General features: G+C 48.9%; 1 protein-coding gene and 1 long non-coding RNA gene across 2 annotated transcripts in view; both read right to left on the bottom strand.

Annotated features, from left to right (window-relative positions):
- The window catches only part of LOC147826981 (uncharacterized), a 13,381-nt gene extending 12,962 nt beyond the window's left edge, over positions 1-419 (bottom strand). Inside the window, exon 1 of the long non-coding RNA XR_015453123.1 lies at positions 1-419. This exon is cut by the window's left edge and continues 1,268 nt beyond it. This is a non-coding gene — a long non-coding RNA (uncharacterized LOC147826981).
- Positions 420-28,507: 28,088 nt separating this feature from the next.
- On the bottom strand, positions 28,508-70,381 carry Kcnk12 (potassium two pore domain channel subfamily K member 12). Its single transcript, XM_004839409.3, has 2 exons — positions 69,997-70,381; positions 28,508-29,469 (listed from the first exon to the last, which is right to left on the bottom strand). Exons 1-2 carry the CDS (start codon positions 70,379-70,381, stop codon positions 28,583-28,585), a joined length of 1,272 nt encoding a protein of 423 aa, XP_004839466.1. The 3' UTR covers positions 28,508-28,582.
- Positions 70,382-71,322: the final 941 nt, after the last annotated feature.

Here is a 71,322-nt window from a genome sequence, read left to right as displayed (position 1 = left end):
CCATCTTCCTGGGACAATCCAGCACTTCAAATCCTGGGCGCATGCTCCAGAGATGCTTATGCGCACTGTACATACACCAGAGTGTTCATAATACCCTAGCAGTGAAAAAGAACTGCTGCTACACAAAATGACACCAATGGAATTCTGAAATGTTAAGCAGAAGAAATTGCACCAGAAGGATACAGTTTTGCCTCATTCATAGGGAGTTTAAAATAGGTGATGTTCATAGGGAGTGGCAACTGAAAAAACCAAGGGTGTGTACATCAGGGGAGTGGTTGTTGAGGGCAGGGACACAGATGGGGAGAGGACAGATTAGGATCTCTAGAGGGCTTCTGGATTCTCTTTGACCTTACTAGTGATTTTGCAGGGCTTTCCTTCCCTCCCATCCTTCCTTCCTTCCTTCATTCCATCCTTCCCATTCTCCACCCCACCCCCCCAGTACTGGAATTTGAACCCAGGGCTTTTGCATTGAGCTACCCCCCAACCCCATGCCTTTTTTAAAATTTTGAGATAGGTTCTCAGTAAGTTGCCCAGGCAGGAATTGAACTTATGATCCTCTTGCTTCAGCCTCCTAGAGCACTGGGATTGCCGGCTTGCATGTGCTTTCCTGACAGTTACGGTTAGGCTGTACAGTTTTGTTTTACACATAAAGGCTGGTGTGAGACAAATAGGAATTTAAGTCTAATGAGCCCTTTAAAATACTCAGTTTTTACTCTGTTTTCTTCATCATCGATAATTTAGAGTGAGTTATATTAGGGGTTTTTTTCAAACCAAAAGCTTGGAAAGAAGGCAGACTTACAGAAAAAAATTTTTAAATGTGGATATCTTTATTGGTTTGCAAATTTCTTTAGTCACAGTGGAAAAATTTTACATAACTTAAGAAAGCAGTTTTCAAATTCCAATGAAACATTGCATCCCTTGGCTGTGAAAGAGTGTTTTAAGATTGCTGCACAAAAGCATGTTTAAAATGGAAATCAGCTGGTGGTCTCAGTTGATGTGGCTATAAGAAATAGGGCGAGCCATGTTGATTCCAAGAAAATGTGTTGTCTATGAAGCTCTGAAAATCAGGCTACTTTCATTTCTCTAAAAGAGGCTTAGTGTTTAGTTCTAAGGCGTTTTGGAAAAATGAAGAAACACATGACAGCTCTACTTAGGATGTTTCAAATTTAGGCTGTGCTTATTACACGAATGTGCTAATGAAACAACCCAGGCCTTCATTTAGAGTCCCCTTCCTTTTGGAATGGTGCATGTAAAGCAAAATTCAAACTAATTTCTGACCCACCAAAGACATTTACATTTTAAAATTTTAGGCTGCCTGGCAAGAGCAAGATCCTGGGTTTGATCCCTGGTACACCCCCCCCCCCCAATTAATAGTAACGTGCTTTGGTTGTTTGTCCCCACTCAAACATGAACCTGGGTAATGCCAGAATAAAGCTGAATATGTGAATATCTAAGATTTGGAACCCAACCATACTGTTAATCATAAGATTTCCTGGCCACATAACCACTTTTTGGAGAAAGTACTTGGTTTTTGCATTTAAAAAAATAAATCCATCCAAGACGCAACTGTTTTGTAACGAGTTTTCTCCCCCATAAAATACTGTCTTGTGCTTTGAAGTTGTAACAAAGTAGGTAAAGGAAATATGCTTTAGGGTGTATTTTTAAGAGTCTTGGGCTCTACCTATTTAGCTGTCAAGGTGACTAGGATAGATATATTTAAGGAATAATTTGTTCCCATAAAATCTCAGTGTTCCACATACTAAGCACATCCTGTTAGACTTCTTGAGTATTAAATATATCCTTGGTCTTTCTGTATTTAGCTTTTTTGGGGGAAGTATGTTTTTACCCTCAGCATATGGTATGAGCTGCTGATTCAGTATTGAATGGCTCTTTAAGCTTGTTTTACATTCTGTTGATTAAAATGATGCAAAGAATAGTCAGGAAAAGCCAGGCCCTAGTCTGAAATAAATTAAACATTGTTAATTAGCTTATGGGGAAGAACAAATGAGTAAAGAATTTTCATATCCAAAAGCAATCATACTGCCCTTGTGGATTCCAAGTGTTTGGGTTAAGGAGATGGAGTGTGGCTGGCAAAGATGATGAAAATGCCCACAGTGATTCACATATTTTTAGACTAAAACTGGAAATGCAGCCCAACTTAAAATAAGTTTTCTCTCTGCTGTTGTCCCCATCCATGCCCACCTCACATTCCTTAGCAGACAGAACTACTGCTTTCTCCCAGTGCTCGGGAGAACTCCTCACTGCACCTGGCCACAGGCTGTGAACACTCTGCCAGGTGCTGGCACAAGGCGGAGGCAGTGAGCCTGTGTGGTCAGTGAGCCCTTGGAGCTGTGATGGGGGCCTCTACTCTCTCAGAGGAGGGAAATGAGAAGCGTTTGCTCTGCATTTGCCCCAGCATTTTCTGCCACCTCCCTGCAAAAACCATGCTTAGCTACCCAGGTGACTAGGGCAGGTGTATTTAAAGGGTAACTTGTTCCCCTTCAAAACTCAGTGTTGCACATACTAAACACATTCTGTTAGAGTACTGATTACATCTTCAGACAACATTCAGAATTTGATCAAACTCAACTGGGCATGGTGGCGCTCACCTGTAATCCCAGTGCTCTGGGAGCCTAAGGCAGGAGGATCACAAGTTTGAGCCCAGGAGTCACGCGGAACGCGCCGAATCATCCCGCTGCAGACAGGTCTGCAGACGCCGTAGCAAGGTCGCGAGTCGCGGGGAATGCGCTGAATCAGCCCGCGACCCTGCAGCAATCCACTGGACACACCCCCACCCCCACGCTCCTCTGTACAGCCACCTGGTTCCACGCTACAAAGGCACAGAGGACACCGGACCACCGACCACTGTACTGGGTAAGTTGGAGTCATCTTCACCTCCCATCAGGACCAGAACTATCTTCAGGGTAAGGGCAGCTGGAACCTGCAATACAACTCTGCAGAGTTCAATCCTACAGGAGGACAGGGAGCTTTGGGACTTGCAGCCAGAAATCTCCCTGAATCTCATGGGTCTGCGACTAGCTTGCTGAGACTCAGTGACCTATATCTGCACACTGCAACCCATGTTGTCTATTGTGACAGCAGGGACATACCCTGAAAGAGGCCATTCATCTTCATGGTTATTTTTTATTCCCAAAATTAGTTTTATTATTTTGGGTTTTTTTCTCTTTTCTTTGCTCCTCTTATCTTTAATATTTCCCCTACTCTTTGCAAATATTTGTTTTTCTCTTCTTTTTTTTCTTCTTTCTTTTCTCTTTCCTTTCTCTCTCTCTTACACTCACTCTCTTGCTCTCCCACATTGTTCATCTTCCCTTTTTGTCCCTGTTTTGGTCCTCATTCGGAGTCCTTCTTTATTTTCCTATTATTCTCTTTTTCCTTCTCACCTGTGTCCTCTGGCTTCACTGCTAACCTTCCCCTATCTTTCTTCCCATCTATCCCTCCCTCCCCAACCCCTTCTAACTCCCCATCCCAAAAGGTAAAGTTGTTATAGTGAAGAGTTTATTCACTTTATGTTGGGTTGGTCCTCGATCTTGATTTAATTCACACAGCTAAAGGTGATAGATTAATAACTACCACAAAATGTCATTTTCAAAGATGTACTTGAAGCAATGGTGTTGCTGATTAAATCACTTGGGCTAAGGTGTTGGTATTGATCTAGTCAGTGAACCTTCCTAGTATAAGGAAAATGAGATAGCCTTAGAGTCATTAGAGACTGAAAACTTAAAGACCAGCTATATCTGGAAGACACCTCTGAGAAGCAATCATTCCATAAAGGTTCTAATTACAAGCAACAAAGATACCTACAATAAGCAATTTCAAACTGTCAACCCAGGAGTTAAACCAAGGACAGTACCAAAAACAAAAATGAGAAAACATTTAAGCAAGGCACAAACTCAGACTTCCACCCCTCCAAGGGTAAATCCTGGGGGAAATGAGATGGAAAAGTCCCATAACCAACCACCTGGATACCCTGAACTGATAGCACAGGAAGTAACAAAACAGATGAATGAGGCTCTAGAAAAATTCAAGGCAGAAATAAACTCCCAGATATCCACAGAGATGGTGAGCAGAGTGAAAGACATGATTAGAGGGTCTAGAACAGAAACAGATAAAAAAATAGATGAGCTCAGAAACATGGTGGAAGCCATGAATACCCAGCATAAGAAAGAAATGGAAACCATGATCGCCCAACATAAGAAAGAAATGGAATCCATGAGACAGATTCAAACGTATTCAGGAGATCAAAAACTCCATTGAAAGTATCCACAGAAGATTAAGGGAATCTGAAAATAGAATATCAGATATAGAAGACAGGATCTTGGTTAAGAGACCATGAAAATAGAGATTTCTTAAAAATAGTAAAGGACCATGAGAAATCAATCCAACAACTGCTAGACGATGCAAAGAAGAGTAATATAAGACTGATAGGAATCTATGAAAAAACAGGAGAAAGCACAATTGACATAAAAAAAACTGTTCACAGAAGTAATAGTAGAAAACTTTCCAGACAGAGGTAGAGAATTAGACATACAGATAAGTGAGGCATATAGAACTCCAACTAGCCATGATAAAAAAAAATCTACATCTAGACATATAATAGTCAAGATCCCAGAAACCCAACAGAAAAGCAAAATCCTACAAGCAGTTAGAGAAAAGAAATCACCTACAAAGGAAAGCCCATCAGAATCACAGCAGACTTCTCAACACAAACCCTCAAATCAAAGAGAGCCTGGAGTGAAGTATTTCAAGCCCTAAAAGAAAATAACTTCCAACCTAGACTGTTGTATCCTGCAAAATTATCTTTCAAAATCAACAGGGAAATTAGATACTTCCACGACAAAGAACACCTGAGAAATTTCATGAACAACAAACCAGGACTACAAGCAATTCTAAACAATATCCTAGAAAAAAGCAATGAAGGTCACAACTCCATGAGGACCAACAGAGGGAAGCCGCCAGGCAAGGTAAGACACTAAAGGGAAAGGGGGAAAAAAATAAGAAATAAAAGAGCCAACAAAAATAAAACATCATGACAAGGATAAATCAATATCAATTATAACCATCAATGTTAATGGCCTCAATTCACCAATCAAAAGAAATAGACTGGCAGAATGGATTAAAAAGGAAAATGCAACAATATGCTGTATACAAGAAACACCTAACTCAAAAAGAAACTCATAGACTGAAAGTAAAAGGATGGAAAACAGTTCTCCATGCCACAGGAACCCAGAAGAAAGCAGGGGTAGCAATCTTATTTGCAGACAAAGTAGATTTCAAACCAAAACTAATTAAGAGAGACAAAGATTGTCACTACATCCTTGTCAAGGGAACAATCCAAGAGGAAGAGATGACAATCCTAAATATATATGCACCAAATACAAATGCCCCCAACTATACAAAACAAATATTAATAGACATGAAAAACCAAATAAACACTAACACAATTGTAGTGGGGGACCTCAATACCCCACTATCACAAATAGACAGATCATCTAGATAAAAAGGTAACAAGGAAATTCTAGAACTGAACCAAGCTATTGAACAAATGGACTTAATAGATGTTTACAGAGTGTTCCACCCCACAAAATTGGAATACACATTCTTTTCAGCTGCACAAGGGTCATTCTCCAGAATAGACCACATGTTAGCTCATAGGACATGTCTAAGTAAATGTAAAAGAAGTTACCCCCTGTATATTACCAGACCATAGTGCAATAAAATTGGAGGTCAATAACATAAGAAACCACAAAACCCCAGCAAACACATGGAAACTGAATAACACCTTCTTGAACAACCAATGGGTCACAGAAGTAATTAAAGAAGAAATTAAACAGTTTCTACAAGTAAATGAAAATGCCAGTACAACATACAGGAATCTATGGGACACAATGAAAGCAGTTCTATGTGGGAAATTCATAGCAGTGAATGCCCATATTAGAAAAATAGAGAAAACTCGGGTAAATAACCTAATGCAGAACCTCAAGCTCCTAGAAAAAGAAGAGCATAATGAATCCAAAGCTCATACAAGAGAGGAAATTATAAAGATTAGGGCAGAAATCAATGCAATGGAGACTAAGAGAACAATACAAAAAAATCAATGAATCAAAGAGTTGGTTTTTTGAAAGAATAAATAAAATCAATAAACCTTTAGCCAACCTTATCAAAAAAAGGAAAGAAAAGGCACAAATACATGCAATTAAGAATGAAAAAGGTGAAGTCACAACAGATCCAACAGAAATCCAGAAGATCATCAATACCTACTTCGAGAACCTCCAATAAAATGGAAAACACAAAAGAAATGGGCAGATTCCTAGATACATACGAATTGCCAAAGTTAAATGAAGAAGATATAGAAATTCTAAACACCCCAATTACAATGAGTGAAATTGAAAATGTAATAAAATATTTACCAACAAAGAAAAGCCCAGGTCCAGATGGCTTCACTGTTGAATTTTACAAGACATTAAAAGAAGAACTATTGCCATTACTCTTTAAACTCATCAAGGAAATTGAAAGGGAAGCAATACTTCCAAATTCATTCCTGGAAGCAAGTGTTACTTTGATTCCAAAACTAGGGAAAGACCCAACCCAAAAAGAGAACTACAGGCCAATCTCCCTAATGAACATAGATGCAAAAATCCTCAACAAGATACTGGCAAACAGAATACAGAGGGTCATCTAGAAGATCATACACTCTGACCAAATCGGATTTATCCCAGGGATGCAAGGATGGTTCAACATTCATAAATCAATAAATGTAATACACCATATTAACAGAGTCAAGGACAAAAACCATATGATCATCTCAATAGATGCAGAAAAAGCATTCGACAAAATCCAGCACCCATTCATGATTACCCTACAGAAAATTGGAATAGAAGGTCTTTATCTTAACCTGATTAAGACTATCTATGAAAAACCAACAGCCAACATCATACTAAATGGTCAAAAACGGAAAACTTTCATGCTAAAATCAGGAACAAGACAAGGATGCCCACTATCACCACTCCTGTTCAATACAGTTCTGGAAACATTAGCCACAGCAATTAGAAAAGAGAAAGAAATAAAAGGAATAAAGATAGGAAAAGAAGTTAAACTGTCATCATTTACTGAGGATATGATACTTTACATAGAAGACCCAAAAAACTCTGCCAAGAGACTTGTAGACTTAATTGACAGATTCAGTAGAGTAGCTGGATACAAGGTCAACACTCAAAAAACAATAGCCTTCTTGTACACAAATAACAGACTCACTGAGAGAGAAATTAGGGAAACTTCCTTTTACAATAGCATCAAAAAAAATGAAATATCTAGGAATCAATCTAACAAAGGAAGCAAAAGACCTCTACACTTCTGGCTCCTGCCTCACAAGCACAAGGTCCTGAGTTTGATCCCCAGTACCAAAAAAAAAAAAGACTTCTACACTGAAAAATATAGCACTCTGAAAAAAAGAAATCGAAGAGGATACAAGAAAATGGAAAGACATCCCTTGCTCCTGGGTAGGAACAACCAATGTAGTGAAAATGGCCATACTTCCAAAACTACTATATAGATTCAATGCAATGCCAATTGAAATTCCAACAATATACTTCACAGAACTAGAGAAAACAATCCAAAAATTCATTTGGAACCAGAAGAGACCTAGAATAGCTAAAGCAATTGTAAGCAACAGAGACATGGCTGGGGGTATCACAATCCCCAACTTGAAACTATACTACAAAGCTACTGTGATAAAATCAGCATGGTACTGGCCAAGGAACAGACCTGAGGATCAGTGGAATAGATTAGAAGATGCAGAAACAACTGCAGACATGCTCAGCCACCTCATCTTTGACAAAGGAGCCAACCACCATCATTGGAGGAAAGATAGCCTATTTAATAAATGGTGTTGGAAAAACTGGATTTCAACCTGCCAAAGATTGAAACTAGACCCAAACCTATCACCATGCACTAAACTAAGATCAAAGTGGATTAAAGATACAATTATTAAGACAGAAACACTAAACTTGCTGGAAGACAAGTTAGGTAGAACTCTTGAAGACATTGGCATAGGAAAAGACTTCATGAACAAAACCTCAGCATCACAGGAACTAGCAGAAAGAATCAACAACTGGGATCTCATTGTATTAAAAAGCTTCTGCACTGCAAAAGAAACCAACAGAGCTAACAGACAACCTACAATATGGGAAAAAAATTTTAACAGCTGTACCTCAGACAAAGGACTGCTATCTAGAATATATAAAGAATTGAAAAAAATCAGACCCCCCAAATTCAAAGACCCAATTCAAAAATGGGCAACTGAAATGAACAGACATTTCTCAGACAAGGAAGTAAAAGCAGCAAGCAAATATATGAAAAAATGTTCAACATCACTCGTCATTTGAGAGATGCAGATGAAAACAACCCTGAGATTCCACCTCACCCCACAAAGAATGGCTGCTATCAAGAAATCAGCAAATAACAAGTGCTGGCAGGGTTGTGGGGAGAAAGGAACCCTTCTCCATTGCTGGTGGGAGTGCAGACTGGTGCAACCACTGTGGAAATCAGTATGGAGATACCTCAAAGAACTAGGACTAGAGGTCCCATTTGACCCAGCCATTCCCTTGCTGGGTATCTTCCCCCCAAAATTAAAAGAATCGTACCACAGTGATATATGTGCAGTCATGTTCATAGTGGCACAGTTTGTAATAGCCAAAGCTTGGAAGCAGCCCAAGTACCCATCAACTGGAAACTGGATAAAGAAAATGTGGGTTTTTTAAATAAAATGGAGTACTACTCAGCCATAAAGAATGAAAAACTAGAGTCATTTATAGCTATATGGATGCATATCGAGGCCATACTCTTAAGTGAAATTAATAGGACACACGTGTAAATACCGAATAGTTTCACTAGTGTAAACAACTGATAGTGTAAACTGTAACTGATAGTGTAAACAAGAGTTAAAATGATTAAAATGAATAATCGATAATTTGAAATAAGAAAAAAGGGCCAAAGACGAAGGAGTGAAGGGAGGGGAAGGGGAATGGAAAAGAAGGAAAGGAAAAACTATGAGAAAAAAAAAGTGGAAAAGAAATCTATGTAAATAGGGAAGGGCAGAGGGGGTGAAGGGTGCATAGATAATGGGGAAAAAAATAAGAATCAAGATATATCATGTACAGGTACAAACACCCAATGATAAATGTAAATGAATTGTATACCTAAAGTGTACCAATAAAATTAATTTAAAAAACAAAACAAAACAAAAAAAATAAGTTTGAGCCCAGTCTGGGCAAGTTAGCAAGACTTTGTTGCAAAATAAAAAATAAAAAAAGCCTGGGACTGTAGCTTAGTGTAATATTTGTCCAAACCAAAATACCCCCCAACACATCTGTCTTCCAACCATCTAGGAAATGCAGCAGTGGCACAAACCATACAGCGGTGGCTGTGTGAGGTGGCTTTGAGTAGGCTGCCCTAATCCTATTTCTAGATTTGGCGACCAGAAGATCATACTGTTGGGAATTTAGTTCATCTCAACAAGGTAAAGAGAAATTCGCCATTCCTTTAAGTAGTTAAATTTAGAATGATGAACTCCCAGTGAACAATTTCTAATTAGTCCTAACAGGAGGACAATGGCAGTTGGTTCCTTGGAGTTCAGAATCCACTAGTGATGATTACCCTGTAGTTTGTTTGTTGGTTGGTTTTTGGGGTTTTTTGGGTACCAGAGATTGAACTCAGGACCTTGCGCTTTTGAGGCAGGTGCTGCACCACTAAGCTATATCCCCAGCAATTATTCTGTATTATCACATCGCCATTCTCATTTATTTCCTGGAATTTTGTTGACACGTAGATTTTCTTTTTTTTTTTTGGTATTGGGGATCGAACTCAGGTCCTTGTGCTTGCACAGCAGGCAGTGAAACCACTGAGCTAAATCCCCAGCCCTTGACACATAGATTTTATGAATGATACTGAATTGATACAGCATAAAGTCAAGTCAACTATAATTAAATCTAATGAAGACAATCTATTTTCAGGTCAGGCCCAGTTTTGCCATTTTAATATGCATTGTCCACCAAGCAAAATTTACTCTATCCATTTTTTCACATAAGTACTAGGACTTAATATCAACTCTAATGTGGTGTTTTACTGCTCACCATTATCTGGCTCAGGCAAAGCAGTCATGAAAATGGCTTCCACACTGAATCCTTAATATTACAGTCTAGATTATCAATTTGGCAATATTACTTTGTGAGGTTCTGAAACATGCAAAACTATTGTTTCAAAAGACTCCTTTTCCTAGGAATGGGGAAAAAATAAGAACCAAGATGCATTATGTAAAGGTACAATTCCCAATGAGAAATGCAATTGTGTTGTATACCTACAATGTACCAATAAAAGAATTTAACAACAACAACAAAAAAGACTCTTTTTAAACCATATTAAAAAGTAGTTACTTGTGCCAAGTAGTTACAAGTGGTAACTACCTATAATCCCAGCACTCTGGGAGGCTAAGGCAAGACAATCACAAATTCTAGCCCAGCATTGGCAACTTCGTGACTTAGTGAGACCTTGTCTCAATAAAAAAAGGCTGGGGCTGTAGCTCAGTGTAAAGGCTCTGGATTCAATCTCCAGTACTACAAAAGAAAAAAAAAATGTAGGTACTTGTATTTTGATATTTACATTTTACAGATGAGGAAAATTATGTACCTACTACCCCCCCCCACACACACACACAGTAAATGGCAGAGCTGGGCTTTGAACTCCAGCATGGTCTCCCGAGTCCATATTTTTGCTGCTGTTATTTAGAAACTTAAAATATAGTTAGCATTGGAGATATACACACATGGTGAGTTCAACCTTTCTAAATATTGTCAAAATGAGTGTCAAAGTGAGCAGCTAGGAAGGTACATCCTGTCAGAAGTTCCCCAGGCACCAAATGCTGATTCTCAGCCCAGGGATAGCATTGAAGCATGAAAAGTGGGGAGTAGAATAAAACATCAGCAGTGTTTGGAGTAAGCTGCAGCTGGTGCTCTCAAATCTTCCAATCCTTTGGAAGATACACATGTTCAATCGTGTCACAAGAATGCTTTAGGAAGCTGGCCTGGAAGAAGTAGAAGTAACCCCAGGACTCTCCTCACCGCTCTGAGCTGCGCTTACTGAGTCAACTTCAGATGACAAAGTACCACCGACCAGGACCTGGACATGCAGTTGAATTAAAGTGAGCGACAAATGTGATGGATGTATTAGGAAGACTCTGACTTGGGCTGGTATTCCTTGCTTTGTCATCTAGCCGTGACTTGAAGTTGGTCAGTATTCTTCCTTGTTTGTTTGGGAGATACAGAGAACAGTGGGGTAATGACCCAGACTAAAAGCATTCAAACACGACCAGCCATGCTAATATGCTTGAGGCCTGAGTTTGGGCAAGGGTCCCAAGTTTGTATCCCCTTGAGCGTTTTCAAATAGTTGATGGTTCTGCAAAATGACTTTTCCATTCACCCTGAAAAGCAGCTCAACCCCCCCTTGCAGCTGGCCTGTGTCAGCATCCAGATAGCGCCCCGGAGTGGTCCCCTCCCCTGACCCACCCATCTGTAAGTGCTGTGTCAACAGCCCAGCTCACAGATCTGTCATCAACAGTGCAGCACTTGTTTTCTTTTTATTATGAGCCATGATCTTCTCAGCCCAAGTGTGTTGGGGCTTAGAAACCTTCATCAGTGGTGCTTTTCCCTTTTAGGGACCGCTTCACAAGAAGGGAGCAAGTTGACCCAGGCGCCCCAAGCAGATGGATGCAGAACAAGCCATTGAACAACTTGTGATTTCCGGAGAAAGAAAAGGGAGGTGGCCGGAGCGAAGTAAACTTTTTAGCCTTTTGTAGCTCAATGGGTGTGATGAAGTCAGCTGTGTCCTGTGGAATTGGGTCTGACCCAGATGACTTGCAAGATGGATGAGCAGTAGCTGGCCCAGTCTGCAGAACAGACAGCTGAAGGCTGGCCCAAAGGGACAAAGGAATGGATGGCGCTGCCATTTGCATTGAGAGGAGTTTGGGGGTGAATTAATCACAACAAAAGAAACAAAGCAATTAGAAAGAATTTTTACTATCAAGTTTATTTTTAATCCATAAAAATATTAAAAATTATACATATTAATCAGGTAATGTTATGTTTTGACATATATCCATTGTGTAGTGTTCAAGTCAGGTGAAATAGATCTCTCCTCAAATATGTATCTTTTTTCAGTTTTTTCAGTGTTGGAAATTGAACTGGGGCCCTTGAACATCTAGGCAAGTGCTCTAACCCTGAGCTGCAGCCCAACCCCTATCATTTCTTTGTGGTGCAAATATTCAAAATCCTCTCTTCTGGTTTTTGAAATACCTACTACATAAGTGATGTCTCTTGTTCCCCTACTCTACAATAGCTCACCGGAGCGTCTTCCTTCTGCCTTGATCAACCCACCCCAGCTCTCCCTCCTGCCTACACTCCCAGCCTCTTGTAACCACCATTCATTCTGCTCTCAACTTTTTTTTTTCCTTTCTGGAGATTGAACCCTGGGACTTCGTACTGAACTGCATACCCAGACCTTTTTTATTTTGAGACAGAGTCTCCCTGAGTCATTAAGTTGCCCAAGCTGGGCTCAAACTTGAAATCTTCCTGCCTCAGCCTCTTGAAGTGCTGGGATTACAAGTGTGCTTCACCATGCTTGGCTTCCTCTCTCAGCTGCTATGTAATCAATTTTTTATATTCTGTATATGAGTAAGGCCTTATGGTGCTTGTCTTTCCACGCCTGGCTTATTTCACTTAACATAATTATGTCCAGTGTTTTAGAAGGAATATGTGTACTGTGATAGTATATCATAATCAGTATTAAATGAAAATAACACAGAAAACTAAAGTATTTAAATAGTGATATTCATCACTATTCATCACTTGCATGTTGACACATTAAGAAAAAATCCATTATGCCACAAGGTAAGAATAAATTTGCATTTTAATGCAAGTTCCTTTTCCTGGGGAAGAAAAAAATTTTTTCTGTGGTGCTGGAGATTGAACTGAGGGCTTTGCACATGTACCTATTGTTCTCCACCACTGAGCTACATGTCTTCAAACGTGATTAAAGAGAATTTACTGTTAAAAAACATAGTGGGCTAGGGGTATAATTTAATGCCAGTTCTCCCAGCATTTCTGAGGCACTGGGCCCCCCAGCACAGCAAAGAAACAAAAACAAAACCCCATACCTAGACCTAGGAAGAGGGCAGAGATGCTAATGGACACAGGCTTTCCTTGGGCATGATAAACTCTTCTAAAATCAGATCATAGTGATAACTGCAAAACTGTAAAATGCTAGAAACCACCAAATTGCATATTTCAAATAGCAAACTGTACAGTATCTATAAAGGATATAGCTTAATAAAGTTGTTTGAAAAATAGTAGCATAAGTAAGACAATGATGGCTAACCCTTTACACCAAGTGCTAAATGTCTGGCAATTAGTTTATTCTCAACAATCTAAAAGGTAGATACTATCGTTATCCCATTTTATGACAAGGTAACTGGGGGGTAGAGAAGCTAAGTGGCTGCCTAAAATCATCATTCATGAATAAAGTACATAGAAAGCATTTTTCTTGCACATAAAGAGCCCTGGAGGTAGCAGTCCAGGACTGTTGAGTGGCTCTGTGGGCATCAGGGATTCTGCCTCCTTTGCTTGTCCACTGGCATGGCTTCTACCAATATCACCTCATGGACAACACGACTGCCAGGGTTCCAATGATGGCACCCACAGTTTGGGCTGCAGGAAGAACAGTGCCCTTCCTCCCTTGGGAAAATCGAGTCACAAGTTGGTCCCAGTGGAGTGTCAATGGCAGAATGCTAGGGCGGCTCTCAGGCACCTCCTCCCACCACAGCTCAGTGGCACTAATTTCCAGGCAGAGCCTCCTTACACAGGGTCAGGGAGTAAAACAAAAGTGAGTAATAAATTTTTATGCATTTGGAAACTTTCTCTCCTCCCCTCTTCTTGGGGTTGATTCAGTTTGAACCTGAACTGAGGTGTTTTTTTTGTACCGTGGATCGAACTCAGGACCTTGCCCTTGCAAGGCAGGCATGGTGCCACTGAGCTAAATCCCTGGCCCTGAACTGAATTTTTGAGCACCAGATCCAGTGGTCATTCCTGGGCGAGCACCTTATTTACAGACTTTCTTTGGCAGAGTGCGGTCCTCAGACACAGGGTCCTTTTCTCTCCCTCTGCTCTCTTTGTTTTCCCCTTGTGTGAGAACTGACAAGCCAGAAAATCAGTAGGCTGGAAGAAAAGCCTTTTTTTCCCCCCTAGGAGTGGTATTGGTGGTGGTGTGGTTGAGAGAGGGTCTTATTGTGTAGTTGAGGCTGGCCTTGTACTAACAGGGATCCTCCTGCCTCAGCCTCCCAACTGCTGGGAGACATGTGCCACCCTGGCAACCGATGTGTTCCATATGTAAAGGGCAGCATTGTAAGCTTTGTCCTCCCTTCAGGGAAGAAACTGGCCTCCAGGACAACTCAGGAGAACAGCCCCAGGGAAGAAGGGCAGTGGGGGACTTAGCAGGTGGGCACTGCTACTCTCCTTCCTGCCCAGAATCTGCTCGCAGAGGCCCCTGGTCGTATCATGGGGCCTTTTTTCTCCTCTCTGTGCTATAGACGAGTGAGTTCGGACAATAGAGATGTGCCACCCTCTATCCCAGATTCATGCCCATTTATTATAGCTGGCAGCTAAGGGGGGCTAGTGCCCAGAAAGGTTCCTCAGCAATGGGAACCAGTTTGATTTCTCCTTTCAAATCATGCTTTCAGTTGGGGAGGGCTCAGGGGAGAGCAAGTGGGAATCTTACAGAAGCAGAATCATTCCAGGTTAGTGGGGGGTACAGGGAAGTTTCACACACACTAGGTGAGCTACAAAACATCCTGAAACTGTAGCAAGTTTACTGCCAAGCAGGATGTGGGGATTTTGGGTGCTTTGTTCATGTGCAAGCACTTTGTTCAAGCACAAGTACAAAGTGACATTGAGGCACAAGATGGAGTTGGGTTGGCTATCACATCTGTACTGGAGATTGAACCCAGGTCTTTACACAGCTACATCCTCAACTGTCATTTTTTATTTTGAGACAAGATCTCGGCAAGTTGCCCAGGTTAGGCTTGATCTTGTGATCTTCCTTCCTCAGTTTCCCTCAGATTACAGGCATGTGTCTCAACACCCAGCTGTCATGAGGTTTTGGGGACCATTATCACTTTTTTCGGATTCTCTCAGTAAACTGGTGGCTCACTCAGTGACGTTCTCTCGAAGACCCACTTGGAATCAAGTCATGGCTGTCTCCTGCTCCAGCTCTAGGTGATGAAGACTCCTCCATGTCCTTAGCTGGCCTGCACAGGTCTCATGGCAGCCCTTCCTGTGAGCCTCTCAGAGCTTAGTGAGCAATTCCTTCCACATGGTTCGCCACATACAGTAAGCTTGTGGAGGCATCACAGTCCTCCCTGGAAGTGACTTCTAGATTCATATTCTGTCTGTCTGTCAGTCTCTCCCTCTCTCTCCCCTTTGTGGCATTGGGGATGGAACCCAGGGCCTCACATGCTACCCAAGTGCTCACCACTGAGCTGCACCCCTGCCTAACTCATTCTCTTGTGCATTCCACCAGGGCCCTGGAAACTCAATAGCTAAGTGAGAAATAGCCCAGCACCATTGGCCTGAAGCCAAGTTGCTCCACTCCACCTTCAGCTTTGGCTATCTCTGGTGCCTGTCCTGGAGCTTCCAGACCGCCACCTCCCTGCCCCTGCCCCTCCCCCATGGTCCTGCCAGCCCAAGGACCAAGCTCTCTGACAGCAGCCTCACCACTGAATATGCTGGTGTCTGTCCTTCCCGGCCTGGCTCCTCACCTGTTGTGCCCCTGCCCAGCTGCTGCCTGGGCTCTACCTGTTTGGGCCTCCTCCTGTCCTGGAGCCAGCCCTGTCCTCTACCTGCCTTTGGCCAGCCCTCCCTCTTCACTGGCCCCTGCACGGCTGGGTTTGAAGGGTTTAGGAGCTGTATGCCACAAGCTGGGGACAAAAGACCAAAATATATTCTGTATTATTTCAGAGATACTCTGAGTCCAATTTCTGTTGCTTGTGACCAAAGATCCCCGGATGCTTCATGCACTGATTGAGCCAGGATGAAACCCATAATAGTTGACTCCTATGGGCCTCCAAAGAGCACTTACATTCTGTGAACTGCCCAGATTCCTGCACCAGACACCCGTGACTGAAGGCAGCTCTGAGGGAGATGCTTCATGGCATCAAGCAGACCAAGAGGACAGCTTTTTATGCTGTGGGTTTGACTGAAACAAGAGGGTCCATCATCAGTGTGTGGCCACGGCTCTTTCCTGGCTGGGGCCGGGCAGTTTCCCATGCTGCTGTCTGCCCGTCTGCAGGTGGCCACACCACACTCGCTGGAAGGACACAAGTTCCCACAGGATCCCTGCTCTGCCTCTGGAACTGACACCTGACCCACTGTCTGTGTTTGTAAAATGACTCTATGTAGGGCCAGGGATTTAGCTCAGTGGTTCCACTGCCTGCCTCGAAAGTGCAAGATCCCAAGTTTGGTCCCCAGTACCCCGCCCTCAATGACTATGTAATTACCCATCTGTTAGGAATCACAACTCTTGCTTTCAATTGAAAGAAAGTCAGGCCCTACTTAGACCAAAAGAATTGTCTGGGGCTGGCACAGGGTGCAGACCTTATTCCCAGTGGGTTCAGAGCCAGGAAGGATTCCAGTCACCCGAGGCCAAGGCCATGGGGCAGCCCTACCTGACCCGTGCAGACAGGGAGGAGAGGTCCCGGGGAGGTGGGATACACTCGTACTACTCTGCCCAAAACTTCCCTGAGCTCTGCTGAGCGCCTCTGTCCAGTGGCCGGGCCTCTTGCTCTCTTCTTGGAAAATGTGGTTCGAGCAAGAGCCTTGCTGAGTCAGGTTAGGGGAATCCCTGAGCCCTGGCTCCTGATCACAGCGACATCCTGCCACCCTGGCCTGGCCTCCAAAAGAACCCACCCCCATGTTTCCCTTCACTGACCCCCAGCCTGGTCCTTGGCTACAGAGCCCCACTTACACTGTGCTCTGAGTGAGTTCATGCCCTCTCCTCCACCAAAAGACCACACTGCAGTTCCCTAGACCTCCCACTCAGCCCCCTTGAATGTCTGCCTTTCTGTCTTTAGTCTTCAGTGTCAGGAATAACTCTTTCTTTAACAGAATCCCAATCCAAAGACTGAAGATGGAGCTGGGTGACTCACACCTATAATTCCAGCACCCTGGAAGGCTGAGGCAGGAGGATCACAAGTTCAAACCTAGCCTGGGTAATTTAGTGACTCAGGGAGAGTTTGTCTCAAAAGAGGATTGAACCTTCGCATTAAGAGCTCCATTCTCAGATCTTTTGTTTTGAAATAGGGTCTCCCTAAATTGCTACGTTACCCAAGCTGGGCTCCTTCTCGAAATCCTCCTGCCTCAGCCTCCCAGGGTGTTGCGCCATGGCTGAGTGGAAGATTATTTGAATTGAAGCATAAATTTGTGGCCGAATGTGCAGTGCGATGCAGAAGGGCTTTGGGAAATCATTTTCTCGGAGCCAGAGGCTGCTGAGCCTAAAGGAGTTGGGAGTGGGAGCTAGGGACCACCTAACGTTCGGTCAGCCTTAGCTCGGGCACGCAGGCCGCCCCTGCCTCCTGTCCTCCGCAGAGGGATCTCTGCAGACCATGGACAGCAAACATCTCAGAGGAAGAACACTGAGCCGTCCGAGACCTAGCCCCGGTGTGAATTGCGAAGGAAACGCGTTTCACCTGTACAGGATCTGGATGGTTCAGGTGCGGCCACGGCGGCCCCGAGGATTCGCCCAAGATCTCTGAGCCGAGGAGAGAGGACTGGCTTCCCACTGTTCTTCCCGCTCCTGTCAGTGGCTCGGGAAGAGCACTGTCCCACCGCTGTCACTCAACGTCAAACCGAGCCGCTTACCTAGGTGAGGCGGTGATTTCCTGGTGGACCGGAAGCAAGCTGCGGGCGGTGCACAGGGCGCGCGGTGAGAGCAGAGCCGGGCTCTGAACCCCCTTGTTCAGGACGGCTCGCCATCGTCAGATGCCCCTGCCAGGTCGCGGTCGCCCGTGGAAGGTATTTCGGGGGACATATTTTCCCCTCATTCTTCCCGGGGGTGACGAGATGTGGGCAGGACGGCGTGGGGGTCTTCGGGGTGCAGCTCCCTCTCCGTCTGCTCACCTGTGAGCTTCTGTGCCGGAGGCCAGGCCCGAGCAAGCCCTATGCGCTGTCCCCGGCATCTTCTGTTTCCATCATTTCCTAGGCCTCAGGTTCCCCCGTGCAGAGTCTAGTTAACACCTTGGGAGAATCTGGGCTCTGTCTATTGTCCTCAGCGGAGCGACTAAGCAAAGAGTACAATCAAATGAAAGGCGAGACAAAGCCATTGTCTAGGTTCAGTTAATTAGAATTTGAGTCATTTTCCTTGTGTAAAAGGAAAAACATGTCCTAATGATCTTCATTTTATAAAAGAAAAATGCTGTGTCAAGTAAAATGAAATCTTGGAGCTTGCCTTCTACTGGAGCTTGCAAGATGCCTGGGTGATTACTCTCCGAATGTTCCTTGTGTCTCTCTTATGACAGTTTTCACTTCCTACCAAGTTATTTATATCCAGGTTTGGATATTTAGTTTGGGTTTCTAGATTGTTTTGTCCTATATCAACTTCTGTGGAAAACTTGGAGCAGTTAGTGCATAGTAGGTACTCAGTAAATGATGTAATGTAAGTACACAGCTGGCTGGGTGGCTGAATGGGTGGATGGATGGAGTGGACGGATGGATGACCCTGATTAGTTTGGTTGGCACAGAAAAATTTAAATTGTGGATCAATGTGGGAAGGGAACAAGGGAACTGACATTCATTGAGTGTGGTAGACACCATGTCTGGCACTTTATAAACGTCGCAACCGTTCATCTTCACACCATGCAGTCAGGTGGGTTTGATTTCCCATTTCAATATGTTGCAACTGATTCTTAGGAAGGCTGAGGAATGTGTCTAATGGGACCCTCATCTGCAGGTCAGTGCGAATGAAAGTACTCACCATGCTCCAAGGGTCAATCCAGTCCCATGTAGACAGCAAAGAATTGCTTTTATGATGCTATTTACCCAGAAGCATCGACACAGAAAGTGTGTGGATGCAGGAGTACTGTGGCCAGGCTCAGCCAGGACTGAGGGGCTGCAAAGGAGGCTGAGGGACAACTGGCCTCGGCCTCCTGTTCTCTTCCTTGGTCTGAGCAGCGTCTGAGGACAGGTGTGGCTGAGTCCTCAGCAGTGCCATCCTGTGTGCCTTGTCTGCCCTTCTCCAGACTCCAGCCCTCTCCTGGGAGCTGAGAGCAGGTGTCAGCTGGGTGGGCAGGCCTCAGTGAGGACAGAGGGCCCATGCTGCTGGAGCTGGGGCTGCCCAGGAGCCAGTCTGCCAGGCTTGGCTTCAAGCTGACGTCACTATGAGGGGACAGCTGTGGGGAGCCAAGTATGACCTGGGTTCTGCAGACTGAATCCTTGGTGTGACTGCCCACCCAGGCTTCAGGCCTCTCTCACGGAAGCCTTGTCGGGGTGACTGTGAGGTGAGGCACCCATCAGCAGGTGCCACCCCAATGGAACAAGCCACCGTCACTGCTCTGTCCTCTCTGAGGCTGGGCTGCTGACAAACCACAGAGGCCTGTAGCCTGTGTCCACACCATGCCTGCCTTTAACCTTGTCACCAACAGCTCTCTTACCAGCCATTTGCAGGGCAGGATAAGTGGAAACCACAGGGTCTCTTTCCCTGTCATTTATACTATAAGTCATATCATGGGGGGAAAGTGTCTTTTAGCAAAACAAACCAGCCAAGACCCACAGAAAACAAAACAAAATTCAGTAATAATTTGTATCTGTATGGCTTCCAGTCGTTGATGTTATCAGTTCACATACATCATCTTTTGGGGATCAGTGAGCACAGCCCTGTTTTACTTACATCCCCATGGGCGTGAAGGGTCTGACATCCCCATGGGCGTGAAGGGTCTGGCAGCCCCAGGCAGTATTGAAATATATTTGTTCAAGGACCTTCTGGGATCTTCTGGGCCTTGGATTGCATGCTTGGGTCCTAGAACACAGAGATTTCCCCTTTCCACCCTCTAGGAAGTCAGGGAGGTGGAGAGGAAATTTCCCATGAGGCTGCAGGCTCGAGGCACTTGCACCAGACCTTGGACTTCTGTGGGGAGACCACTACTTGTCTGGCTGGTGCATGGCATGGTGACCTTCTGCTTGCTGAAGCTCATTTGCATCCATCTGCAGGGTCAAGAAAAGCCCCTGTGTTTGTCCCACTCTGCCACTGCATTGCATAGTGAATAAGCCAAAGGAAGCAGCCCCGGGAAATTTCACTTGGTGTTTGAATACTATACAGTTCTTGGACCTGTACCTTAAATATAACCGTTTGTGTACCTGGGCAACTGTATTTGGACCAGTGCTCTCATGTGTGCAAGTCTGTGTATTCCAAAGAACTCTACCTAAACCCTGAGGCCTGGGGCAGCTGGTTTCGAGGACTCCCACTTCCTCCAGAGATGTGTGCAGAGCATGGACTGTAGTGGTCAGGGTGGGGGGTCCACTGGGGCTTGGGATCTGCCCCAGGGATTGGTGGAGCACACTTCTGAGTGCATCCAGGTGAGCTGTGGAGGTGTGGCCTTGGGGGTCTGTGTCTGCTCCCTCAACCCTTCCTCTCTGTCACTGTTCCCCTGCTCTCCTTCCCAGCCACCATGAACTGAGTACCTTTGCTCCACCATGCCCTCTGTCATATTTTTGCCTTGAAGCCAGCTGACCATGGACTAAGCCCCCTTAAAACATGAGCCAAATAGGGCCAGGGATTTAGCTCAGTGGTTTTGCCCCCTGCTGCGCAAGCGCAAGGACCCAAGTTCAATCCCTGGTACCAAAAAAAATAAAAAAATAAAAAGAAAACATGAGCCAAATAAAACCTCTCCTTTAAATTGTGTCTGGTAATATGTCACAGCAATGGGAAAGCTGACTAATACATGGACATTACCCACACCCTTTACAGTCTCAGGTTAACCACCCACTCTCCCTGTGGGGGTGGAAGATGGTGGGTGGCCCATGGCGAACAACAGTGGGACAGCTTCCAATAGGGATAGAGAGAAGAGGCCAGTTGAATAGGTCACGGTGCTGGGGCAGGGCCATCTGCTTCAGCTCCTCCCACACCCAAGGCTGCTCTGGAGTACAGACTTTCTGGTTTTAAACTCTCTGTAGATGAGCACAATGTTGTAAACATTTCTGTTCTAGATAGTGCTCTCTAATATGGTGGCTGTGAGCCACATGTGGCTATTAATTGCTGAAATGTGAGTAGTCCAATTGAAGAGCTGGAAGTTTCTGTCTCTTTGATTTAAATTCAAATAGCTGTGCATGGCTACCTTGATGGCACAAATCTAATGAACAGTGCTTTACATGCCCTCCAGGAAACAGGAACTAATGCAGAAGGACCTGGAGCTCTTACATAGCAGGGATGCATTTTTTTTTTTTGGTACCAGGGATCGAACTCGGGTCCTTGCCCTTGAGAGGCAGGCAGCGGAACCACTGAGCTAAATCCCGGCCCCAGGGATGAATGTTGAAAAGGTAGCCCCAGCACTAAGCTGGCCCATCCTAGATGGGGACGTTTCCTCCCATCCTCCATCCAGATGGCTAGACCTACTCCACCTGCCCCATGGAGAAGGAATTGGAGCCAACTGTCCACCCTGAGCAAGGTGCTTGGCAAATGCTTGCTGGATGTGACTCTTGATGGAAATCCCCATGGAACATTTCTTTGCTTTGTGTTTTTTTTTTGGTACCAGGGATCGAACAATCGATTTCTTTATTTTCTTTTTGGTGGTTCTAGGAATTGAATCCAGGGCCTTGAGCTTTCTGGGCAAGCGTTCCAGCACCAAGCTCCATCTCCAGCTTGTGGGACTCTTACATTTTCTTCCCTCTTCCCTTCCCCTTCAGAACCTCAGAGTGACGAGCCCAAATGTCAGCCCCATTATGCTGATAGGGGAGAGAACCTGAGCAAGGGGAGAGATCTGCTTACCATAAGCCAGAGCTGCAGCCAGGGCTGAGCCTTTCTTCAGTGATTCTTTTTGGCAGTACTGGGGATCAAACTCAGGACCTCGTGCTTGCCAGGGAGGTGCAGCACCACTGAGCTACATACCGGGCCCTTTTCAGTGATTCTTAAACATTTCTTCTGTGAATATTGCTCTCACAATGGAGTAGAAGGGATGGAGATTTAGCTCAGTGGGACTGCACCTGCCTCATAAGGTCCTGAGTTTGATCCCCGGTACCAAAAAAAAATGAATGGAATAGAAGCCTCTCAAAAGTGGGCTAGCATGGAGAATGGTGATGTGTGCCTGTAGTTCCAGATACTTAGGAGGCTGAGGCAGGAGACTCACTTCAACCCAGGAGTTCAAGACCAGCCTGGGTAGCAACATATCAAGACCCCATTTCAAAACAAAAACAAAAGCAAAAAACAAAGGACTAGGAATGTAACTTTTCTTGGCCCAGACTGCAGTTCTTCTAATAAGAAGGTATTTTCTGGGAAATTCATGGTGATCAAGGTGTCCTAATTGGGGTGTGTCATTTTAGCCTCTGAACTTGCTCTGTGCCTGCTGAGGCTGAAAGTCTGCAAACTACATTTCCCACAATTCCTTGCCAGTTTCCTTTCGTATGTGTTTGCCAGTGGGAACCAGGGAAGGGGAAGGGACTCAGTTCTTATTTCCAGCTGAGGTCTGAGTCACTCTGGGAACAGGAGACAGCTGTGACACGAGACTTCCCATGACCCCTCCCAGGTATCACTGCAGTTGACCATGTCCCTGCGTGGCCTGAAGAGGAACTGATGCCCCCCTTATTGGGAGTACTAATCCGACCTGGTCCGTGACTGCCTTGAGGGAAAACTGCATTTTCACATCCCTGTGTTACTGTAGCAGGCCATTTGACTCAACACAGCTGCTGGCAAGGGAGAAAAGGTGATGTGTGGAATTCTGGGGCCATGCCCTTTTGGAAGGATGGGATGTAGCCATTCTCTTTCCTTTCCCATTCCTTTGCTGAAATGTGGATGGGTGGTGCAACCTCTTGGGCCATGGACACTGGCAACACCAGGAGTGCTGCTGCGGCCATAACATAAGGGAGAAGTGGCTGGGTACCCGCTGGATCTCCATCAGCACAGCTGACTGTATCCTAAGGAATATCCCTAAGGGGTGCAGGGCAGCCCCATTCCAAAGGAGCCCACACATCCCTGGAGCTTTCTTGCTGAGGCCAGATATGCTCTCTGCCCCTAAATCCAGGGTGCCCTTTCAGTCCCTGTTTTACTCTTTCTCGGTGGCACTTGGAACTCACCTCTCAGAACCCTGCTGGCCCTGGGCCCTTGGCATCCCATACTCTTTTCTCCTACATCTCTGGCTCTCCTTCCCTCGTCTATTTTATCTTTTTCTTCTGCCCATTCTCTAAGTGCTGTTTACAACCCTCTTTTTATCTTTCCATGTCTTTGCCTGCATGAGAACTTCAGGAAGGCGGACCAGCCTAGATCACTGCTTGAGCTCTGAACTCATAAGGCCACTGCCGAGTGGAAACCTTCCTGGACACCTCTCAGGCCCCTTAAACCCATCTTCTCCTTGCTGAACTCATTATCTCTCCTGTCCAAGCCTGTTGCTCCTCCTGGTTTCCCAGGCATGGTGGCAGCCTCATGGTCCAGGGGTCCATCCTGAAACCTGGGGCTGCTCAAAGCCTTTTCTCCATCTTTTGCCCACGTCCAGGCAAATGGTCGCTTTTGCTGACCACTGACTTGGAGAGACACTCTCTAGTCTGCCACACCTCTCCATTCCCACCCTTCCTGCCTTCCACCCCTCATTTACTCTTTTCCTCCAGTCCTGCGGCCCAAGACATTTTTCTGTACCACAAGTTCCTTTACTAGCTTTCCAGGCTCCCAGGAATTAAGCAAACCACTCTGAGTTACAGGGCAGTGGGGAATCTGACCTCTCATCTTCTCCCTGCTTTGTCTCCCAAACAACCCTGCTCTGGTCTCTGCAGAGGAGCCCCATGGCCACCACCAGGCACTGCAGAGAGGAGGTGGGAGCAGGAAGGAGGAGGAGGAGGCGCTCTGACAGAAAGCAAACAGCGCAAGGAGTGGCAGGCTGCATTTTATTCATCGTTAATTGAAACACCCTTGCAGTCCTCTCTTGAAGTGTCACCCGGAAAAAGAAATGTGTCTGCCGTTCAAGAACCCTGAAGGCTTGCTGAGTGCTCCAACCCCCTCCTGAGAGGGAGGAGCATAGACACAGTTGGAAAGCCAGGGGCAGCTTCCATAGGAGGAGGGCTCAGGCCAGGTTCGTGTGGAACCTCATGGCTTTTCCACAATGCAGTTGCTCCAGGGACCTGAGGGTGACGACTGCTCTGGGACCAAGAGTCCAGGCCCAAGTCCATGCTGCTGAGCCTTCTGGGGCTCAGAAGTGGCCTCAGCAGGGCTCCACTCCATCCCACCCAGCACGAGGAGCCCTCAGGGCCACCAGGAGTGTTAGGTCATAGTTATGCTACACAACCACTGCTGAGACAGATGACAAAGCCCCAGTGCCTCTTCTGGACCCAGAAGGGCTCAAGGTGTTGTCCAGACATGTTTTCCAGACAGTGATGTAGAATTGTGCTTTTTGTGTTTTAAGAGTAAAAAGTTACAGTAAGACAGAAGAACCCCCTGGCCTGAAGCTCCTGTGGCCACCACCTCAGGGGGCTGCGTGCTACCTCAGCTCCCTAGAAGCTTCTTTGAAGTTGCCTGCAGGAAGAGGGATTCTCTGGGGGCCTGTCTGAGGGACAGAGGCTGCTGGGGCCACGGAGCAGTAGTTTTTCAAGGGTGGGCTTGGGTATGGCTGCTGGTTTCTGGGTAAAACAGAAACTCCTGCATACTGTACATGAAGCTCCCCAAGGCCCTTGTTGGACTCTGGAGAGTTAAACATGAGAAACCATTCTTGGTTTTTTTGTGGCACTGGGGATTGAACCTAGCGGCACTGTACCACTGAGCCATATCCCCAGCCCTTTTGTTTTTTATTTTGAGACAGAGTCTCAAGAAGTTGCCGGGCTGGCCTTCAACTTGTGATCCTTCTGTCTCAGCCTCCCGAATAGTTGGGATTATAGGCATGCACCACTACACTAGGCTGAAATCTTTCTTCTTAAAGTGGCCTGGACTGGGATTTTCTATGGGGAAGAGGCTTAGGAGTTCATTGTAAGGCTGCTGTGCGTGTGTGCATGTGCACTCATGTGCACGATGCTGTGCAAATGCCCAGGCTGTCTGATACTTCCCACCAGTGAGACTTTCCACCTGAGACTTCCTGAGCCTTTGGACTCCTTCACCAGGCCTGGGGCCTCAGGTTTTACTCAGAGGATGGAGGGGCCTGACCCTTTACCTGCCTGCTCAACTCTGCAAAGGCCTGGTGCCAGCACTCTGGTTTCTACATGGCCACAGTTGGATGGCAAGAGTGTATTAGTCAGGCCACCTTTATGACAGCCCTCAGCCCAGCATGCGGCGGGGAGTGTGCCTAAGGTGAGGAAGCAGCTCCTGGAGCCTGAACCAGTTGTGGAATGCAGTGAGCTACTAGCTGTGGGTCAACTAGAGACCCCCATGGTGGTGAGGGAGGCCTTGGCATCTGGGGAAATGGAGGCCTTCTTACCCTGAGGTTCGGAAGGACCTGCATAGAATAAAGGGGTCCCTATCAATGTCATTATTCTCTAGCTGCTGGGAGGGCCCCATCCCTTATTCTCCATACCCTCAAGCAGGAGGACAGACTATATGTCCCTTGGGGGTCCTAAGTCCCCTGACCCAAGGAGCCCCAGCTCTTCAAGGAAGCAGCCCTTGGTTCGTGGGCACTGTACCCAAGGCCTGCTGGGAAGGATGATGGTGTGTTGTACTAGGCAGTGCCACTGAGCTTGGGGTGAGAACCAGGGGAATGTGGGGACAGATGCTCATGTGTCCCTGGATCCTCAGCTACCATTTTACTCTGGAAGACTAGCATTTCTCTAGGAAGTTGTAAAAGGGAAGGAGAAGGGATTCAAATCATGCTATGGTTTCTTTAGAAGCCTGGTCAAACTGCCCCTAATTGCTTCCTTCCAAAGCCAGAGCACAGGAAAGGAAGAAAAAACAGCTAAGGTTGCAGGATAAGCAACTGTGGGTAGACAGAGGAGACAGCTAAGGAATGCTTTGCCATTCCCTGGAGGCAGATCCTGGTCCCTCCCATGGAAACAGCCTTCCATGCAGGCTGGCTGCTTGTTCCACAACACAGACGCCTCATTACACCTGTCTGGCTGTGGAGTCTTAGAACTCTGCCTTGGGTCCAGAGTGCAGTTGGCAGCCCCCTTCTCCTGGGTAGGCTATTTTGCCTGCAGACTAAGTCCTCACGGTCCTTTACCATGAGGATCTCTACTTCCCCTTTGGAATGGCTCAGATCCCCAAGTAACTTCCTGTTGCCTAGGTGATGTCTCTAATTGTTGTGTTTTATATATATATATATATATATATATATATATATATATTTATTATTGGATGACTTTTAGTGGTTCCTTCTTTTAAAGGGATAGATATGGAACTTTATTTCCAGATCCTGCCATAGGCTCTGTAGTAGAAACATGTGTTCCCTCAGTGTGTCTTCCTTTCCTGTGTTGTGGCCATCATTCAGAGGGGTCCTGGAGGTGGGCTCTCCCAGGAGGCTCCTGACCCATCTCCTGCCTACCCTTCACCGGCTTCACCCCAGATTGGGGTGTGTGTTTCAAAACCAATTCTAGGGCCAGGGATTTAGCTCAGTGGTTTTGCCGCCTGCTGCACAAGTGCAAGGACCCGAGTTCCATCCCCGGTACAAAACAAAAACAAAAACAACCAATTCTAACCCCATGAGAAATTACCCCCAAGTAGCTTGAGAGTGCCTGAGACTCCAGCTCATTTTCCTTCTTGCTGTAAACTGCAAGAGGAAAGAGGAGGGCTGGAGATTTAGCTTAGTGGTTTTGCTGCCTGCTTCGCAAGTGCAAGGACCCTAGTTCGAACCCCGGTACCAAAAAAAAAAAAAAAAAAAAAGAGGAAAGAGGAGCCTGACATTCAAGCATAACTCTTTTTTTTTTTTTGGTACCAGGGATCAAACTCAGGTCCTTGTGCTTGCGCAGCAGGCAGCAAAACCACTGAGCTAAATCCCAGGCCCGTCAAGCATGACTCTTAATGCTGTTTGCATGTGAGCATGCACATGTGCCTGCTTGTGTGTGTGTGCGTGTGTGTGTGTGTGCGCTACCGGCAATGCCAGAGAGGGAGAGGTCACAGCATTGCTAGAGATGGTGGCAAGGTGGTACTTTTCTAAGTCTTCCTATCAGATGGGGTCACATCCTGGTCCTGAGGGTCAACATTTCTTTAGGTAAGAAACAAGGGCAGAGAAGTGTTGCTTCACAGCTCCATTCCCCACTTCTAGCCCCACAAGTTGCAGAATCCAGGAGAATCGGTTCTTGAGCCTGAGGATCATACACAACATGACTGTAACCCTCAAGTTCCTTCCAGGGTTCCTGCCAGCTCCCCCACCTCCCTCCCTCCACCTCCACTGCAGACTGTGCACATAAGAAATACATTCCTTGATTCTGTCCTTCCGCATCTTCCATGGGCCCTGGAGCCAAATGCCCTGATATTTGTAGAGGGCTGCTTTGGGTTCCTGGTATAGCTGGCAGCTCCCTGACTCATCGGGGCGAGGGGATGTGGGCTGTGCTCTTTAACAAGGAAAAAAGTTGAACTGATCAACGGTAGTTAAGAAAAAAAAGAAAACCTCTTGTTTGAGATGTGTCACATAGTTCATTAGTAATGGTGAACTCTCCTGTGTGTGGATGAAGCTTGCAAGTGTGAACAGCGTTGGGGGTTCCGGATGGAGCAGGGCAGGGTCCCTTTGCCTGAGCGCTCCCCTCCTGAGCTAGTCACTGCCCTGTGTGCTGTGCCGAGTGGACTACCTCCAGGCTGGGAAAGGCCAGCTAAGCCCCTTACCATTTGCAATTTGCAAATGTGGGGGAAATGCCACAGTCCGCAAGTGGGTGCTATGCCTCATCTCCTTGCATAATACTACAGCATTGTCTGTGTGTAGTGGCTGTTCTATATATACACACACGGGAGGCAACATATGGCTGTCCCCACCCCCACCTGTCAAAACTGTGACTATCTCACTTCTGATGACCAGAAGGAAGCTGCTAGGCTGGGCCAGGATTCTAAATGCTGTGGAGGTAATTCAGAGCCATGAAAAGATGCACCATATGTTTTGGGGTTGCCAGCTGCTTATGAGCATGAGGAAGGGTCTGGTGCCAGTCTGCAGAGCCCGGGAATGGAGCTCTCCTTGCTGCGGCTGGAGCCAGGTGGGGACTTGGGGTGCCACTTTTTCTCCCTGGAGAACCTGCTGAGGACACGGGCTCCCCCAAAACCTGCCCTTCATAATATCAGGCCTGGCCAAATAGCATTTCTTTTAAAAATTTCTTTTTTTGGTTTCATTTTATTGGATAAAGATTAAGAAAGCGCCAGATTCGAGAGCGCTCTACCTGGCGGCGCTGGTCTCTGCCAGCCGGTTGTTCATGATGCCCAGCGCGCCCACGCCCCCCGAGAAGCCGTTCTGGCGCGCGGGGATGCACGCACCGCGCGGGTGGCCGTTGGCCGTCTCCGACAGCTGCTTCTGTAGCAGGGCTAGCGACACCTTGTTGGAAGCCGTGAGATCACGCATGGAGATAAGCTCGCCGGAGAGGCGGCGGCCCTCGGCGTCGGGGTCGCGAGGCGCGGGGCGGGCTCCGAGCGCGGCCAGGCGGCGGCGCAGGCGCGAGCCCGGTGTGATGGCGTTGCGCCGGGCCAGGGGCGCGCCGGGCGTCGGGCAGCAGCGCGCGCAGCAGGCGCAGCTCAGCTTGCGCAGCATCCAGTTGAGCACCTGCTTGATGAGGATGGAGACGACGTTGAAGAGCGAGTAGATGCAGCACACGCCGAGCAGGATGAAGAGGAAGTTGCCCAGGCGGTAGAGGCCCTGGTTGCGGTAGGCGGCGCGCTGGCTGCTCACCAGGTCCCCGAAGCCAATCGTGCTGAAGGTGACGAAGCAGAAGTAAAGCGAGTCCACGTAGCCCCAGCCCTCCACGCTGGCGTACATGGCGGAGGCGCAGCAGGACAGCAGCACGGCGAAGAGCCCCAGGATGAGCAGCACGTGGTACACAGAGGGCTTCCAGCCCGCCAGCCCGTCGGCCTCGGGGCGCAGTGGCGCGGGCAGCAGCCCACTGCGGCGCAGGCGGCGCTCGCGGCACGCGCGCATCACGAAGGCCAGCAGCGAGATGATGCGCTCCAGGAAGAGGTTGAAGAACAAGATAGTCCCCGCGCAGCCGAACAGCCCGTAGGCAATGAGGAAGGCCTTTCCGCCCACAGTGGCAGGCGTGGTCATGCCGAAACCTGCGGGGACACAGACACACGGGATGGGCGAGAGTGGGGTTGCCAGGAAGCACGGGGCTGGAGCAGACAGGTGAGGTGAGGGACTTGCCATCTCCCTCCCTTGGTGGTACTAGAGGCGTTCCTGGACTTGGCCTCTTCTGGATTGATGGAAGTCACCTGGGTGGCTGGCTGGGGTCCATCAACCAACATGGATGGGGCCAGAGGGTCACAGGAAGGGCCCTGCGGCACATATGAAGCAGAAGTTGTTCACAGGCGCACACCCCCAGGTGACCACAAAGGCAACCGAGGGCACTTGCACCCCCACAACTGATTTTAAAGCAACCCACGGCACCGCCTCCTTAGGACAGATTTCCAGAAAGCCTTCATCTTAGCTGGGATTGCTCACTCTGGGACCAGGGAGAGTGGGATCAGGTGGGATCATGGACCCAGAAAAAGGCTTTGTGAAGTTGACGAGAGGATTGAAAGTGAGTTCACCTGCGGCCTTCGGAGCCTGAGTGTGACTCTGACATTGAGTGTCAGCCCCTTCTCCGAGGCCCTCCGTCAGTCACCCTTGCTCACACTGGCCAAGGGAAAGGTTTAGGTCCAGATGTTGTGGTCTGGGGTTCTGACCTGGCAGTGTGCTCTGGGCCTGGGCAGCTGCTTACTGCTTTTAACACTCACAGTTATGCCTAAGCCTACGCACTTGTTTAAAGCACTGGCTTTAAAAGTCTCTATGAATTGATTTCTGCAGGAGACCAAGCTGCCTGCCAGTGTGCTTGCCTGTGCCATCCAAGGCATTGTTCCTTCTTCCTAAGCTCTGCTCACTGCTGGCTGTGGTCTCTTTGTGGGGTTGCTTGACTGGTTATGGCAAGGGTTTTAATCTCTGGATGGGAGGATTCACTTGTTGTTTGGAAGCTAACCTGAAAATGGACCCTTTTTGTGAGCAGCCCTGTGGCACCTTTCAACACCTCCAGCAGCAAAACTTCAGGGTTGTCCCTTTTTAATTCATGCTTGTGCATTGCCAGTTGAGTAGGGCCAGCCCCAGGAAAGGGGTAGAGAAGAGTTTGTCCTGTCTGGCTATTTCCCTAAACAGGCCAGAGAAAATACTTCTTATAATACTGTAATTTCAGAGTATATTTCTTAAATGTATATGTTAATCATTCTCTAACTTCCCTGCGGGATATACCCAGTTATTTGACCATGGTATTCATCTTGTTTAATGACTCAAGTTTGGGGAAAATGTTAAGATATTACCCATGTTGAAGAACATGGATTATGTCGCTACAATCAGAACTTGCCACAAAAGAGTGGAAAAACAACAAACTAGTAGTTCACCCAGGAACTTGATAAATGGATTTTTCTCTCTTTTTTTTTGTTGATTTTTTGGTTTCTTTAGACAGGATCTCACTATGTGGTTCAGGCTGGCCTTGAACTCATTATGTAGCCCAGACTGGCCTCGAACTCACAGGGATCCTCTTGCTTCAGCCTCCAGAGTGCTGGGATTACAGGCATGTGGCACTATGCCTGGCTACTTTAAAGACAAACTCAAGTTCTTGAGTTCATAAAGAAATCAGTTCCAGGGCTGGGGATTTAGGTCAGTGGTTCTGCCACCTGCCTTGCAAGCGCAAGGTTCTGAGTTCGATTCCCGGGACCAAAAAATAAATAAATAAATAAAAACAAAGAAATCAGTTCTGAATTTTATGGCTGTATGTGGAGTGGGAGTGTGTTTGTTAAAAGTACTAGACTGAGATTCCTTATGTCCTGCAATGTAACTAAATCATGGTCTATTCATTATATAGCAATAGACAGGATGAAAAAGAATGAACCACAGCTACTTACCACATGGGTGAATCTCACAAAGAGGACGTTAAACAAACCGGACACAAAAAGATACATTCTGCATTATTCCATTATGCCCAATTCCATTGGCCCAATTATGCCCAAATCAGGAGAAACTGAATGACAGTATTTTTTAGGGATGCATACTTGGTTGGTCAAATGATAAGGAAAACTGAGAAAGTGATTTTGATGACTGTCAGTGCTGGGGTTTCCTCTGGGTGGTGGCAGGATAGTTACTGGGAGGGTACGTGGGGGGGGCTTCAGGGGTGCTAGGGATGTCCTTTTGACCTGGGTGGCAGTTACACGGGGAACAGCTGTGTTAAGATTTGTTAAGCTGTGTGTTTTATGACTTTCCTGTACTCTGATGATAAAAATTGTTTAAATTTGTAGATCATTTAAAGTGTAGGGGGCCTTAATTCAGGTGTATTGGTGAGGAAGGAAGGACAGAAGGGATATGCACTATACCCTGTTTGGGAACAGACTACCACCCTTTTGCTCTAGTTTCGAGCTTGGTGCCTTAGACCAATGTACACAACACTGCTTCTAGCCCTTGAGGGAAACAAAACCTCCAGGAACAAAACCATTCTAAAGAAAGTGAAAATCCTGAGCCCAGAAAGTTAATGCTTTGTCTTGCTAAGACAATGTTGAGTGGAATTCTTACTCTTTAGGATTTTCAGCTAAAGTCCCAAAGCTAAGAACACAGTGTGGTTTGTGACTCCCCACTGTAAAGAGGAGCTCTAGACACATCCACGTGGGACTCAGGCAATCAGCAAAGCATGTCTGTAGGTGAGCACCAGCCCCTACTCCCCCAGACTGTACTAGAAGGCTGGAAGTTATCCCGGGGGTGGTGGCAATGGGCATGAGGTGGTGAGCTATGCAGTGGGCAGTGCTTGGCATCCTTCCTGCCCAGGCCACCTGATGGTTGTAGGGCTGCAGCAAGAGGCCAGCCCACAGCTCACCTCCCAGGTGGATGCTGCTGAGCTGTTGGCTGGGACATGGGGAGAGTCCTGGGAGAGCCAGACAGGGCCCTTGGGCATCTGAAGCTGTGCTGTTGAGCTGGATGAGAGGCTGGCTGGGCTGCCACACAGCAGGGCAGGGGAGGGCAGCGATGGGAGCGGTCTATACTTCTAGAGTGCTATAGTCTGGATCTTTCTTTTCTTTTGTGACAGGGTCTGTGTTGCCCAGGCTGCCTTCAAACTCTTGAACCCAAGTGATTCTACTGCCTCAGCCTCCCTAGTGGATGGGATTACAGGTGTGACCGACCCACTGTGCCAGCGTATAGTTTGGATCTAAATATTCCCCAGAGGTCCATGTGTTAAAGGCTGGGTCCCTAGGGTGGTGATCAGGAAGCAGTGGAACCTTTAGGCCCTTGGAGGAGATGCTTTGAGGGGGGATTGTGGGATGGGGTCCCTCCTCATTTTCTTCTGCTCCTTGACCATGAGGTGAGTGTTTTTTTTCCTTTGGTTTTTGTGCTGAGGATTGAATCCAGGACCTTGCACCTGCTAAGTATGGGTCCACCACTGAGTTGCACTCCCAGCCCCTAGGTGAGCAGCTCTGTTCCCCCCCCCCCCACACCTGATGTGCTGCCTCTCACAGGCCCAAATACCAAAACACCATGGACTGGAACATCCAAAGCTATGAGCCAAATAATGCTTATCTCTTCCTAAATTCACTGTCAAGACTTCATTATGCAACAGAAAACTAACACACAGTCTTTCTAGCCTCAGGATGCATGAGAGTGAGAGGGTTGGGTGGACCTAGAAGGAAGAGCTCCGGAGAGCATCCAAGAGGGCCACATGCTGGGACCCAGGGTCCTAGCAGTAAAAGGCCCGGGGGCAGGGGTTTGGGAACCATATGAGAGGTAACCCAGAGAGGAGATGGAGGGGAAACGCCCACTCAGGGAGGGGCTCAGAAGGACCTCAGCTCAGCTCCATGTAAGAGCTGCCCTGCCTGTCCCAACTGTGGGCATCTCAGTCCTGCCAGCAAAGCTGAGGAAGAATGACAGTGGCTCACTGACAAAGGCCAAGGCAAGCTTTGCCACATCCTATGCCCCATAGTGCAAGTCCCTGAGGCACAGGTCAGACCAGGGCTGGAGGAAGAGGCTAAACTTTGAGAAAAGCAAATTTGAAGGTTGGATTTAACATCCAACAATAAGACTTTAGCTCAACACTAGTACTTCCTGTTTTTTTAAAAAAACTACTTGGAAAACTGACACCCATGAAGACGTTGCTAACAGATCCAAAAGAGAGTTCTTACAAACGACAGAAGACAATGCTACTTCCTGTGATGGCCCATTTCACAAACTGGTTGCCCCTGGATTTGCTCTGCATGGAGGAAAGGGATGCCATCTAACAGAGCCAGCCTCATGCCACACGCTGTGCCAGGCCCTATGTGTCACCTCACTTCTTCTCTGCAACCTGCCAGGACACCTGACCCACAGAGGAGGGAGCTGAGGGCCCACAGCTGTGGCACTTGCCAGGGCCACTTAGCTTGGAAATGGAGCCCAGACTGGACCCCATGCCTAGTGGCGCTTCTTCTGTGTGGTACTGAGGATTGAACCCAGGGCTTTCCCTTTGACCCATACCCCTGGTCCTTTTTTTTTTTTTTGGTACCAGGGATTGAACTCAGAACCTTGAGCTTTTGAGGCAGGCATGGTGCCATTGAGCTAAATCCTATTCCCTCCTTTTTTATTTTTATTTTGTAACAAGGTCTTGTTAAGTTGCCCAAGCTAGTCTTGAACTTTCTGATCCTCCTGCCTCAGCTTCCCAGGATGCTGGGACTACAAGATGGACCACCACATCCTTCTGATAGCATGTGAAGCCCATGCTGTCCCTACCACAGGCAGTCCCGTCAGGACACCCAGGAGAACAACAGGGTGGGCTCGAGCTTATGGCAATCCTGCCTTAGCCTCCCAAGTGCTGGGATTACAGGTGTGGACCACCATGCCCAGCCAGAAGAGTGTTTTCATGGAGGAGGGACTGTCCTTCAGTGGTGCTTCCATCCCCAAGAATTGGCTGGCTGTCCTCTGGCTCTCTTTCCACTGGTCATTCCTGCTTCCTTGGCCTGGGTAGAGGGGAGAGGTCTCCACTGCCCAGCACATCTTGGACAAGCTGGCCATTTAGATAGGACTTGACCCAGAGCTTGGGGACAGCATGCAGAATGGGATGCGGAGGGGATGCTGCCTCTGGCTAACAGTCTGACTGACCCAGGCAGGCTGTGCATCTGCTCCTTGGTCCCCAGGCCTGCCCTGCTGACCTCTTCCACATGCAAGGCCATCTCTCCACCTCAGGGCCCCTCAGGCCCCTTGCCTGGATGACTGAACCTAGATGAGACCTGCCACCACCTGCCCTCCTTCCCACGGTGGACGGCCGACACCAGACGTGCAGCTCCCCCCACGAACATCTACTGAGGACCGAGGCTGGCAGCTCCATGAAGGCCCAGGGTGGGGTGCAAAGCCAGACAAGTGCAGCTTCTGTCCTCCCAGGGTCCCTGCACAGTGCCTCTTGTGGGTTTTGTACAGATTCCTCCCCTGGGACAGCACATCTCCTCCCTTCTGGCCCCACGGAGTCTGGGCTGGAACTTGTCATTCAGCATGATCACTTGGTCAGGGAGTGACTGCAGGTCCCAAATGTACACTGGTATGTGACTGGCTGTGTGGCACTCTGCCCAGAATGAAGGGGATAGGTAGGTCTGGATTGCTCTGATGGCACAAGGAGCAGCCTGAGTGTCCCTCTGCAGCCCGAATCCTGAGGTCTGGCTCCTTGTGCCCATTCCTCTTCCCTTCTGGCCAGTCAGCTCTGCCCAGGGGACCGGGGATGCTCTGTTCTCCTCCATCAACATTGGAGGGCTCAGGGCTCTGGGGGAGGCTGAGGCCATGGGTCAGGCCTAGGTGTGGCACTGCTGCCCAGCCAGCTACTTCCCAGAGTTAGGGAAGAGTGCCCCAAGCTCTGGCAATTTGTGGGGATGCAGGCTGGCTCTGGAGAGGGCCAAGAAGCTTCAGCCAGGGAAAAGGCAAACCCTGTTCCCCCTCCCTGTCACTCCCTGCAGAGGTGTTATCCATGCTACTTTGTTTATGCTGCAATTGATCTGCCATCCCAGTTTGCAGGGAGCAGACACTTGGGGGCTTTATTATGCCACTTGACAAAAGCTGTGAAGCTCATCCCACAGCCTGTCTGCTGCCGCCTTTGCAAATAGGGCCTGGTGACAGGGCCTTCAGAGTTCAGCTCAGAGAGCCTGGGAGTGGCTCAGGAGGCCAGCCTGGATCTGCATCAGGTTTCTGCATGGTGGCAGCCTCTAGGGGACACGTGACACATGCCTTCCCAGGGTCACAGCTGCCCCACGAAGGAGGCCTTGTTCCCCTAGCAATGCGGACCAGCAGTGGCTAGGGAGGAACAACTTCTCATGACCATGGTTTGTCAGAGGCTGAGCTGCCTGGAAGCCCATGCCCTTTCCACTGCACCAGACCAATGCAAAGACTCCTTGTCCTCTGGGACCTTCTGCTGGGCTCTGCACTGTCACCTCGGGGCACAGGGTGGGGAGATGTAATTTATAGTCCAACCTGGGATACTTTTTAGAGTAAAAGTGGCACTGCTAATAACTACCCTAGGACAGCATGTTTAGACCGGGCTGGTCCAAGAAACGGCTGTATGATTAAACGCAGGTTTTAAGGCAGGTCCCACTCCAGAGGGTTTAGTTAGTATTTTCAGAAAAGTGGTCAGGACCCAGAAATCTACTTTTTTCCTTTTTCTTTTTTTCACTGGAAATGAACCAAAGGCCTTCACATTAAGCTACATCCCTGGCACACTTTTAAGTTTTTGAGACAGGGTTGCAATAAGTTGCCCAGGCAGGGCTTGAATTTATCATTTTCCTGCCTCAGCCTCCCTAAGTGCTGGATTATAGGAGGAATCTGCATTTTAACAAATATTCCTGGGCCGAGGATTTAGCTCAATGGTTCCACCACCTGCCTCAAAAGCGGAAGGACCCGAGTTTGATTCCCGGTACCAAAAAAAAATTTTTTTTAACAAATATTCCCCAGATGGATGGGATATAAGTGGACCAAAATCATTACTTGAAGATACAAGGTTAATAAAGTATCCCAGGTGACCCTCCTAGTTGGAATCTTGTCCAGCTGGGAATATTTCACTTGAATTTCCACCTACCTGACACCCTAGTGGTGGACACTGTAGCTTAATGGCCCTCTCTAACCCGGCACTGAGCCACAGCCAGGCCACTTGCAGAGCTGACCCAACACCAGGAACATGCTCTACTAGCCTTCGCCAACCAGGATAATCCAGTTCTCCACCATGACTGGCTGAAGGATGGGGTGGACTGGGACAACCAGTGCAGGGTATTTCCCTTGCTCAGGAATTGGCCTGTGGTGCCACTTGGGCCAATGTAAGGAGAGAAGAGTTTTTCTGCATGTTTCTGGGTTAAGAGCTTCTCCCTCTTAGAAGAGCTGCCCTGGGAACCTAGGGTGAAGAGGTGGTCTCTGGAATGGTGGGTAGCTCTTGGGAGCCTGGAGAGCCAGCTTTAGCATAGAGCTGACACTACAGAAGGTTAAGTGAGAGTAAGGTCTTGATGTTCCCAGTGTCTTGTCAAATCAAAGCAGCCACGCTGCCTATGTAACCTATGGACTTTACCTGCATGAGCCCCTGAACCCCCTTTCCTGCTTAAATTTACTGTGACTTATACTCAGACCCACGCTGGCAGTACTGGTGGCTCAGGGACCTGATTAAGTAGCCTGTTGTCAAGGAAATAGTACCAGATTTAAATTCGGAAGTTTGACTTCTGGCCAAGGATTTAGCTCAGTGGTGCTGTGCCTGCCTTTCAAGTGCAAGGTCATGAGTTCGATCCCCAGTACCAACAACAACAACAACAACAAAAACCCAAAAACCCAAAAACCAAAAACATAAGTTTGACTTCTGTTGTGGCTAAGTGACTGAAGCATGACACTATCACTAGCTTCTGTGAGCCTTTGCAAACGGCAGTATACTATGCCAAAGTGTGTTTCCAGGATGGTGGGCAGTAGTGGAGAGATTTCCCACAACTAAGACAGATGGAGTAAATAAAGTGAGACATTTATTTACTGCAAGACTTTATAGAGCACTTACTATGGTAATGGGACTCAGTTGATATATGAATCCTAACACTACCCAGGCTCCCCAAATGATTTTGACCACAGAATGTGTTTGATCTCATCAGTCTTTGGGAAATGCTATTCTCTACCCTCATGAAGAAGTAAGGATGAAGCATTTTAAAACTGAGTGAGGATTTCCTACATTTAAGAAAGTCATGCAACACTGCAATACCTAGAAGAGAGCTTAGCATTTGTTAGACATGTCACCACCTATGTGGAGCAATGATTCTCAAGTCAGAGTGCTTGGGAACCCCCTGGGGATCTTATAAGAGTCTGGGGTAAGGCTTGTGATTAATTTCTAACCTGAGCCTAGGTGAACTGTCTCTGATCACTGAAGCATATTTTGAGTAGCCAGAACAGATTAATGACCTTTTCGGGTCTGCCTTACCGATGAGATGGGGAACCTTTTCCAAATAGGGCCACCTCATATTTGGAACCAGGCTGCCCCGACGTGAATCCTAGTACCACTGTTCCTAACTGTGTGACTTTGAGCAAATTGATTAACCTCTGTGTACCACAAATGCTTCATTTGTAATAATGTAACCACCTCAAGGATTTTTTGTGAATAGAGTTCATATATAGAAAACAGAACAGTGCATAGTATATTAATACACCCTTTGTAAAGGTTCATTATTATTATTAATCCTTCTACAATGAGCAGGGGATAGGCAGTGATAGTTATTTGTTGACTGAATGACTGAAAGTGCAAATTTCAACATCCTCAAGGGAGAGTGTTAAATATCAGAGAGACCGGGAAGCTGAGGAGAGGGGTCAGTGGGCAGGGATGGAAAAAGACTCAGAAATAGGAGGCTCAATAGAGTTGCCACATAAAACACAGGGATTCAATTCAATGTGAATTTTAAGTAGATAAGAAATTGCTTTTTCATATATATGTACCAAATACTGCACAAAACATACTTATATGAAAAAAATGATTTCTCATCTGAGCCCGGGTAAGCTGGATCCTTTTGGGACAGCCAGGGGCTGATCTGGCTGGGAAAGGTGGTGAAAGCACTGCCTGAAGGATGGCAACACAGAGGGTAAGAACCTCGCTAGACACGCTGCACATGTATCAGTTCATTCAATCCTCGAAACAACCGGGAGAGACACTGGCTGTGGTAACTCCAAGTCACAGCTCTCAGGTCACATTTTAACACATCTCACAATCGACAACAGCCTGACAGTTTCTTTGGCAGCATTTTAAATTCATTGTGGCATACACAATGCTGGTGCATTCATAATGCGTGGTGTCTTAGATCTAATGAACTACAGTAGGAATTTCGATCACCCCTATTTGTGAGTTTTTAAAACTGAATCCATTAACTAGATAAAGACATTGAGGTTCAGCTGTTGAGGTTCAGTAACTTGCCCAAGATGAGGGAGCAAGCAGCTGGCGGAGTCCACATTTGCAAAAGGAATGCCCAAGACCTTGCAGACAGGCGAGGAGGACATTGCTCCACTTCAGCAGCACAACAGATCGCATGGGGGATCCTAAAGCACTCCCAGACCCAAGGTGAGTCCAGACCATTTAGGTGAGAATGAGGACTGAGGCCTTCTGGGGGAAGCCCTAGGGAAGACCTGTGGAGGGAGAGGTATTTGTGTTCAGTCTCGAAGACAGGACTTCGAGAGGGAGGGAGCAGAGGCCCAACAGCCAGAAGGGGGTGCACAGGGCCCGGAGCACATGTGGGGCTCAGCCCGCTGGTGCCCACATGGGGCTCTGGTTGTTTAGCAGAATGAATCTGGGGAAGAAGGAACAGGAAAGCACTGGAAGAAGCTTCTGTCCACTTTGCACCAGCCTGTGGAAGCGGGTGACCCAGCCTTGGTGGCTGGGTAGCTCGGTGGCAGAGTGCTTGCTTCTTGCTTCCCATGCACAAGGCGATCCATCCCCAATGCCAAGGGGAAGAAGTTTCTAGCCCACACCTGCTGCATTCAGTCCTGTTTTCCTAGCTCCCTGCCACTCAACCACTCCTCCCCCTCCTGTCATTAAAAGAAGTCATCCCAAAGGCCCACAGTGGGATGGGCCTCAGAGGAAGGAATCAGGAAGCCCTGGACAGAAGGGCAACTCAGAAGTCTCCATCCCTTGGGATGTGGGAAGGGCCAGTGGCACCTTTCTCAAGAGTATGGGCAGACTTAGGAGTAGGGCTGCCAGGGCCACATGGACACTAACCAGGGCTTCTTCCTCCCATGAGGCACAGTGTCATGGCTGACCTCAGGATGTGGTGATGACTGACAACAGGGCTCCCAGGTCATGGGCAGTTGCCCAAAGCACCATGTTTCACTGGAAAGTGCCACAGGCAAGGCATGGCCCTTACATCACAGCAGAGGTGCCCAGGTAAAGCAGGAAACGAATGAGCAAATCGTGTGGCACACAGAAGCTGCAAGGTAGAGTCTCTGTGGGTGCACTCAAGCTGGGCTCTGCCACTGACTTGCTGTCATTCCACCCTCCCTGACCTCAGTTTCTTCACCTCTGGTCCCTGCCCTGGGTAGGAAACCCACCTGGAGGTAAGCACCATCTTTTCCCTTCCCAAAATTGAGTGTGTGTGTGTTCCATGTGTATTTAAAGCAGGACTGCTGGAGGGAAATCTGAGTTTGTGGGCAGACCTAGATGATCTAGATGCAGAACTAGATGACCAGCTCCCAGAGGGCAGAGGCGCTGGGTTCCTTCCCTCCATAGTGGGATGGGCCTGGAGCCTTCTCTCTCCACTGATGCTCAGTGATTCGGGAGGCAGAGGCCCCAGTCAGCCAGACAATGGGGAAAGCCTCCCCTGCTCTGCTGCCTGCCTTTGGTTTGCTCTCTGGGGCCTTTGGGATGACTTATTTTTTTTTAGTACCGGGGATCAAACTTGGGACCTTGTGCTTGCGAGGCAGGTGAGGCAGGTGGCAGAATCACTGAGCTAAATCCCTGGCCCTGGGATGACTTCTTTTCATGACCGGAGTGGCGGGGGTGGCTGAGCCACAGGGAACTAGGAAAACAGGACTTTGGGCCAGCAACTTCTTTCCCTTGGCACTGGGAATGGATCGTCTTGTGCACTGGAAGCAAGAAGCAAGCAGTCTATCACCAAGCTACCCGCCCACCAAGTGCTTGTTAACACAGAAAGGTTTTGATGAACTGTGAGCAAAGGCAAATGCAGCCCTGGAGTCACCTGCACCTGGCACAGCTTCCTTGCCATGGGGCCGACTTCAACCCCCACCTGCCTTCATCTCTGAGATTCAGCTTTTCTTTCCTCACCAGAAGTCATTCAGCAAAATGAGTTATTAAAAGCCAGTTAACTACTCCTGCCTCCGGGTAGCACCAGCTTAACAACCTCTCCTGGGGAGCAGCTGTCAAGCCAGGCCCCATGGAGCTGGCGGGAAGATGACTCATTTACATAGAGCTGGCTCCATCCTGCATCCTGCTCCCCAGATCTGTCCCTGCCTCTCTGATGACTAATCTGCTTCAGGGATGAGATCACCCCCTCCTGCCCCCAACAAAAAGAGCAGAGCCCAAACCTCAGCCCAGAACTTTGGGAGAAGACTGAGTCCAAGCTTAGAGAAGCCTTGGATGTGAGAGGCCTGGCCAACTACAGCTCCTGCTTCTCCTGGCTCAGGGTGCCCCAGGAAGAGCTCCCCATCTGGAAACTCCAGAAGAGGGGACCGCGTAAGCTGCAGGGAGAAGGCAGTCCCAGCTGCCCTGCTCTGAGTATCAGTCCAGTTACATTCTACCTCCAGGACTGTCACAAAGCAGGTTTTCAAAGGAAATGAGTGGTGGTTCAGGAAAGCAGACTCCTGCTCTCAGTGGACAGTTAACTCCTCTCAGTCAGGTCACAGTTTATGTACCTGGGGACACACTTCCTCGTCCTTCACCTGTGCCTGCAGCTGCACAGCGCCTCTGAGGGCCTCCATGCCCAACTGAGTGTGCATTGCCCACTCCAGAGGCTACTTACCAAGTCAGTCCTGAGTGAGGTGTCCCCATGCTTGGCTCTGCACATGTCACAGCAGAATTTCAGTGGCATTCTCTGACCTACAGTTGAGTCAGGCCTGGGAACAAGATGGGAAGAGCAGCAGGTGTGGTGTCTGAGGCTTGTATTCTGGTCTTACACTTTCACTCCCTTTGCCCGACTTCCCTGAGCCTTGTTTGCCTGTGCAATGACACCTACTTCACAAGTGATCTGGGGATCGTGCCTTTGAATACACCAGCAAGTGCCTGCCCAAGGAAGGGTCCTCATTTCCTACACCAGCCACCAGCTCCCCATCTGTGGTGGCAGAGACAGAATGTGAAGTTTGAAGCACCCTACTCCAGTCAGAGGAGGGTCATGCCTCCCCCTCAGCCCAGTGGGCATAGCCCAGCCCCTGCTGACTCCTCAGGCTCTAGCAGAGACCCATGTGCTGAAGTGCTGCAGACAAGCCCTACCGCATCACTCGAGTGGGCTAGCAGATTCTCAGGGACCTTCCAGAGTATTTATCTGGCTGCAGCTTTCAACTGTGGGTTTTTCTTCTGCCCTCTTTTCTCTATCACTCTTCTGGAACAGCCAGCCAGGCCCCCTGCTATGGGAACAGGGCAGAGAGGGGGGCCAAGCAAGAGGCACCACCAGGATTGCAACTCAGGTCTGCCCAACTCCAAATCCACATTCCTTCTACCTCATTGCCTTGCCTTTTCCCCTCCCCACACGCACAGAGAGACCCTCATGGCCTGGCACCCAGACTCTCTTTGGACCTGGAAATACCATGTCTCCTCTTGGTCCATGCTGCACACAGTCACAACTTGTGTCACTACAGCATGTCCTGCTGGTGTCACTCTCCCTCTCCAGCTTCCCTGAGCCCCCTGAACCACCTTCAACATCTGGAGTGACTTAGGTCCTTTTCCCTTCCCCTGTCTGGATCCTCATCATCCAGCAGCACTTTCAGCTAGCAGGGGTTGGTTCTGGCTGCCTTCTGACGGCCTGTTCTGGGTTATTATCTGAGTGGTTCTTAGCCTCACCCTCTGCTATTTTCTATGTTGCTTTGCTCAGGAAGACAAGGCCCAGGTTCTAGATTTCCTTTGGCCACTGTGATACAGGGGCTCAAGCAGCTGTATTAATGACAGACTGACTCCTTGCTAGTGGTCCCCAGAGACCCTGCCAGAATCATGGTTTCCATCTTGGCTTTAGTTACATTCCTTTGACATGGTGAGATCAAGTGTAACAGGTTCATGAGACATGGGGCAGGGAGGAATACTGGAATGCATAACACTGTCTCCACACTGCGGCCAGACACTGCCAGGAAGGCATGTGAAGTGGACCCTGGTGGGTTTATTGGCTCACTCCATGCCACAGGAGCTGTGCGGTTCTCTATTGGTGGACTCCAGAAGGAACTGGCTCCGAGAGAGGTGATTTGTGTCATGTGGCTTGGGAGAGGGCTCGCAAAAGTGGGCTTTACTTGGGATTGGAGGCTGCCAGGGAGGGGTGATGTGGATGGGCAACTTGATAACCCTTAGCTGGCAAGTGGGGGGACCAAAGTGCAGCCAGGTGCTTGTAATGAGACGTGGTGTCTGGTTTTTTATTTTTTTGGTACTGGGGGTCAAATTTGGGACCTTGTGCTTACGAGGCAGGTGGCAGAACCACTGAGCTAAACCCCTGGGCCGAGATGGGGTGTTTGGTCATTCTGTGGCTGAGTGATGCTCTTGCTTTGTTCTGTGTTTGGACTCGACAAGGGGGGAGTGGCCTTGCTTGGGGCTCACCCCGTGGTGGTCATGAAGCGGCCCTGTAGGATGCTGGGAGCTGCTATGTCCTGCAGATCAGCACAGCCCTGCCTGAGTGCTGGGCCAGGCCCTGGCTCTTGGAGGCTGCCTTCACATCCCTCCACATGGCTCTGTCCTCAGTGTCCCACACGGCCTTTCACTGGATGGCATACATGGTTTTTGTAGAAGAAATTCTTTCCCAGGGCCAGGGATTTAGCTCAGTGGTTTTGCCACCTGCCTCGCAAGCACAAGGTCCCAAGTTTGATCCCCGGTACCAAAAAAAAAAAAGAAAAAGACATTCTTTCCCAGGCTTCCACTTTGCTCAGTGATATGTGTGCGTGTGCATCCATGTGTGTACTTGATTCCACACGGGGCGCTTGCCTCTGGGTTGTGTAAATATGTATGGTTTTAAGTTTCTTTTGTATACTTGCCTAACTATTTCACATGTTCTGGGTGCAAATAGGGTAGTTTCTACTTTTGAAACTGTAACTTCACTCCCTACAAATGCTGTTACATCTTCAAGCTTATAAGTAAAAATGAACAAGATAAGGTTCCCATCCTGAAGACAATGACCCTAATGTCCTGCGAAAACAACAGCAAGAGAAATGGCAGGGGCTTCTAGGAAGCAAGAGGAGAAGCCAGGAGGGCTTCCCAGAGCAGGTGCTGCTGATCAGTAATGAAGATGCCTCTGCCAAGCAGGTAGAGGTTGGGGGACAGGGTCTTGAAGGTCTGTGTTGGACAAGGATTCAGGGGTCACATGGATAAGACTTCCCAGGGAATAGTATAAAAGTGAGGGGCCCTAGGGCCCCAGTATTTAAAGAGTAGAAGCCTATGAAAGAGGTGCTATTCACTTACTGCAGACTGACTATGTGCCAGGTGCTGAGCTGGGCCCTTAGGATTCATCAGTGACCTAAACAGACCAAGTCTTCTGCCCTCTTGAAGCTTATACTGCAGCATGGAAGATGAGTAACAAACTAAAAACAGTGTGTTTATTATGTGGCATGATAGAGGGTGGTAAAAGTGCTGTGGAGATATGGAAAATAAAGAGCAGAGCAGGTCAAGAGGGCACGGTGCTCAGGGGTGAGAGCAGGCTGGCTGTGGCATGCTGTGGGGGCCTCATTAAGGACATGGCACCTGACCAAGAACAGGAAGGAGGTGTATCTGGGGAGAGTGCTCAGGCCATCACCATCCAGCGTGAGAACCTGGGGCAGGAGAGCTGGAGACAGAGAAGACAGGAAGAAGGGAAAAGGAAGCAAACAGTGGACAAAAAGATGAGTTGGCAAATGCCTCACACACTCCCAGGCCAAAGCTCAGGTGACACAGATGTCCTAGAAGATGAGAAAACCTGTCACTCTCCATGTTTTTAGCATGAATGCTAAAGAGATAAACCAATGGCTTTACAAGAACAGAAATATAATAAATATTCAAATAGATTTCAAATAACAGTGGAGATGCTGAATATATTTGGTAATCTGATATTCTGTCTTTTTTCCTCTATCAGCCAAATCTCATGCAATTTTAGAAGGAAATTAGATTAAAAGAACAGCCATTAACATTTTTTTTTTTTTTTTGGTACCGGGGATCAAACTCAGGTCCTTGCGCTTGCACAGCAGGCGGCAAAACCACTGAGCTAAATCCCTGGCCCAGCCATCAACATTTTTAATAGCTCTGGACAGTGTGGAGGAAATTTGAATGTCTTATCTAACTTAATCATTGTTATAACCCAGTAAAGACAGTATCCCTATTGTCCCCATTTGGCAGATGAGGAAATTTAATCCATGAGAAATAAAATGGTTTACAGGACATCTAACTTTCCAGAGTCTGAGCCAACATTCATGTCCCCGCCATGCTCCCCTTTCCTCAACCCCATCTCTCCTACGATCATAGAATTTTGTTAACAAGAGAACTATCTGAAAGAATATCAGTTTTTATTTTGTACGTGGTATTTATATACTCTCAAAGTTTATCTGTTAAATTTTTTATGTGGCAGTTAAAAAAAGTGTATCTCAGCTTCTGTGTTGAGAATAGACCAGGGGCTGGAGCAGGGAGTCTGGGTCCAAGGCTGCAGAGTGACAGGTGGGGTGGCCTAGACCAGGGCAGGAGTCAGAGGGGCCAATGAAGGGAGCCACAAACAGGACAGAAGTTACCCAGAGAAGGCAGGCTGATCAAGAAAGGGCCAGAAACTTCTAGAAGGGTCTAGTGGAATCTAGCACCTGGAAAGAAGTGAGGTCTAGGCATGAGAAGAGCAGGCATAGCCTTATGGATGCCAGGCTGCATGGAGCAGAGAGGAAGAAAGGATGCTGGTGGGAGAGTGGTCTTTGAAGCCACTTCCTTGGGAGCCAAGGACATCCCTCTTTGGGGGTGCTCAGAACCAGGGGGGAAGGCCGGGGATTTAGCTCAGTGGTTCTGGAGCCTGCCACGCAAGCCCAAGGTCCCAAGTTCGATCCCCAGTACCAAAACAAAAAAACAGAACCAGGGGGGATGTTTCCCTTACTTTACCTCATAGAGGCTGAGTACCTGACCCATGAGCCACGAGCCACGAGCCATGAGCCACTCAGATGGAGTCAGGGTTTGGAGCCAGCTCCCTCCCTCACTAGGGCCTTCAGCAAGCTACTCAAGGCCTCAGTTTCCTGTCACTCAAATGGAGCCAGTGTCATCTCACAAGGAGGTCTGAAGGATTTGACAGTATTTGGCAGAGCAATTGGCACAGAATGAATATTCAGTATGATGCCTCAGTTAGAGGGCAGAGGCTGGAGGGAAAGGCCTCACTTGTATCTTGTAGAAGATGGCTGACAGCATGCCAACTTCCTCACTGACATGGACACTCACCTACACTGTGAAGAGCTTTATGTGCCCATCATGAGGTGAGGCTTATCATCTGGCCTGGGATGTGAGAGGGCACAGGCTCACACCTCAGAGTTTGCATGAGAGTGAGGTGACTGTAGGCAGTGAGTCTCCTCTGGTGGAACTCCAAATGCTACCTCTGTATTTAGCTAGGTAATCAGAAAGTAGCAACTGTGGTCTCGGTGTCCTTGGTCCTCCCCACGGAAATGGCTTCTCTATGATTTAATATTACCTCTCTGCCTTTAGGAAAGGCTGGCAGAAACTTTCAAGAGCATTTCTATCTACTGCCAAACCAAAACAAGCTATCTTTGCTTATGTCCCTAATTTAAAGTTCTAGAAGACTCCTTCTTCCCGGAACTTGGTGTGCAAAGCTGGTTTCCTGGGGTGCTTGTTCACCTGCTTCCTTTAAGAGAACCAGGCTTGCTGTTGCCCAGTTTGATCACCACTTTGGGAAGCTCAGAGCCAGCACAGAAATGGATGGATTGCTGCCGGGTTCTCCCCAAGCACCCACTCCCCTCTCACATCTTTTCAGTGTCTTAGGTTCCTTCCTCAACCCTTCCCTCATTCCCATCCTCTTCTCTACAGGATGCCGAGTGCTGCCCTGTGCTAGACCCTGCCCTGTCCCCTTGGAGCTGGTGCTCAGCTTCTTCTCATCCTTTTACTCAAATGGGTCCGAATCCTTCACGGAAGCACACTGGCTTTCAGTCATATATTATAAGCAATAACAATTCCTAAAAATCACCACAACACAGTAGTCCAACCCAATACACAGAATGCCTTTTCTAGGGAAGCCTTTAAAATCACAATGACTCCTGTCAGGAAGGTTCTGATGTGCTTCAGTCTGAAGGCAGGAGATGGTTTCAGTGGTCCCCTGGGCTCCTGGTGCAGGCTGAATTGTGCCCCTCTACCACCACCACCAAATTCACATGTGGAGGTCCTGACATGCAGAACGTGACTGCATTGGTACCTAGCTCCTCTACAGGGTGGCCCTAATCCAATCTGACTGATGTCCTTGCAAGGAGATGAGGCCATCACACATACAGAGGGATGACCAAGTGAGGATACGGAGATGACCATCTACAAGGCACAGGAAGAGGCCTCCAAAGAAACCAGTCCTGTAATACCTTGACCTTGGCTTTCTTGCCTCAGAACTGCAAGGTAAATAAATGCCTGCAACTTGGCCACCCAGTCTGTGAGGCAGCCTGGCACACCCGCCCACTTGCCTGCCTGCCTAGCTGCAGGAATTCCAGGCACTGCTCTCTCACGCTGGTTCCCAGAGGGAGCAGGGAGCCCGATGTGAAGCTTGGATCATGGCTGTGTTTATATTCACCCTGCTGGCTGCAGGGGACTGTTCTACCCCAGAAGCACCTCCCCTGTGAGGCAGGGGGAGCCAAGGACCAGCTGCTTCCATCAGGCCTGCTGGGTTCCTCCAGGCCTGCTCTGACACGGTCTCCTCACCCTGACTTTGGGCTCAGGGCCCGGGCCATGGTCCACACAGATGGCAGTGACTGACTCCCACAAGCACTCTGCCCAGCACGGCCCAGGATGGGTGCCTTTGCCAACACATTCCAGTTCTGGTCTGCTGATTCTATACAATACTGGCTGCTTAGTAACAAGGGGTTTCACTTTGTAAAAATTACAGCACTTATTCCCTGATAAACTCTAAATCACCTCTGGCTCACTCCCTGTCCTCTCTCCCTGCTCCCCTTCCCAAGAGTTCGAGGGGAGAGTGTCAGGAGCCATTCCAGCAACCCTGGGATTGTCCTGGTGTCTTGCAGCCAGGAGGGGCTTTCAGAAGCCTCCAAGAGTTTTCAGCTGGGGCTCAGCTCTCTGGACAGATTTTCATCCTATTAGAGAAATCTCTGTGGCACTGTGACCCTTGAGATGCTCAGCAGGTGCCATGAGGTGAGAGCACCAAGGTCGGGGGAGAGGGGAGGGCACCCAGCTGTGTCTGCCTTCCAGTATGGAGGAAGCCACCACACAGGTGACAAGCCAGGAAAGGCATGCCACAGCCTCAGGGTTCCTGTGCTTGGCAGTGAGAACACACTTAATGTTTCTGCTGAGTAAATACAAGGCTTGGGTCCCACTGTCACGGAGGGTGGGCTCTCTAAAGGAGTCATTGGACGTGGGGGCTTTACTGGACCACATGCATCCATGCAACTGTGAGGGAAAAGAGCTGCCACATCATATCACTGCTGCCCACCACCAGCAGTGGCAACAACAACCACTGTTTCAACAGGTGCACAACTGCTTTTTTTTCCCCCAATCACTATACTGTGATGCTTTCCTCACTGGGGATAATGTGGGGTTCGTGGTCATTTCACACATGGTTTAATCACCCACAACAGCCAGGTGACGGGGTGGGGGTCCCCTCAGTTTTCAGATTCCTGATCTGAAGCTTGGAAAGGCATGGTCTTGGGTCACAACTGGCTCAGGCTGCTCTGTGCTTCGGCCCCGTGGTGGACACCCAAGAAGACAACAGGGTGTGTCCCCCAACGTGTGTGCTCTGTGGGCTCCATGGAAGGACAAAGACAGGATCAGGACAGGCCCTGGGCACTGTCCGTGGGCTGGCCAGTTGGGTACAAGGGATGACTTCTTCCCTCAGCTCGTTGCCCTGGTGCTGGAGACCTAGGAAGGGACGTTTAGTGGTTTTACAGTCACCATTTCCCATTCCTCTGCCAAGGAGCGAGGCATCAGCCACTCAGCTTCAATTCCCGCTGGCAGGAGGAGGTCACTGCTCCTGGGAATGGGGGTGTCCCAGTGCTGTGCTGGGGTCCCAGGGTCTGCCCCTCTCAGCTGTTGGTGGCTGTGAAAGACCAATGACATCCTAGAAACACACCCTCAATTTCACCTCTCTGTCTATGGCACTGCCAAAGCAGAGTGCTAAAAGTAGAGAGAGATGTCCACTCTCACATGGGACAGAGACTTGTAAGCACTCGAATCTCAAGCTGCCCTGGGCCCCTGCTTCCCCTACACATACGCTTGGGTGTCTCGGGGTCAAGCTATGCCAAAGGCACACTCATCCTGTCAGACCTTAAGAGACAGCCTTGGCCTGGGATGCCTCCCTTCTGAGAGGCCTCACCAGGGGAGCCCACGGCCCCTGCACTGAAACCACGCTAGCTCTGAACTGCAACATTCACTTGCTGTGGACACCAGCTGGGAAAACCTGGCTCTTTTGTCCCTCCCTGGCCCCGGGTGATGGCCGGCACCATTGTTTCCAGGGTGCTTATTAAAACACAAAGGTCCTCTGTACTTTCCTGTCTGAGTAACTCATAGATTGCAAATGCTGTAATTTCATGGGATTTGTTTTAAATACTCTTTGCTGGCAGACGTGGGCTCAGTATGAGCACTCTGTAATTTTCCAGCCTCCTAAATGGCCTCCCTGTAGCTAAGACATGCCACACACCAAACATGACCCAACCCCTTTCTGCCTCCTAGACAACTCAATTACTCAGTCTTCACCAAGGGCCCCTGGGGGCCCCTAGTTAGGTCCTGTGGGGGATCTAGTCATGCTTATGACCAACTATGGCACATCCTCTCCAAGAAATACTATGTGCTCAACAACAAGGGTGCTTTCAAAAATCTATTTCTATATTATATATCAATACATGAAAAGCAAGACATCAAACTTTTATCCAGAAAAAAGATACAAAGGCAAATCTCAGTTATATTATTTTAGTGGTGGAAACCTGGGGATTGTTTTTCCCCCTTTCATTTTTATGTTTCTCTCTTTTTAAAATGCTCTATAATAAGCATATATTATTTTAATGAATTGAAGGCAACTCATTTTATCATTACATTTTAGAGGCAGGGTCTGACAGTCTGGGCAGGAGGAAGGCCACTGGTGTGTGCTGAGGTAGCAGGATGGTGGGAGGTCAGGTTAGCACTGGCAGAAGCCAAATGCAGCAGGAGGGTCTCGAAGCCTGACAACAGTGGACTCAGCAGAGGAAGTGGCCCTGGAGTACCGTGTGGATTTTGGCTGTGTGAAAGGGCAGGGAGGGGGGGACACAGGTTGTGCTGGGAGAAAAGAGCCAGAGGAGGATGGTACGAGGTCTGCTGCCCGTAGCTAGAGCTGAGGATGCAGCCGTACTACACTCGGGCTCTGGAGGGCTGGGGACATTCGTGGAAGCCTGAAATGCAAAGTGACTTCTCCAGGAGGAAGCCAAGGAGGCTGCCAGCAGAGGAGGCCTGGACACAGATCCCGGCCCCCCCACCTCCATCATGTCCAAGCAGCACCAATTCATTCAGGCAACACCAATTTTGGGAGGACAGTGGGGAGACCAACTGCGCGTTGGGACAAGCGGGTTCAAATCTCAGCTCTATCACTGCAAATCTGACCTCAGAAAAGGACCAGTTTCCTCATCTGTAACTGGTGAGGTGAACTGTACCTCCCCCCAGGATGTGAGCAGGACCAGGAAGGGCAGGGTGGAAGTCACTCTGCACAGTACCAACTGAAGATGCCTTGAGATGCTGCTCCACTGTGCTGACTGATGGAGAACCAGGAGCAGAACTTCCAAAGATAAAGGATGGGAAGAATGGGAAACAGGAGGTGGTAGAATAAAAACCCCAGGCTGACTTTCATTTAACTTTGTTTCTTCGGGCAAACTGCACAGGACTGAGGCCAGATAGGGAGTCACCCACCTGGCACTATCTCTCAAGAGGCAGAGACAACTGGAGATGGGGAAGCTGTGAAGTTACAGGTGTCCTGAGGACCTGGGTGCAGTCTGTCTCCTGTATACAAACTGCCAGTGGTTTCCCAGGGCCTGGAGCTACGGGACCCTGTGACCTGGCTTGGAGTCCAGCGGCGACACAGCAACTACTGCAGAGGTGTACGAGGGTTCTTGTTAATCCAGCACTGCCTGCAGCCTGAAATTTCTCCTGCATGCTTGAGCTGCTAACTTCCAAACACATGTAAATTGTTTTATGATGAGAGAAATATGCACTTAAAAGTGTCATTGAATTAATTCAGAGGAGCAGTATGTGTTCAGTGGTTCAATATGTATTTTCCCTATTAATTAACGAATACTGGAAGTATATATAACTTCTACCATCTGGGTTTCTGTGAAAATATTTCCAGCCTTCTTTGTGTGAATGCCATCCCTGGAATGGAACCCAGGCCTCACACAAGTTAGGCAAGGGTGAGCTTCAGCCCAGATCTACCCTTTAAAGTGATGGTCACATTTTGAAAGGTTAAGGCGATCATGTAATTACCTGAATTGATCTATTATCCCTCTTAAAGCCCTGTTAAATGAAGTAAACAGATATAACAGTATAAATCAGCAACAACACAAAGATCAGGGCAGGCACTGCCATAGAGATAATGGGTGACCCACACAGAAAGATGGCAATCCACACACAGGGCCTAGGCACACCGAGCTTTGGGGCAGATTTTCTATTTTTAATCCTTAAATAAAAGTGGACAGGCAAGTTCAGGCACTAGGGGAAACCCTGAAAGCTGTCTCTTGTGGTTCTCTTCCTGGCTTAGCCTCCCTCATCTTCCAGAGCAATGAGGCTCAGTCTTCAGATCGTGACTCTTTTGACTTCCGTACCCTGGGACTCAGTGGTTCCAATTGAACTGCAAGTAGAATCAGCCAAGGAGTTGTACAAATTATAAATTTCTATGCTCCATTCCCCAGAAAGAATGATGCAATTGGTTGGAAAGGCTAGGGGTCAATGTGGGTGGACATCAAGACTTTCAAAAGCTCTCCAGCTGGGCATGATGGCACATACCTGTAATCCTACCACTCAAGAAGCTGAGGCAGGAGGATAGCAGTGAGTTGAAGGCCAGCCTGGGCTACATAGTAAGTTGAAGGCCAGCCTGAACTACACAGCAAGACTCTGTTTCAAAAAAACCCCAAACAAACCCCCAAATAAAAAGTAAAAAAAAAAAAAAAAAATTCCCCAGGTAAGGGCTGGGGGTGTAGCTCTAGCTCTGTGGTACAGCACGTGCCTAGCATGTGCAAGGCCCTGGGTTCAGTTCACAGGGCTGCAAAACACAAAAGACCAAAAACATCTTCCCCTGTAATTTTAATACACAGTCAGAGATGAGACTCACTGCCCTGGCTGATCTTGACGGGGTTCTAAATAACACTTATACAAATGGTTCCCACCCCTGGCTGCATATTAGAATTATCTGAACAGCTTTTTTTAGAGACAGGATCTCACTGTGTAGCTCAGGCTGGCCTTGAACTTGCAGCAATCCTCCTGCCTCAGCCTCCCAATTTCTGGGATCACAGGCATGCACCACCATGGCCAGCTTCTGAAGAGCTTTTACACATTTCATTTCCCAGGCCTGACACCCAGAGATTCTGATTAAATTGGCCTTGGCTCAGGTCAGAACATCATTTTACTTTGTTTTTTTTTTTTTTGGTACCGGGGATCTAATTTGGGTCCTTCCACTTACACAGCAGGCAGCAAAACCACTGAGCTAAATCCCCGGCCCTTTACTTTGTTTTTTAATATTCCTCAGGTTATTCTAATATTGCTATAACCAGAATTAAGATTACAAACTATCAGGCCAGGGATTTAGCTCAGTGGCGCCCCTCCTGCCTCACAAGTGCAAGGTCCAGAGTTCCATCCCGGGTACCTCAAAAAAAACGATTACAAACTGTCTTATGGCAATATGACCCTGAACGTACCTGATTTTGTCAGATTACAAACCAGTGATCTACAAACTAGCAAATCCCAAATTTATAACTCAATCCCAACTTGTCCCTTGACTGGTAGACTTGGATATCCAACTATAACTGGCATCTACCCGGGAAGCCCTGGAGTCATCTCAAAATTCCACAAACTGAGCTCTTGATTCTCAGTTTTTCCCACCCATCCCTATTCCCTGGTCTTACTTTTACCTTCCCTCATCTCCATAACTGGCAAGTCCACCTTTCTAGTTGCTCAGGTCAGAAATTTTAGAGTTCTTTTGGATTTCTATACTTGCTTTCTCTTCCTATATCTGATCCATTAACAAATCTCACTACTATACTTTCAAAACATATCCAGAATCTAATCACTGACTTCTGCATCAGGCCAGCATGGAGTAGCTGAATGCAGGTTTCTCTCCCACAATAATCAACTAGAAATCCTTATTTACAGACACTGAAAAATAAGTAGTGCAGAACTGTGGCTCCCGAGAGAAGGAGAACAAGGTGAATCTTGCAATTTCTACCTGGAGGCACTTTTCAGACAGAGACAGAGAGAGGGGTCTGAACACAGCGGCCTTTAGCCCAGGTGAATGAAGAGACAGTGCCTAGAGCTCAGAGATGACAGTGCAGCCATAGCCTGGAAGAAGAGGGAATCAGCATGAGAAAGAGCTCCAGAGAGTCACACAGGGCTTCCCTAAATCTGTGGATATGTGGCTAAAGCTTTTCAGACCAAGAAAAAAGCAACTCCCAGGAACGAACAATTCCCAGAACTCGTGCAGAGCTCAAGACACCTAGGTCCCCACCAGAGAAGGCTGAGAAGGCTTCACTGGATACACGGGCATTCCACAGAAGCCTTAAAGTATGGCTTAACTAGTCCCAAGAAAAGGCTCCTTGAGGGGCGGGGAATTTAGCTCAGTGGTTTCACCACCTGCTGTGCAAGGGGAAGGAACCGAGTTCCATCCCCAGTACAAAAAAAAAAAAGGCTCCTTGGATCTGTTGTTAAAAGGCTTAAAGAGAAGCCTGGTTCCTGATCTATATGCAACTTCATTGCCAGAACAAAGCCCGAGCCAGTCCAAAGAAGCACAACCCATTGCAGCATCAAGAACACACAATTCATAATATTCTATTCTCCTAACAAAAATTATCAGATATGCAAAGAAGCAGGAAGATGTGACCCTCCAACAAGAGGAAATGAGGGTCAGGGATTCAGCTCAGTGGTTCCACTGCCCTCACAAGCACAAGGACCTGAGTTCAATCCCCATTACCAAAAAAAAAAAAAAAAAGATAAGCATCATGAAAGAAATGGAAAAAATAAGGAGCCACGTAGAATTTCTAGAGATGGAAAATAACTGAAATAAAAATTTTACTAGATAAGATTTAAGACTGAAGGAAAAAGAATGATTTCAAAGACACAGCAATAGAAACTATACAAAATAAAGTCCAGTGAGGGAAAAAAAGAGAGTGAGGAAGGAAGGAAAGAAAAGGAAGGACCTCGGTTACCTGCAGAGCAGTGTAAAGTACTAACACATGTAACTGGAGCCTAGCGAGAGAGAACAAGTGTAGTAAAAGAATATTCGAAACAACGGTCAAAATTTTCCCAAATTTGAGAAAATTTATAAACACACAAATCCAATAAGCTTAATGAACCCCTAGTAGGACAAACACAAAGAAAACTATGAAAGGCACATAAAAATCAGATTGCTGATAATCAAGGATGAAGAGAAAATTAAATCTGAAGAAAAGAGGACATTACTTACAAACTGGTATAAAAATATCCACAGGCTTCTTGAGAAGCTATGCAAGCCAGAAAATAATATGTAAGTTGTTGACACAAAACACAATGCATCTTCAACCCAGAACTCCATATCCCATCAAGATCTTTTCTGAAGCCTTCTTCCTGGCTCCATGAATCACAACCTGCCCCAGGTCACCACCATCTCTCACCAGGAAAGCTGTCAAAGCCAACTGACTGGTTCCGTGCTTCTCCGCTTGCCATCCTAGTCTGTCCACAAGTAGCAGCTGCAGCGATTCATGTCAGATCATCTTGTTCTATCTCCCAAGACCCTTCTTCAGCAGCTCCCCCTTTCACACACAGTGAAGTCAAAGGCCTGGCCATGGCCAGCAACCCCTGTGATCCAGTTAGACTTCACATTCTCACTCTCCCCTCTGTCTCCCCAAGTACTGTCTAAGCCCCGCCTACAGCCTGTCAGCTTAGAGATGCTGGCACTGTCCATGTCTTCATGGCAAGGTCCTATTAGAGACACTGTCCAGACCACACTATCAAAAAAGAGCACTCCACTTACATCACTCTTGCCCTGCCTTTTTTTTCTAGCACTTATCATCACCCAATACTTGTTTGTTTACTGCATCCCCTAATCAGAATGTTAGCTGCTCACGGTGGGGAACTTTGTGCTCATGTTTATCGATGTATGTGAGTTTAGTGGTTTTGGGCACGAAGTAGGTACCCGATAGGTATTTGTTGAATGAACAAATGAGTGAGGGTCATGTTTTCTGGATTCTGAACTGGAATACAGGACCTGGTTAGGGTTCTGGAAACTGTGGATGGGTGATCTGCACAATGTACACATATACTATGGGTCCATTATGCAAGATGTTCTGGAATGCTCTAGGTCTAGGATCCTGATCTATAAAAACATTCTGGCACCGGCTCTGGGGAAGATCCAGCTCCAGCCGCACACATTCCTGTGCAGAGGGCAAAAGGGTGGGAGGAGCTGTGAGTGGCCATCGCTGTTACAGTGAAGTCTGGGAACAACACCAAGGAGCAGAGCCAGAGAAGCAGGGCTCTCCCTGCCAGACCTGCAGCACCTCCTTTCCCCCTGCTCAGCCCTGTATGGGGACAGGGTCAGGAGTTGGGGTAGAATTAATCAGTACCAGCCTGGAGTTGGCAGCAAGGGTGCCCTGCAGCCATTAACGGCTATAAAAGAAGTTTAATGGAAAAATATTGAAAAGGAAAGCAGGGGTTTAGAAGAAGGTGAAGGAGATTCTAGGGACAAAGATGCCGTGAATTAATGAGGTCACTGCTACACACCACCCTCTGCATCACAGCCCTGGCCCAGTGCCTGTCCCACCCAAAGGACACTCAGGCTGCCCTCAGCATCTCTGGGGAGGGAGAGGAGGGTAGGGGGCCCCTGAGGCACCCAGGTGGAGGCAGGGCTCTGTCCTCCCCACCTGCCTTGGGCCAATTACTGGACCGGCACACGCAGCTCCAGCTGCACTGCAGAGACCCCCAGGCTACTGCCAGCCTCTTCCCTTGGAGCTGCATGAGGAATAAAGCGCAAGACTAAGATTCAGGGAGGTCATGTGGAGTTGCAGATCCTGCCATTTGGCTCCTGAAAATATCTTTAATTCTTTCTCTCTCTTTCCAAAATCCACATGATCCCCCAGATCCTATCCCTGGTCCCCTCCACCCTATTCACTCTGCTCAGATTCAGCATCCTGGGCTGCTACAGAAGCAAAGAAACGTGTGTCAATCTCCAAGACCCAGTCCCATTCTCCCTGTGACATCACTGTGAGAGAGACTTGTGTATAACTTCTGAGTTGAATGCGCTAGATCCCACTAACTCTCTACTCAAAGTGTGTACACCTGGAGCTGTAAAGTAAAATTCTAACCATTATGGATTGTAGCCACTGAGCACATGGAACCATACACATTGGCAATCCTCTTGAATGAGCTGGGAATCATAATCAGTCCTCCAGGACCTGCTACTGGTGGAGACACTTAAGTTCCTGACAAAGTGACCAAGCAAGCTGGCCATGTGCTGATTTTTTTGTTTGTTTCCTTTTTTGGTACTGGGGATCGAACTCAGGACCTTGTGCTTTCGAGGCAGGTGGTGGAACCACTGAGTTAAATCCCCAGCCTGCTGATTTAAATATTGGAGATGAACAGCTAAGACAGGGACTTCACAGTTAGCTAGCTGGTTGTTTCTAGGCAGGCTAGAGGCTATTTAGGGTGACAAGATTGGCCGACATCATGGCCTAACTACACAGTGATTGCACAGCCAGAATGTGCTTCTAAAACACTCACTGTCATAGTGCACACCTGCTCAAGAACTTAAAGCGGGTCCAGATTGCTCCCACTCCACAGGTGAACATGTCTGCCTGGCCTCCAAGGCTCTTTTTTTTTTGTATCGGGGCTCAAACTCCGGTCCTTGTGCTTGCAAGGCAGATGGTGGAACCACTGAGCTAAATCCCTGGCCCCTCCAATGCTCTTCAGTACCACCACAACCTAGTAAAGCAAATTCATGTCATTGTTCCTTAACATGCCTAAGGTAGGCTGGTCCTGACACTGCTCACGCTGCTCCCCAGGCCCACTCATCCTGGGGCCAGAGGGGTGGCATCAACATACACAGGAAACAGCAAGAGATGTGGCATCAGGCACCCTGGCCAGGGCCTAGCTTTGTTGCTGTGTGACTGAAGCTAAATTACTATGAAACCACATTAGACTGCTCATTAAACACAAGAGCCAGACCATACATCAACATCCATTGTCTCATGATTCCCTCAACAACCATGTGAGACAGGTGCTATTGTTTGGTTTTTTGTTTGAGACAGGGTCATGCTATGTATAGTTCAGGCTGGCCCTGAACTATGTAGCCCAGGCAGCCTCAAACTCACAGTGATCCTCCTGCTTCAGCCTCCCGAGTGCTGTGATTACAGGCATGCGCCACCATGCCCAGCTGACAGGTGCTATTATTTCTATCTCCTAGATGTTAAAACCAAAGCTTTGGGGGACAGGGATTTAGCTCAGTGGTTTCACTGCCTGCTGCCCAAGTGCAAGGACCTGAGTTCGATCCCTGGTACCAAAAATAAATAAATAAATAAAACCAAAGCTTTGGAAGTCATTCATTTAATTCTACAAACAGCAGGTAAGAGTTAGGGAATGGGAATATAACAGTGGGCAAATAGAGAAAGAGAAAAGAGGGAGGGCAGGGAAAAAAAGAAGCAATTGACCTAATTTACATCTTTAAAGATCTCCTTGGAGCCAGGTTTGATGGCACATGCCTGTAATCCTAGCACTCTGGGAGGCTGAGGCAGGAGGATCACAGCCCAGTCTGGTCAACTTAGCCAGAACTTGTCTCAAAAAAAATTTATTTTTTAAAGGGCTGGGGATGTAGCTCAGTGTGAAGGTCCTGGGTTCAACCCTCAGTTCTAGAAAAAAAAAATATTGAAGACTGGATGAAGAACAGTCAAATGTAGAATAGGGCAGGAATCAAAGGTTCTATTTTGGTCTTTTAAAGTTTAGATACATAGGAGCAACCCGTGTGGAGATCCCGCAAGGCAGTTGTACCTATGGCCCTGAGCTTAGTGCGGAAGCTTGGGGTTACTCATCAGCATACAAATGGGGTTCAAAGCCATGGCATAGGGAGGGATCACAGCATGCCACCCCCAATATGCCACTGGGGCACAGGGTTATTTTGAGCAGCAAGCAATTGAGAAACAGCAGATGCAAAAAAAAAAAAAAAAGTTCTTTATCTTTTTGTATCTGCCTAAAGGCAGGGTATAAATTTTCCTCAGCGAAGGTGTCTCCTCTCTTGTCTCCTGTCAGAAGAGACTTATCTTTTTGTTTGTTCCTTGCTTTGTTTTTTTAATGCTAGAGATTGAACCAAGGGCTTCCCATATGCTAAGGATGTGCTGTACTGCTGAATTACATCTCCAGCCCTGAAAATGACTCCTCTGGATTTTTTTTTTTTTTTGCTGTACTGGGAATTGAACCCAGGGCCTTTACATTGAGGTACATCTCTAGCCCCTTTTAAATGGCTTGAGACAGGACCTTGCTAAATCCCTAAGTTGCCCAGGTTGGGCTTGAACTTCACATCCTCCTGCCTAAGCCTCCTAGAGTGCTAAGATTACAGGTGTGTACCACCATGCCCAGCTGCAAATGACTCTTAGTCACTGGAGCCACTGTTACATAAGTGGAAAGTTGGCATTTCAATGGAAGCATAGCAGGCACAGGGACACAATACAGAAAGCAAGCACCAAGAAAGTTGAGGTCTGCAGGAAATAAAAGCTGGGTTACAAAAGAAATGAGGGCCTAAGGAAGACAATGGGAATGTCAGAGCAGGAGTGTTAACAACTGCAAATCTGCACTCACAGGATTATTGTACTGGGAGCCACAGAGGACAAAAACTGAAGGGCTGGGTAGTGGTCAGGTGAGATGCTTGCAGCCAAAAACTTCGAAGGCAGTGCAGGTGATGTAACGGCAAGGAAACGGGTAGAATCGAGTCAGCAGGTGGTGGGATGGAGAAAACATTGCTATAGAGGAGACGATCAAAGAGTCTGGGTGGTGAGTGGGTCATCTGCAGGGCAATGGAGAGGAGCCTGTGAGGTGGATGTTGGTGGACAAGCAGGAGAGGTGTGCTGGCCACCCGTGTCAGAGCTGCGGCTGGGTCACCGGTACTCCCTCCCTAAGCACCATGTGCACTGTGGGCTCTCCTGCCAATGCGACATGAATGACATATACCTGCCCCTTGCGCAATGCACATGGAGGAGATTCTTCACAAGGCAATTTTCATGGTAGGCACACACTGCTCCCCTAGGCACAGCGACTGCCACCAGCTGCCCAGTGCCCTGTGTATGGCTCACCAATTAGATGTTAGGAATGAAGGCTGCCTAGGGACTAGGGGCTTAGGAGAAGGTGGGCATGGCAGTAACTTGGACTTCACCAGGGCTGGTTCCCGACACACGAGTGTATCTCACTGTGAATGCACTGGCTCGCCTGGCCAGGTACAGAAGGTGTGGAGGGAATCCCTCAAAATGTGAAACTTCCTTTCACAAAATGAATCATCAGCTGGTTTGTTAAGTGGAGGTTTTCATATTCCACTTTTTCTTAAGCAGGTGCCTAAGTAGAGTTGAGACTCTCAGCCATTCACTGAAATTTACACTTAGTCCAAAAATATTTCTGGAGCCCCTGGCATGTGCCATGCTTGGTGCCAGGCCACTGGGTGGCAGAGCAGAGACCAGAGAGACAGGGTCCTCATCTTCCAGGAACTCAGTCTGGCAAGGGGAGGCAGATGGTAAGGCCACACCAGCAGGCACATGCCATACAACAGGAAGTTGGGGGCAATGGGAGGGTAAATGGCAGGGTTGGCTCTATGTCCTATGTCCAGTTGAGATGGGCAGGGCCTCTTCTCTGCCTGCCACTGCATCTGCCAGACCTCCTTCAGGATTGGTTCCCATGCCATCTCAGTTTCCTCTTCAGATTTTCCAGGTTAGAAGAGGTTCCAACAATCAGAAGCTACTTCCAAGCCAGGAATAGTGACTCAGGCTTGTAATCCCAGCAATCAGGAGACTGAGGCAGGAGGATCACAAGTTTGAGCATGGCTTGGGCTATATAGTGAGTTCAAGGCCAGCTTGATTACATGGTGAGACTGTCTTTTAAAAAATACAAAAAATACAAAACAGGGCCAGGGATTTAGCTCAGTGGTGCCATGCCTGCCTCGTAACCACAAGGTCCTGAGTTTGAGCCCCAGTACCGGGGGGGGGGGGGGTTACAAAACAAAATAAACAATAGCAACAAAATCCCACCCTGCTTCAGAACTCCCCCCACCAGAAGCGCAAACCCACTCAGCACCAGCAGAGTCCTGTGCCTTCTCATCTCCCCGGGCCTGGGCTGTCTTTGCAGCCCCTCTGGCAGGTCCTGGTGTTAGCAGCTAACCAGGCTCCCAAGAGGCACTCACAATTCAGAACATTTGGCTGCAGGGAAAGAGATGGTGGCCACTTGGAAAGGATGCAGAAGTCACACAGAGTGGGACTTGGGATTTGCGTTGGTCTCAACTACTACTTTCCAGAAAGCTGGGACAGCCGATTTCAGTAAAAGCTTCCTAAGTATTTCTGGAGGCACTGGGGAGGAGCTGGACTATGTGGGTGGGAGTGGCTTTTCTTGGTCTGTGGAACTGCACTGTTACTGATGAACCTTCTGTCAAGTCTGCGAGCCAACATCTCATTTCCCTTCTGAGGATTGTGTGCAGGGAAGGTGAGGGAGGTGGAACTTTGGGGTGGTAGGTAAAATCCAGCAGGGGCCCCAGGGCTGGGGATACAGGGCAAAGACCAGGGCCAGAGGGGGAATCTAAGTCAGTGGGAGAAGTGGGACCGGAAGCCAGGTCTCCTTGTCCAGAACTGAACTGTTCCCATTACTCAGGGGGTGACAAGGGCTAAGGTTTGGTCTCATCTGGTTTGGATCCCTCCAGGACTCTGGCTCAGCCAGCATCCTTACTTTGGCACCTTCCCAGCTGACTCAGAGCTATGAAGACAGCACCATCAGCCAGGGGAGCCCCAAACGGAATGACCTGGCTCAACCAGTGGCCCAGTGGTGGGGGTGGTGTGCAGCCAGGCTCAGCCATCAGGACGCAGAGTGGGGAGCAGAAAGTCAGGAGTCTCCTGGAGGCTCCCCTGGGCCTGGATTGCTCAGGTATCCTCCAGCAGCCTGGCCACTAGGCATATGATGACCAGACACCTGCTGTGTGCAGAGTGTGGCACTCCTTGGCTGACAGAGACTACTCAGAGGATCTGTGGGGAGAATCTCCCCAAACCAGCCCACGGGAGGCAAAGTCCTGAGGAGTTCTTGTCTCCAACCCCTCCTTGCTGCTGTGACTCTGTAGTGAGGACCTTTTGGCTCTGCCTCTTCATGCCCACTGCTGCTGCCCAAAGATAAAGCTGTGGGACCTCGGGCTAGGGGGTTCCCGCTCTGTGCAGCAGGTCCCCTCCCCACAGCTCTGGGGATCTCGCCTGCTCAGCGGCCTCCTCTTGGAGAGACCTGGCTATGAAGAACAGAGAGCAGACAGGTGGGCTTCAGTGTGCTTTTGCAGGCTGTGAGGAGCACAGCACAGTCAGCTCCCCAAATGGTGCTTCAGCCCCTGATGACACTGCCCCCCAGTTCTGGCGGACCCCTGACCGGGCCCTGGTTTTTCCCATTGACGTCTCACCAATTTAGGGAGAAGAGAGAAGATTCAGAGCCCCACCCTTTGCTACCACTGACTGACTTGCTGTGTGATACCAAGCAAGTCACTTAACCTCTCAACCTGTCTTTCATCTGTGAAAGGGAATGCCGACTTCTCTTGCTGTCCTAGGGTTGTGGGGAGGTTTCTGGAAAACACAGATAAACTGGCCACATGACACGTGGCAGGGAGGGGAGTCAGTCCGTGAGACAGTCAGTGATGCTCCAATTATCCCCCGCGCTGCCAGGACACAGGCCCTGGCTCCTGGTGCGGTGGTGGGGTCTGAGAGGGGAGATGCTAGCGGACCCTGCAGCCTCTGCCCACTCCGAGCCACTCCTACCAGGAAACAAGCTCTGGTGCTTCCCCTGTCCAGGGGTATGGTGCTGGCCCGGGGTGGAGGGTACAGCAAGCCAGTTCCAACCCCCAAAGGGGCCGTGGGCTGCAGAGCACCCTTGAGCGCCTCCACCGGCAGCCTGACACCGGGACCTGTGGGGCACACTTGGCAGGGCCTGGGCTCAGCCAGCATGGGGTTTCTCTGCTGCTCTCCGTTCCGGGGCCTCCTCCTCAGCCCAGCACTGCCATGAGCTGGTTCCGCTGGGAAACCAGAGGGTGTCAGGGTGCGGCTGCCCAGGGCTCAGGGCAGAGAAGCACTGGGGGGCACTGGTCTGCCTGGCCACTCGGTTGCTGTCATTTGCCAGATCTCTGCCATAGTTAAAGGATACTGCACACGTGGGAAATGACCAAGATGTTCTAGTTGAGGACCAAAGAGAATGCATCTTAAAAAGCACCTTGCAGGCCACTTCTGTAACCACACAGGACAGCAATGTGCTGAGACAGGGCATAGCAGATGCCCCGCTGCAGGGTGTGGTGATCTAGACAGCACGGCACAGGGTGGCGTGGCCAGGCCTAGAGTAGTCAGGGAGCACCTTAGTCTCCCCCCGTGCCTGGCCCACATAGCAGCAGGTCGTGCCCAGCTCCAGGAGCTGTGCTAGTGCAGGTCTGCCATGGCCAAGCTCCTCTAACCCCTAAAGTAACCCCATGGGGCAAGAGGCACTGCTATCTTCACTCTAGAGAAAGATCTGACGCCAGAGAAGTGTGCCCCTCAGGAAGTGGCCGGCAGTGGCAGGGGTGGTATGTTCAGGGCACATACCAACCCACACTGGGAGATGGGAATGTATGTACCCCCAGACATGGGGATTTCAGAGGGGGACCCGGGCACTCCTTTCTCTAAGGAATGGGGAAACCGAGGCAGCAGGTGGTGATATGTCCTCCCCAGAACCACCAGCCAGTGGTTCATAGAGCGATCTGGGAGAACAGCGGTCTGGGCATAGCAGAGAGGACATGAGGAATCAGAATCCAGGTCCCACCCCAGACCCACGGCCTAGAAAGCCACTTGATAACAATACTCGAGGTGACCTGCTGGCTCAGGCCAGCCTAGGGACACTGCATAGCAGCCCTGCCCTTCACACCTGCAGCCTGTCACTGTGAGCACAGCCACTGCACACTGACACTGTAAAATCTGAAACTGCAAGATTCTGGATGCCTCACCAGAGTCACTAGGGATGCATCCCCAGGTGGACTGGGGCCATTGTTGGGGACAAGCCCTGCTGAGGTGCCCAGAGCTTAGCAGGGCTGGGGGCTGCCCCAGCGTGCGCAGCAGGGGACACCTGCTGACCGGGCCAGAACATCTCCCCTCAGCCACTGGCCACTAGAGGGGGCCCGGCTGCCCCTCAGGAAGAAGTAGGCCTGGCAGTTGGGTAGGAAGCGGCAGGGCCTGGGGTCCAACTTCCTGGACTGGCGCTTATCTCAGCAGTGGCAGTCAAGAGCTGGCTTGGGTGAGAGCCAAGAGGTTTCAGTTCCTCCTTCTCCTCCCCACACCAATTAAGTCTTCTCAATCCCATGGAAAGGGCGGGCTCCTGCCTCCCATCTCCCCCAGCCCTCCGTGTACAGAAAGTCCACATCAGAGGCTAAGGCTTTGCCAGGCCCAGCTTCCTGGGGCTCTACACATCCTGGGCTGCTGGCTGTGGTCTGCACCCCAGTTCTGCTCCTGTGGAGTAAGCAGAGCTGGACAGAGGCAAGGGGAGGGCCAGAAAGCTTGGGGATGACCTGAGGCCCAGGGGGAGACCAGTGGTCTTTGGCTGTCTCTCAGCTTCCCCTGAATCTAGCTGGGGACAGGGACACTTACTAAATACTACTCCTAACATGAAGCCTTTCCCTGTAGGGTGTCTCCGCATCACTGGCTCCCTTCACTGGCCATGGGGTGCCAGTGCCTCCTCTCCACAGCCTCCCTTTCCTCCAGAGCAGATAGCAGAACACTCTCCCCTTCTGTAGGCCTGGGTACCACATGGGAGAACCAGGGGGAGAAGTTGGGAGAGCTGAGGAAGCAGTCTGCCCTCAGCACTGGCTGTGCCCAAGGGCCCCAGCCTTGAACAGCCTAGGTCTGATTCTTGCCCCATTGAGCAGTGTGTGTGTGTGTATCCATCTACCTTCAGGAACACCGACAAAACTTTTCCAGGGCAGAGTGAGAGCTCAAGCTAATGCCCCCTTGATGTGCTGAGTGACTGGGCAGCTCCTGTGCCCTCTAAGCCTTATGACTGTGGGGAAGGAGTTCAATCAATCTTCCCCAGGCTTGTCTTGGAGGAGCAATAGGGCCTCAGAAAAGCCTGCAGAGAATGGATGCATGGAGGGGTGCCCAATGGCCAGGGCTCCTGCCTCTTCCCCAGGCACAGCAGCTTTGCTACTGTGTTCTGTAATGGTTGCCCATTGGGTTTTGCTGGCAAATGGACTGTTTGGAGAAAGTTCTGGAGGAGTTTTATGGTGCTTCCAGCCGGAATCCCTAGGGATGCACCTTTGTTCCATGTGGCCCATTTCTGGGCTATTCAAGACTAGAAGGCCTTGGGTACAGTCAGTACTGCTTCCCCAACTTCCCCAGCTGGCTGGGCTCAGGGAGAGTGGTGAACCATTCCTGGAAGGGAGCCCAGGGAACAGGAGGGAAGAGAGCCCAGGCACCTTGTCTCAGTTTCTGCTGACCTGGCAGCTTCCCCTCTCTATTCCTCCCTCCTTGCCCTTTTTTCCAAAGGTAGCAGCTCTCCCTAAAGCCAGGGTGGCTAAAGATGCCAGAACCACCGGCTTGATCAAGAGGCAGCTTGGCACCCAGATCTGAGAGTGATCCTGGGGAAAACCAAGAGGATGCATGGCTGTTTTCATGAAACAATTAGGCAGGTAGCTGTCCAACCTCTTCGAGGCTCACAGGGCAGAGGTGCAGCTGGGGAGAGACCACACAGTCCCTCCGGAGCACTGGCCCCAGGCACCAGGAAGACAGGAGTCTCACTGACTCAGCTATTTCACTGCTGGAAGCTTGTCCCAGGGAGATACTACAGAAAAGGCCATATGCATAAAGATGATCACTGTGGCATTACTCAAAATAGCACCAAACTGGGAACCTCCACCATTTGGTGGAGGACTGAATTACAGAACATGGGCTAGATGGAGTACTACGCACCCACTGAAATCTGCATGCAAAGGCTGTCTTGGAAACACAGAATCAACATTGATGATAAAGCATTGACAAAAGGGAAGCAGCATGGCCCACATCCATTAGTTTCCTTTCTTTTTCCTATAAAAAGTATAATAAAAAGGTGCAGGGGAAGCTACCTTGAAATGAAGAGTTCTTAGGGCAGTGGTTTGATGAGCTATTTGTTCTGATTCACTGAAATATTCCCTGGGTGTTTACCCTGTGCTGGGACTGGTGCTGGCACTCAGGATGGAGCATGAATGGAAATGCACTTCCTGCTCTCCATCTCCCGCTTCAAATCCAGCGATACATTTTTCTCCCCTAAATGTCCTTCAAGCCTATCACAGCATCATCTTTCAATAAAAAAGTTACTGCGAGAGAAGTCAGAAAGAGCATGCTCCCCTCCTTCTGGGTAATGTATTTCATTCCAGGTATTGGAGCCACCATCAGCTGGGTCACATACATGTTAGAGGAAAACCGAATGCAAATGAAGTAGTGACATTTCAGTCTTATAAAGTCTTAGTTTCCTCTGCAGCAAGAGCATTTAAAAAAAAAAACTCATGCTGAAAACGAGGAAAAAAGTTAGGACTTGTTACTAATCTCGTGGCTGAATAATTAAGTGTGCCTAATTCTGAAAGTAGCAAACTAAATTATGCAGTGCCAAAAGCGACAACTCTCATACCTACACCATCCCATCTATACCGGCATGGTTTTAGCTTTACAGCTAAAAAATGCTGCCAGAAAACCTAACAAAAGGAAGCAAAAATATTTCTGTTTCTATCGAGCTGCCATTTGAAAAAGACTTTTAAATATGTTCTCCCCTATGTGTAAATCTGACAGCAGATGGATAATTAAAACCCCAGTGGAGCACTTCCTTTTAATCTTTTCAAAGTAAAACAATAAAACATCCTTTAGGATGTGAAATGATGGATTAATACTCTTTAGGTTGTTCTGAATACCTCTGAGCCAGAGTGCTGCCTCCAAGAAAATTGTTCGGAACCAGAACACAAACCTCTGTCTTCCCCTTTGGTTCATGTGATCACAGAAGATGTATATAGTGACACACCAAAGGCCACACACATGCATATCTGACAAGCTATGCTTGCCTTGGATGTTTGTTAAATGGATGAATGAATAAATGGACCCATTCATATTAAAACAAAGTGCATTTCAACCCTCAGGGAAGGTCACATAGCATAAATGGAAGAAATAATAATTACCCAGGGTTTCAGTTCAGGGTAAGCAATCAGTATGAATAATTTTGAGCATCAAATAAGTGGACTTCTTATTTTGCTTGAGCTACTGAGACTAACTTTCTATACAGCCTCAACTATTGCTAAATAAAATAGTCACAGGCAAGTTCCCCCACTGGGTCTCTGCCATGTGGATACACTGTGTCTACATAACTGCAGACTGCCCAGCTCTGGAGGTGAGGCCCCATTCAAGCGAAATGTCAGGACCAATACGCTGTCTCATTATGATAGTCCCTGTAACCTTGAGCACACAGAGCCAAACTAACCTTTCCATATTACTTTTATTAGTTGAAGGCCTGTCCTGGCCCTTTCTTCCCTCCCCTTCACACAGGCTTATCCAGAATTTCAAGTGTGTGCACACACGCATGCGCACACACACACACACACACACATACACACAAAGGTAGAAAGTGGCTTCTGTCCTTGGACTTGGTTTACCAAAATGTCTTCTACCTGTGAGTGCCCCTGCCTCTGACTTTCTTCACCCTGGCTCTGGCCTGCACAGTGTCCACAGCCTATACAGATGCTTCTGACCCATCTCACCTGTAAGATCTGTGTGGCCTTTCAAGTCTTCTCTGGATTGAATCAGTTGCTGGCCTGACAAGTTCCTGCCCTGGTGTCAGGCACACACCAGATAGACACACACCCCTTATTAAATACTTAAGGCTCAGACAAGAACATGTGCACTGATTGCATGGAATTGGTAGAAAATACAAGGCATAATTTGGCTTCTGGACCTATCTGACCCCTCATTAACTGTATGACCTTGGACAAGTCCCCTAATGCTGTGTCACATGGGCTTGGACCAAAGGTTTCCCTTCCTAGTCTAATCATCTTTAGCAAGGATGGCCAAGATATGTTGCCCATAAATGCTGCAATCCAGCTGTCCATGTTGGGGTATGTGTTAACCTTTGCCATACAGACTAAGTTTTAACCTTTCAAAATATAACACTGGACCTGACACACACAAAAATATATCATACTTATGTCTTTTCTATGCTAAAGACTAGATTAATCAATTTATCTGGGCTTACACAACACACACACAAAAAGAAATATCCTGTTTGATTAGGCAGTATAAACAGTTGAACCAAGTTGTTCTGGTCTCCTGAATTCCACACTGCTGTCTGAACTATATAAAACTGAGTACCTGCTAATTTTCCTCTTCAGCGGTGAGGCGGCAGATAGAGAACCCTGACTGCCCATTTTGGACTGAGCTTTCGCTCCCTGAGCTGTTGAATTCGTAAAAGCATCAGTAATAATAATTGTCTCTGCAGTCTCAGGACATTTAAGGGGAGAGAACTATGTAAGCAGAAGAGAAACTGACAGATACAGGTCTTTACTTTAATCTCATCCAAGTGCATTTTACCAAGAGAAGGTTGAAATGGTAATTGTGGCACCTGGGGATTTAGTACAATGTATCTCTTCACCAAAGTGACAATTTAAACCACTACCCCAGAAGGTGGGCACCTGGCAGAGATCTTGCTGCTCCTGTGGCTGCACTGGTACCCTGCACAGGGCTGGTTCAAGCTGGAGCTGTTCATGAGCTGATTTGAATGTTTTCCTATAGACTCTGAAAGCAACGTGCTGGGTCATTCATAACACAGCCACATGCTTCAGTGTAGCCCTCCTACACTGCTTGCCTACATCTAAAAACACAAATCAAGAAAGAGAACATAGTTTCTTTCCATTTGGCTAAAAACAGCCAATCCTGCCAGTAGGTTAAAGGCAGGGGCATGGAATAATCTTCCAACATGCCGAATTGATTTTGTGTGCAGAGTTGAGGAAGAAGCTTTAGAAGCCATGACTAGGCTCAGAATCATTGCCTCGGAGGGAGTACTGAACCCAAGATTGATGGGAGCTCTTCACAGAGGCACAGAGACCACAGGTCACCCTAATGGGGTCCCATCTGGAAGGCCTCAGAGCCAGTACAGGAAGAGGACACTGCTGACAGCTTCCCCTTTGTCCTATGGGTTGCATTAGGAACTTAGAGCACATCACTGGGAAAAAGAGGCTTGACCACCCAACATGCTCACAGGTGTGGCTCCAGGTGAAAGACAGCAAAAGGGTGTGTGGACAAGAGGCAGAGCACAAGTCAGTGAGGCACTATGAATGCATGATGTCATCCTCCAGGACTAAGCATCCTTAGTACTTTTAAAGTACTTTAAAAAAAACCTCTAGTTGCTATAGCAACTTGATGCAGCTCTTAAAAGGGGATTTGTTTTTGAGGGGGTCATTTTATATTTTCAATCACCATAACAACATGATATAGCTTTTAAAGGGTATTTTTATCCAATTTGTGTATGCTTTGGATTGAGGCCACATTTGCCTTTTCTATCTCAAATAATCAGATCAAGCATAACATATAAAAAGAATCATTGAAGGGAAGGAAGCCCTTTCACAGATTGCACTTGTCCACTCTGAGAGATGTCTCTAGCTGTTCATCCTACAAACGGATGCAACCACACTCTGGGCCTCCAAGCAGCCCCATACAATTAGTCGGTGCCCCAGGAACTGGGCCGGCACCAAAGTACCCAGAACCCACCAAGGAAAGGCGTATCTAGCAAATTCCTCACTCCTCAGCCCAGTAAGCACACTCTGCATCCCAAACTACACCAGCAGGAGACAGTGCCTTGGGATGACTAGTTGACCAGTCACGTTTCTCCCACACCAAGTTCTGACAAAGTGAAAGCTTGTATTTCTCTGTCCTCTGTACAGGTGAATAAAGGGGGAGATGGGGCTGTTTCACAGGAGTCCAGGGAAGGGGAAGGGGTGTGCCAGGCAGGAATGCAGCAGAGGTAGGGTGGACACACAGCAGGGTGGTTCCAGAATCTCTCTCCAGGAGGGGCTCAGAGGCCAAAAACGAGCGAATAAAGGGAAACATGGGGACATTCTTCTGGTTTAAAAAATTCTTTATACCAAAAATGATGAGAAGGGGTAATGGAGAATGTAGGGGAAATCTCCCTGCTCCTGGCTACCCCTTGACACCACTACTGGAAAAAGTGGCTAAGGAACAAAGAAAAGAGGTCAAGAAATTGGACGAGAGGCTGGGGTGTGAGGAGGAGAGAAGCCCGGCAAAGAGCTGCAGACCAGGCTCTGGCTAACAGGCTTTACGTGACGAGGAGGAGGAAACTGCAGGAGAAGATGGTGGGAAGGAAGTCTGGAGAAAGTGTTTGGGGCAAGTGGTCACCCTACCCAGAGTAAAGGCCACCTGAGGGGAAACGCAGGCTGAAAGAAGAGGAAGAGTGCAAAAGAAAAAACAAGGACTCTGAGAGTAGGGGTAGGCAAAAGCTTTCCAAGTCATCCGGGCGACCACGCTGAGGCCAGGACAGGGGTGGGAAACCGGAAGGAACCAGCGGTCCCTGAGCCATATCCTCACAAATCCTCTTGCAGAGAGACACCGAGGCGCATAGAGGTTAGGACAGGCGCCCGGACGTTCTGGAACGGGCGGCCGGGATCTGCCCATTCGGACACCGACGGGTGGGCGCCCGGAGACGGGCAGCTCAGGCCACCTCCCGTGAGAAAGGCCAGGAGAGAGAGAGGGGCAGGAGGAGGGGCCGCGGAGAGGAGAAGCGAGGCAGTAGTCAACTGGGTGCGGGAAGGGCAAGGAGGGGCCGGGCCGCGGGCAGCAGGAAGGGCGGCGAGGGGAAGGGCGCGAAGCGCACCGCTCACCTATGGTCGACACCACAGTGCCCACGAAGTAGAAGGCGCCCGGGAAGTCCCAGCGCGGGCGCAGGGCGTCAGCGCGGACCCCGGCGGCCAGCGCGGCCTCGTAGTGCCGGAGGAAAGCGCGCAGCTCGGGCTCCGCCACGCCGTGCGCCGCGCTGAAGTTGCGCAGCGTGGCGCCCCAGCGCGCGCGCGCCTCCGCCTCGCCGGGGCTCTCCAGTGCCGAGAAGACCGTGGCGCCCGCCACCAGGTAAAGGCCGATGAGCGCCGCCAGTAGCACGAAGCGACCGGTGTCCTCGTCGAGGTGCGAGCGGCGGCGGCAGCAGCAACAGCAGGAGGGGCGCGGCGGGCGGCGGCGGCGGGGCGGGGGCCGGGGGCCGCGCGAGGACATGGTCCGGAGCTCAGCCGCAGGGCTGTGGCGGCGCGCGGGGCCCGGGCCGCGACATCCCCCCGCGGGAGCGGGACGCGAGGCGAGCCCGGACGAGGGCGCTCAGGGCGTGGGGCCGGCGGGCGCCCCGGCGGGGGCGCTCGCCTTTGCGCCCCGACGCCTCGCTGGCCCCCGCGACTCCCGGCCCGTCGCCCTCGGGCGCGGGGCTCCGCAGCTAGGCCCCTGCCGCCCTGTGCCCGGCGTCCGCGGGGCCCCGGGCCGCATACTCCTCCCCACACAGGCCGCGGGCTGCGCGCGGGACTGGCCGCGGAGCCCGGGCGCCTAGGACCAGGGGGCGGGAGCCGGTCGCGCAGAGGGCCCCGGGGGCGTCACAGGGGGCATCTTCAGCCCCGCGGGTCCCGGGCGCAGGCGGCCTGGGAAGTGCTGCTCGCGCCCCCGGGGCTGGGCGCACAGCGTCGGCCTCGGAGCCGCAGGGACGATCCGAGTGCAGGGACACGAGCGTTCCCTCCCCAGCTCCAGCCCAAGAGCCGCCCGGCGCCGAGAGGCGGAGTCAGCGGAGCCCAGGGCGGGGTGTTGGGGGGAGGAGAGGGAGAGGGGGCGGCCCAAAGGCGGGGTACCGGGCGAGTGGCGACTGCGGCGCCGGCGGCCACCCCGCTCCAGAGCCCCGTTTTGCCCCTCCCTGCGATCTGGCTCCGGAATCCCTCGCTTGTCTCAAGCCGCCGGGAAACTTTGCCTAACTTGGCGGCCCTTCGAGCTCTCCGGGGCTGGGAGCCGCAGAACGCGAGCTCCTGACCCTGGTCTTCGGGCTCCAGTCCCAAGTCTGAGTTCCTTTCTCACACTCCTGGGTCCTGGGTCCACCCGCAGTGCCAGGACTAGTAGGGGCCCCTCGGGATCACGGCGTGCTCCGGAGCGGGGAGAGGCGGACGCTACTCCCACTCCAGCGC

Source organism: Heterocephalus glaber, unplaced genomic scaffold, assembly GCF_053883595.1.
Source record: "Heterocephalus glaber isolate CG9 unplaced genomic scaffold, H.glaber_assembly_v1.0 deba00001457, whole genome shotgun sequence".
NCBI classification, from domain to species: domain Eukaryota; kingdom Metazoa; phylum Chordata; class Mammalia; order Rodentia; family Bathyergidae; genus Heterocephalus; species Heterocephalus glaber.
Note: the sequence above shows the minus strand (reverse complement) of the source record. Positions and strands in the feature narration are given on the sequence as shown.

Coding starts and splice junctions, on each gene's coding strand:
- Kcnk12 (XM_004839409.3), bottom strand. CDS start 70,381: ATGTCCTCGCGCGGCCCCCGGCCCCCGCCCCGCCGCCGCCGCCCGCCG. Junction 29,470..69,996: donor CACTGTGGTGTCGACCATAG/GTGAGCGGTGCG, acceptor GTGTCCCCGCAG/GTTTCGGCATGACCACGCCT.